This window comes from Juglans regia, chromosome 16 (genome assembly GCF_001411555.2).
Source record: "Juglans regia cultivar Chandler chromosome 16, Walnut 2.0, whole genome shotgun sequence".
Lineage (NCBI taxonomy): Eukaryota > Viridiplantae > Streptophyta > Magnoliopsida > Fagales > Juglandaceae > Juglans > Juglans regia.
Genome location: NC_049916.1, coordinates 7,988,395 through 8,060,483, shown reverse-complemented (window position 1 = coordinate 8,060,483; position 72,089 = coordinate 7,988,395). Strand labels below are relative to the sequence as shown.

At 35.5% G+C, this 72,089-nt stretch overlaps 2 protein-coding genes across 5 annotated transcripts; both read left to right on the top strand.

The window, feature by feature from the left end:
* The first annotated feature begins 3,758 nt into the window (after positions 1-3,758).
* Positions 3,759-7,545, top strand: LOC108980954 (cytochrome P450 71AU50-like). 4 transcript variants are annotated; one of them, XM_018952015.2, is made up of 4 exons: positions 3,759-3,890; positions 4,338-4,394; positions 5,725-6,644; positions 6,726-7,545. In XM_018952015.2, exons 3-4 carry the CDS (start codon positions 5,757-5,759, stop codon positions 7,341-7,343), a joined length of 1,506 nt encoding a protein of 501 aa, XP_018807560.2. In that variant the 5' UTR covers positions 3,759-3,890; positions 4,338-4,394; positions 5,725-5,756; the 3' UTR covers positions 7,344-7,545. The 4 variants fall into 4 exon arrangements, with proteins under 4 accessions (XP_018807560.2, XP_018807559.2, XP_018807558.2 ...); XM_018952014.2 differs by having other exon boundaries at positions 3,759-3,896; XM_018952013.2 differs by lacking the exon at positions 3,759-3,890 and adding an exon at positions 4,059-4,121.
* Positions 7,546-45,464: 37,919 nt separating this feature from the next.
* On the top strand, positions 45,465-62,328 carry LOC108980955 (ubiquitin-conjugating enzyme E2 variant 1A-like). The gene is made up of 5 exons (XM_018952020.2): positions 45,465-45,705; positions 48,352-48,491; positions 49,879-50,004; positions 50,083-50,209; positions 62,023-62,328. Exons 1-5 carry the CDS (start codon positions 45,678-45,680, stop codon positions 62,079-62,081), a joined length of 480 nt encoding a protein of 159 aa, XP_018807565.1. The 5' UTR covers positions 45,465-45,677; the 3' UTR covers positions 62,082-62,328.
* The last annotated feature ends 9,761 nt before the right edge of the window (positions 62,329-72,089 follow it).

Below are 72,089 nucleotides of genomic sequence, written 5' to 3'. Positions count from 1 at the left end.
GAAAGGAAGAAGGGCTGGAGTCGAGATGCTAGTTCAATGGAAAGTTTCAGGCGAGAACGATGCTTCATGGGTGGATCGGGAAGAACTGCAGAGGCGATTTCCAAACCTTGAGGGCAAGGTCTTCTAAAAAGGCGGCGTGTGTTATGAGCGGCTAAGTGAAGGAACCCTAATCTTAGGGTTGTTGTCCGAAGTGTTGTGGGCCAGGTCTGGGCCTACGGGCCTTATTTGATTTATTGTGGGTTTATTAGAGTTGTTGGTTAGTTAAGTACAACAGGTTCTTATGGGCCACATTATGCGATGGGTCCAACCTGTAATTGTTATGGAGCACGTTTTTTATTTAGTATTTGTTATTCAATTCCTATTATGAGTCCGTATGTTTAGTGGGTCAGTTGGTGTCGTGGGTCAGTTTAGTATTTGACTAAGTCCACGAAAAACTCTATTTATATGGCAGTTATCAATGCATGGGGTATCAGATTTCTAGAATACTGTGTTTACACTTGTGGAGGCCAGGCACCTCAAATTGCCTACCATATTTTCCAAAATTACAAATCATAAATTGGCATAAGGCATAACAAACAACCATAACCCAACTCCTCCCTACAACCACCAACCGACTCAAACAAGTGGAAACCAAGAAATCAAGTCAATATCGTCGTGCGCCATGTCCATGTACGCCGTCATGTACCCATTCGTGCCCACGGCCTTACGCCACTGCAAACAACGTTGGAACACCACCCATGTTCATTTGTGTTGCTCTGTGAGTAACCATCAACCAATGGCAGCAACCACTGCCGCGTTTCTCTTCACTCGATGCCCACCACCACACACAGAGGAAGCCGACTAGCAACCACCGTGATTCTCGACCCAGGCCAGCCAGAGCCGTTGTATCCTTTATCGGAGTAAGCCCCCTGTCGCCAATGATTTTTGCTCCTGCCACTGTGGTCCTCGGCCACATCTCCTCCTTCTCGTTTCACCACCGTGAATATCGGCCAGCCACCAGCTTCGTCCTCCTCTCTCGGCGTCACATCGTTATTCCTCTAGAAGTTGTTGCCACCATCGATCTCAGTCCGGCCACCCACATCATTCATTCTTTCTTCCACGGTGTCCTCAATTTTTCCTTGGTAAGCTCTGCCGCCCAATTCTCTCACTCGCGTGAAAGGGCGGAATTAAGATGTGGTGCGTGGGGCGGGTTAGTAAATTGTATCGTATATGGGGTGAATGATAATCAACATTTAAGATAGTACAAATTTAAGATAGTAAAGTCATTCACATTTAACATTAATCATAAAAAAGTAATTATCTAGGGATAACTAAATTATTCAAGCCGCTAATTCAGACCTCTCACTCGAACTCCATCGGATTTAAGTGAATAATAAAAATTAAGAAAGAAATAGTTATGTGGTACTTATTAAAACAAACGATAAAAATTAAGTAAATAAACGATACAAATTAGTTATATGGTTTTATCTTTACCTTCACTCCTAATTGTTAATTCAATGGTAGTACATATGTACTTACTAATAATACTAATTCAAATTAATAAATTAGCTAGTGGAAGACTTGAAAATAAAAGTGTGAATAAATAGGAAAAATGAGGTTGTAGATTTACCAAATAGCTTATAAAAAGATATCAATATATTTTCTTACCCCTTATGAGATGTGAAAAAAAATGAGAATGTAAGATTTTATTAATGACAAAAAATATGTGTGAATATGAAAAATTATTGAAAAACTAAAAGAAACCTAGACAATTAAGTACTAAATAACATTTTTTAAAATGTTTTGGGGGGACAAATTATCTTTATATTAGGACATTTTTAAAAAACCATATACTAAACCAAGTTTTTAAAAATTTTTTGGGGGGCTATCCATCAATGTATGTCCACCCCTGCTCATGAGTGTTGCTCTCAAGTGAAAAGTAGTTTTTATGTCTCTCTTTTGGGAAGTGAGATGAGATGAGAATTTTGTAAATAGTAGTAAGATAGTTTGTGAATAGTAGTGAGATAGTTTGAGTTGAGTGTTTTTTGGATTTTAAAAAATAAGAGAGAAAAAGTTGAATAAAAATATTATAAAGTTAAAATATAGTCTTATAATATTATTTTTGTTCGACTAATTTTAATTTTATTTCATATTTTTTAAACTACCTAGGTGAGGAGGATCAATACGAGCTGACCGGCCAAGCTTAAAAGGAGTAGACTAATGAACTTAGTGGATTTTATTTTATACTAGCCATTTTATTAAGTTGTTTCAAGACATGTTCTATTTTAAATAATTATTTTATGAAATAAATGTTTATTTTATTAAATATGTAATCTCTTGGTTATTTTTATAAAAAGAGATGACATCTCTAACCTTAGGGAATGAGGTGTTACATCTTGGCTCCAAGTCAATTATAAATTCGACCAATACTACGTACAGTTTTTAAATGAGGCTTGTATTATAAGTCTAATTAATTTGAGAAATGATACTTACAGTCGTGAGTGTGCAAATGTCGTATAGTCGCTTTAAAAAAAATGAATAAATATGAGACCCACATGAAAAGAAATTAATTTTTTAATAGTAGACCCTACTATTTTTCAAAGCAACTGGACGGCGTTTGCGCATTCCACGACTGTATGTAACATTACTCAATTAATTTTATCTTTTAAATTTTTTTAAAATTATAATAATATCCTTATTAAAATTATATTTTTTTCTATTTAATGAAGGGCACATGCAATCCCTATTTAGGAATTGTAAATAGAATTATTTGTTTTTATAAAATGAATAATAACTGATAAATTTTTTTTTTTTTTGGTTGCATATAATTTCTCTACTTTTCAAATAATTTCTGTAACCGGTTACGAATGCTGAGTTCTTTTTGTACAGTGATTGATATAAAGTAATAATAGAGACATATTGTTTTTTTTAATGATTTTCAATGGAAGAACTGTTCTTTTTGTAGTTTATGTGATTCAAATTGAAAATGGTTACATCCATCAGCATACAGTGATAGCTAGGAGACAAGGGATAGCAGAGACGTGAGTAAAACAATACCCTACCTTTTTTTTATTGTCAACATCAAGGTTTTAGAGCATTAATCCCATAAAAAAGTCTACTCTCTCGCCTCCTTCTTAATTAAAAAATTTTTTATTTAATAATTGAAAAAATAATTTTAAATATATTGATATATATTTTTTTATTTTTTAAAAATATTTAATTCTATTAAAAAAATAAAATACTATTGCGGTCAAAGTGAGCGGGCTACCCTGAGCGACAGAGTAGCCCGACTCTAATCCCATTGCGTATTAATTAAAATTTAGAAAACAGATTTAACTTTTTTAAAAACGGATTCTACATTCGAGTGATTATTATGGGAGAAAATTTTGAAGTTTGAATAATAGATTTCTAAATATTTTTTTATAAGTATTTTATTTGACTAACAAAATAAAAACTTCATCCAATTATCTATATTTTCTCTTATATTCATATTTATTATAGTTAAAATTTGATAAAATTGTCACCATTGAGATGATGTATTTTTCTCAAATTTGACCATTTGGGAAAAGAAGGTTTTTAAAAAATAATATTTTTAGGAAATTATTGATTTTAAAAATATTACTGTTTGAATAGATAAATAATTTAAAAAATTTTGCCAAAAATAAAAAGTAAAAAATACGAAAATAATAAATAATTACAAAAATGTGAAAAGAAATATACAGCTTCATAAGTGTCTCGAGCTTGATACATGTTTCAATTCTTGGCATCTCTCTCCTCTACAAGTTACAGTGTAAACCGCTCTAGCGATGGGATTGTTCAACTTTATCTTTTCGCACAACGAAGGAAGGGGCACAGAGCACAACAGTACGTAGTGTTCGATCGTTCTCGCTCTCAAATGAATCTGAAATCACGTGAGGGTTTGTTTTGCTGCTCTGAATCTTGATTTCTTGTGAGCCTCTTATTTGGTGCATTATACAAAGATATTTTGAAAGTGCCTAGCTTGGTCCCTTTTTCACATGGGGAAGATATTTGCTCTATAATTGTACGAAGCCATTAAATACATGCATTATTGGCCAAGTCTTCTTCCCTGCATTGCTTTGTCTAGCCATTGTTGTGACATGAGCAAATATATATATAAAAGGGTATTTCGATCCATCATAAGAAATTTTGATTATAGATGTCGATCTTCTCTTTTATACTTCTTCACAATCCTGAAATCTCTATTTGTCAGGACAACCCGACATGGAGATTAAGCTTTGTCTAGCCATTGTTGTGACATGCATGATTTCACGTCTTTTTATTTTTTTGTGATTTCTGTGTGCTCTTTCCGACATTCTCGGCTTGATCTTTTCTTTTAGGTACAAGAGCATCCTCTTTTGTCCAAGATTTCTCTCTCGGAGGTCTCAACTGTGCAGGTATTATTTCTCTTTTTTGTTAGAAATGACAACTTTTTGTTAGAGGTGTTCTTTATTCTTGCTTACGCGTTGAAATCAAGCATGTTTTGACTGTACTGGTATTCTTGCGCACTGCTTGATTGAGGTTGTTTCTTTTCCTTGCATTAAATGGGATGAAAATGACATGGTTGATTTATATTAGAGAAATTATATTTGTAGTTTTAAAATGTGTAAATTTCGTATTCTGTTTTTGAAAAAAATGAATAAATATAAGATTCACATGAAAAAATTATTTTTTTAATAGTTGACTACATCATTTTTCAAAAAAATTGTATAGAATTCAGACTATATCTAAGATTACTCTTTATATTATAACATGATTCTTTCAAAAGACTTATTGTCGTGTGCCAACCATAATGACGTACAGATATTTGTATTTTCACCCAACCAACTAGATTGCATATTGCTGTGTTGTGATGTTCTATCACTCGCACTCTAATTCATTGTCAGTAGTGATATATATGTTGGATATTGATAATAAAAACGCATCAGCATAGCCTGAAAGAAGTAGGACAAAAGTGTAGTATATAACGTAATTCTAAATTTATGAGCTATCTATTTACAAATTATCCTTTTTTCTTAACACCCATCTTTCTAATTTGTTTCTTTCTTTTCTTTCAAAAGCCAAATTCCAGCCCTAATTTCTTTTATTTATCCCATAATTCTAGATCACATTCTCCCTGAAATTCCAATCATCATTCACCGTGTTTACATGAAAGAGGCCTCCATTAATTTAAGCCATTTCTTGAAAGTACATGACTGTTATACAATGGCTTATCTTTTGATCGATGTTATCATGATTTGCCATCCTAATGTCCCAAGCATTCCCTTCTTTCCTATTTCCAGCTATTATTGTTTTCTTGAAGAAGTCTTATATATGTTTTTCTTTTAATTGTTCTATATATCTTTTCCAAGCATACACCATTTGTAATCTTTTATGTTAATATTTTCCATCTCTTCACTTATATGTTTACATTTTTAGATTGAACTAATGGGCACATCTTGAGATTAGACCTATTTATGCTCTCTTTTTTTCCCCCTAGAAAAGACGGTAAGAGGAAGTAATTGAAGAAGGATGAACATGAGAGGTTTGAATAGTGAGTTGAGATGAGATGAAAGTTGAATAAAATATTATTATTATTTTAGAATTTGAAAAAGTTGAATTGTTTATTGTATTCTGTGTGAAAATTTAGGAAGTTGTAATAATGAGATGAAATGAATTAAAAAGGCTTTTTGTATCCAAACATCTCTAATCTTTTATGCAATTTCCATGTCATGGATAAATACTCAGATATTGTAGCCATAACAACATCTAAGTGAAACATGCCTATTATGGCTTGGACATGGACAATACTTGTGCTGGTTATTCTTGCTTATCTCCTGCTAGAATGGACATGGAGAAGCATGAACAAGACTAAGAAACTACCTCCTGGTCCAAGAGGCTTGCCTATCTTCGGGAATCTTCATATTTTTGGGGAATTTCCTCATCGAGATCTTCATCGACTAGCCCAAAAATACGGCCCCATCATGCACTTGCGCTTAGGCTTTGTGCCCACCTTTGTTGTCTCTTCCCCCCAAGCTGCTGAACTGTTTCTTAAAGAACATGACCTAGTGTTTGCTTGTAGACCACCTATTGAGGCTGCAAAGCACATCTCTTATAAGAAAAAGAGCTTGTCCTTTTCTCCTTATGGTCCTTATTGGCGCGACATTCGCAAGATGTGCACCCTTGAATTGCTTAGCAACCTCAAAATCAAATCTTTTAGATCCATGAGGAAAGAAGAGCTTGACCTACTGGTAAAGTTTATTGAAAATGCGGCCTTTGATTGTATTACGGTTGATCTTAGTGCCAAGATCTCGTCCCTAAGCACCGATATGAGTTGTCGTATGGTGTTGGGGAAGAAGTACATGGATAAAGATTTTGATGAGAAGGGCTTCAAGGCTGTAATTCAAGAGAGCATGCATCTAAGTGCTACTCTTAACCTTGGTGACTACATTCCTTATATTGGACTCCTTGACCTTCAGGGGCTGAGGCGACGCATGAAGGCAGTTAGTAACATATTTGATGAATTTTTGGAGAAAATTATTGACGATCATGTCCAGTCCAAAGATGAAAATAAGATTAAGGACTTTGTCGATGTCATGCTGAGCTTCATGGGATCTGAAGACTCTGAGTACGATGTTGAACGGTCTAATATCAAGGCCATAATCTTGGTAATCATTGGTTGAACTTGTATACTATTGGATTCAAATTTGTTGCTGATCACTTATTTCCTGACAATGATTTTGTTGTAGGACATGCTTGTCGGATCAATGGACACTACTGCAACAGCAATTGAGTGGGCAATTTCAGAAGTCATCAAACATCCAAGGGTAATGAAGAAACTTCAAAAGGAGCTGGAAGATATAGTAGGCTTGGAGAGGATGGTAGATGAATCAGATTTGGATAGGCTGGAATACTTGGACATGGTTGTAAAGGAAACCATGAGGCTACATCCAGTAGCACCTCTACTGATACCTCATGAGGCCACAGAGGACATCACTATCCAAGGCTTCCACATCCCTAAGAAGTCCAGGTTGATAGTAAACGTTTGGGCAATTGGGCGAGACCCAAGTGTTTGGACTGATGCTGAGAAGTTCTACCCGGAAAGGTTTGTTGGGAGTAGCATTGATCTCCGGGGACGTGACTTCCAACTTCTCCCATTTGGCTCCGGGAGAAGAGGCTGCCCGGGGTTACTGTTGGGTTTAACCGTGGTTCGGCTCGTGGTGGCACAACTTTTTCATTGCTTTGATTGGGAGCTTCCTAATAACATGCTACCAACTGGGTTGGACATGACTGAGGAGTTTGGCCTTACAGTTCCTAGAGCCAAACATCTACTTGCTATTCCCCGACGTCGCGGCCTTCACAAATGAGAAAGAAGATCTCCTTTCTTCTTCACTCTATTGTCGTTTATATTTGTTGATTTCATGGTAATGCATGTCGTTATTAGAACTCTTCAAGATATGATGTTCCTTTGGGTTTGAGATTTGCTTTTATGAAACTCATTATACTTTCTGTCCAATATGTAATAAAAAAAGTATTCATAAAATAAGAGACATCCTTGTATGTGAAATATTCCAGCCAACATACACAAGCTGATCACAAGCATTTGTAACTCTTATCAGCAGTAAATGGTAGTGAAGCATCTAGGAAGAATAGCTCTCCAGCCAGCCACAATCAACATGAATACAATAAGAAATAAATGGGTTTAAGTTGGATATAAATGAGTTCCGATTAAAATATATCGACTTGAGTAGACACGATTAATAAATGAATCAGTCGTCTTAAATCGCAATCAAACCCATATAATCTGTTTAAATTTTATTTGAAGATTACTATACAATATGTATGCTTATGTTTGTTATTGTTGGAATATTGATATTATTATAAGTTAACATTATAAAAATATTGACATTTTTTGTTAGTATTTAGTCACATTTCTTGGAGATATTAATTATAATGTGGCTACTAAAATTTGTAGATATTAATTTTTATATAAAATTATGACAAACAGGTTATACGAGTTAGTTGAACTTATTTGCACGAAACGGGTCAAGAAGCGGGATCGTGTAGTGTTAATCCAATTCTAATCGATTCTTAAATAGGTTCTACAAGTTGTGTTATGCCATCCGTTATTTAGATGAGTCTTGTTAAAGTTTGAAGTTCTGGTATATTTAATTAAGCACATCATGTTTGATTTAGTCTATATAAAGGAAGATCCCTCAAATCAAGCAAATGAAAATCAGCAGCATCAGCAAGCAAATAAATAGCCAAGAATCAAGGATGTCAAAGCTATAACAGTCCAAAAATTCTTTCTGTACAGTCTGGAATTTTCTGTATATATACGTTAGTCATAATTTTAGGAAACTTACTTAAGATAGACTATGTAATGCTGTATAAATTTCTTCAGACAATCAATTTGAATGTGTGTGAATATTTTCTCATTTTTCGGAAACAATACAGCTTTGTCTATTCTTCAAAATTCATCATGGTATCAGGAGAGCCGTCCTCTAACGAGAACTCGATCCCCACCTCAAGAACCGATCGTAATCCGGTTACCACACCACCATCCCCCACTGAAACTCCTCTCATTGCTCTAAATATTGCCGCCCAAATTAATGAGAAACAATACAGCTTTGTCTATTCTTCAAAATTCATCAATCTATATAATAAAATACTCATATCTTATCACGACAAGAATAAGATCTGTAAATACAAAGTATTTGCTTTTTTATTAGGCCAAACAAATGGCATGAAGATGCTATTGGGAGGCCGACAGCAAAAGCAGCAATGGACCTAATGTTTGCCCAGTTAGAGAAATGACATACTGCAAAGTTAGCCTTTCGTTGATCCAAGCCCATTCAGGTATGGATTTTATTATAGAGTTATGTTACATACAATCATTTTTATGTATTCTTTGTACATTCTACTGATATGATTGTTAAAAGTAATTATTTTATAATAAAAAAATTGACGCATCCAACGAAAATAATGGAGTGCGCAAAAGGGTACGTAAAAGTGACTGTATATAAAATTTTTGTTTATTATATTTATATTCTATTCATTTTTCAATTGTTCATATTAAATTTTGAAAAAATCCGTAATCTTATATTTCACAGCACATGACTTTAGGAAATTTTGATAGTAATTTTACGTGACAACGTAGTCTATTTTTTCTGCATTAAGTAAAAATAAGAATTTTTCTATTATTAAAGAATAAAAATAAAAATAAATAGATTTTAAACGATTTTTAAAATAACTTCCATTGAAACCAAAATTATTTTTTTACATCATTTTATTAAAAAGGTTTTAGTTTATATAAATTTATAAAACAAAATGAAAAAAGGTTGAGGTTGAATAATTTTCCTTAAATGAATAGAAATTATTTATTGTATAAAAATACTTAACTGAAAACTCCATTACAACTCTTTTAAAACTCTACATTACGTGATTGATACTTTTATAAAATTGAATGTCATTTTCCATGAATTGACATGTTTGCATTGATTGATTATGAATCTCTATAAGTATCATTGTCTTTATTAAATTTTAATTATTGACTAATTATTTGATATGATATTAAGAGATGGTGAGAAAATGATAATAAAAAAATTATAATAAAAAGAAGGCCATCTAATGCACTAATTCAATAAATTTTTCTTGAGTAATGTTTTGTACAAGTTCTAAATGTATAAGTCATATATAAATATTTTAAAAAAGATGTAGGTCTCATTAAAATAAATTTTTCATATTTTTACGATGAGATCTATTTTTTTATAAAAGACTTACACGGGATTTATACATAAAGATTGTATGCATTATTTCTCTTCCTTCAAAATAATTTCGGGATGGGCTGTGATGCGCATCAGCCGGAAGCCACAGCACATCACATAGGATTTTTTTTTTTTTTTTTTCACTCAATGCACTAAGTGTGCGGTGGCTGCAGACTGATATTTATATTTTCTCTTTCAGGATTTATACAAATCTTGAATTCTTTTTTACAGTGATTGAAATAAAGTAATAGTAATAGTAGAGACAAATTGTTTTATTTTTTATTTTTCCTAATAATTCTCAATGGAAATACAGTTCTTTTTGTAGATTGATAGCGAGGAGATGGGGGATAGCAGAGACGCGAGTAAACACAATACCCCACCTTTTTTTCTTGTCAACATCAAGGTTTTAGAGCCTTCCCACAGCTTATTGATTAAAAGTTAGTAAACAGATTTAACCTTTTCTAGAAAGGCCGGGTTCCACGTTCGGCTGATTATTATGGCAGAAAATTTTAAATAATTACGAAGATATGAAAAGAAATAAATTGAAAATTTTCCTCTGCTTTTTATTTTTAAAGACAAATAAAATAAAATAAAAAAAGATGCAGAAAAGATAAATAATTAAAATAAAATAAAATAAGATATAGTTTTTGAATAAATTTTGACAAATAATTTGTTGGGTCAATGTGAATGCTCTGATACCTTCATTGATGATCTCAAGTTTTATTGATGTCTGAGTTGATTGCTATAGCTTCAGAAGAGAGATGATTTGTATAAATCTTAAATAGATAAATCTCATACAAATTCTTGTAAAAAAATAGACTCCACCTTAAAAAGTATAAAAAACTATTCTTTATAAGTGATATCTATTTTTTTATAAAAGACTTGTATGATACATGTCTAATTTGGACATGAATCTTTCATTACATGCTTAAGAAGTATCTCGCGCTTGATACATCTTTCAATTCTTGACAACTCTCTCCTCTGAAATCTATTGGCTCAATCCTTGCAAACGTGCAGTGTACACTACTCTAGTGATGGGATTGTTTGACTTCGTGTTGTGGTATATATGTTTTCGTTGTCTAATTATCTTAAGATTTCCATTTCTACCGTTCCTCTTGCGGTATATCCCTATGTATTTATATCCACTATTTGTGGGCTTTTTCTGTCAAGATATATTCCCATTGCTATGCCGGGATACATTGCCATTACTTATGCCTTGATACCAGCTCTATGTATTTATATTCTTGTACATTATGTAATCCGTTATTTCCTTGTATAGTAGATTATACTTCCCATAGATAGTTGATACGTAGTTGTAGTCTTATTGTACTCTTGAATGTTTGATTATTGTATTTACTATTTTAATCAATATAATAACCATGCATAATCACGGTGGCTTTCTTACATGGTATCATGCTTTGGCCGAATTCAACCACCATATCGAACCATGGGGGTGGCCATGACTGTGGCCCCTTTTCACATTATTAGATTTGGCCATTGAACCATCCACCCCTCAGAGCCTTTACTGCCCAAGAAAGAGACCAAGCATCTCCCTTCACCAAAAGAAAATTAGCCACCAAAAAGAAGCTAGATGTCAGAGTGTTGTGAAAGTGGCACCTGAAAATGATCTCTAGCTAGCAAGTCACTGATTCCAATATCCACCCTACAAAGGAATCCACCTCGGCAACAATGCTTGTTGATATATACGAGGGGTTCTTTGGGCAAAGTTAGGAAACCTCTAGTCATGTAACATAGATTAGTTGCATATCACAAAACATTCCCATCCATTGCAACCAAAAAATCCAAAAAAGCTAAAGAGACCAGCTCCACTCAGCCTCCACTTGCAATATAGAGACATTATTATGGAATTGTAGGGGCCTTGCCTGACCCAAGACAATTAGAAGTACAAGAGCCAATATTAGAAAACATAACCCAAACATTATCTTTTTGTCAAAAACCATGATGCCTATGCATGCACCATATCTATTATAAATAGTCTTGATTCTCACCACTTTGTATATTTTCCAGCCTTTGAGAAAAAGGGAGGCCTTTTGCTTTCATGGGTGTAGATGTTGAATATGTTAATATTAATATCTTACTCTGATCCTCCCATCACCCTTAGTAAATCACCTTTGTTTATGCTCATGCCAGTGTCACCTTAAAAAGATTCTGGCAACACCTGGAATCAGTACATCAAGCTTTCCTAGGTCCATGGCTCTACATAGGCAACTTCAATTCATTACTAAATTAGTATGAAAGTTTTGATGGTTACCCAGTATCATCCTCATCTGCTGGTGGCTTGAGATCTCTAATAGATAATCATGGTCTAATTGATATCGGCTTCACAGGGCCTTCTTTCACATAGACTAATAACAGACAAGGATGTGCACTTATTAGATAAAGATTAGATAGAGGTATGTATAGCAAATCAACAATGGAGTCTATTGTTTCCAGATGCTACATCGCACCATCTGACTTCCTCAGCTCCTGACCATCACTACTTGCTTCTAAATGCAACAACTCAACATCATTGTTCATACTCTTATAAGCTTGAAGAATTATGGATTCAGGAACCACTCAATGACCTCATCTCGTTTGTTTTCACAACTTCTCGCAACTTATCTCATCTAATTTAATTATTACAACTTTATCAAATTCTCACACAAAATAAAATAAACAATTCAACTTTTTTAAATCCCAAAACAAAATAATATCAAAACATATTCTAGCAATATTTTATTTAACTTTTAACTTTAATCTTAACTCATCTCATCTCATCTACGAAAACAAACGAGGCAGTAGCAAACAATTCGATGGAACCAATGCCTTTATCGTATGCAAAAATATCAAGGCCACCAAAGAAGCTCTCAAATATTGGAATAAAGTTCATTTTGGGAAGGTTCAAGTGAACATTCAAAAAACAGAAAAAGATTTGCTAGGGATTCAAAGTCTTAACCCATCTTTCTCAAAATGAAGTAAGAGAAAAAAAACAACTCCAATTCATCCTTCAAGAGCAATTTAAGCATGAGGAAGTTCTTTGGCATAAAAAATCACAAATTTCAACGGATCTCAACACAAAGTTTTACCATCTTTTAACAACCATCCGGAGGCACAGAAATGCAATAGGCTCCCTTAATGGGACCATATAATTGGACTATGATAAAGTGTTAAAATTGCATGATTAAGCTGTTTAAGTGAATAAAATGTTTAACCAAAAATTGAGTTAAGCACTTAATTATGCAGTAGATTATGATACTTGAGTCAATTGATAAATTATGATATTTTGTACTTGAATAGAGTTACAATGCAGTTGTTCCATACCAAAATTAATACCCCAAATTTTACCCCTCATATCTTACTTATATGTTGTAGGGCATTATTGGAAAAGTGAAGCACAGGGGTACTCAACTAGAACGTGCAACACCCAAAAGAAGACTTTGGAATGTGGCTAAGGATCGGAAAGACACGAAAAAAACAAAAAGAAAGAAATGAAAAAATGGCAGAACACGCAAAATGCAAGGGTGCACGCAAATGGCAGAGACTCACGCAGCGCAGGACGTGGAGCACAGGACCAGCAGCAGAATCATGCGGAAGAGGCCTCGTTTTTCTCTATGTCCGTTGGCATGCGACGTGCGTAGATAATTTGTTGTCGACAATTTGATTTGGGGGGAAATTAATTATTCTAGTGCGGGTAGCAAGGGGGGCCGAGAAGGCAATTATTATTTTTGGTCTGGGAGCATTTTGCATCTGGAGCGTTTTGGAAGCTTCAAATATATATATTTTTTTGCAGCATTTTCGTTTAGAGTAGTAGCATTTTTTTCTTCAACAATTTTCGTTTCGAGCAGTAACTAGAGATGTTGAGATTTAATCCTTTTAGGCATTTTGCTAATCTAGAGATGATAGGCTAGATTTTTAGCTTGAGATTCAAGGAGTAACCGAAGACTGTTTTGGGTTGAAGTTTCTTTGATGGTTTGTGATTTTGATGATTAATTTGTTGGATTACTTTTCAATTTGCATCTAGAAAGGATTGAAGCTCTTTGTTCTTGGTCTAGCTCAGTTGTAGACGTAAAAGCACAATTGATACTTGAACAAGTAACAAGACTTTGATGGTTTTCTTTCACTATTTTACCGTTGTGAGATAATCTGTCAAGTAGTTTTATTATGCAAAAAAAAGTTGCGGTTCATTGCTATATCATCTGATCATGATTTCTATGAATGAGAGAATGGTTGAGAGAAGATGAAAAAAGAAGTAAATTCATCACCAAATCAGTGGGCGAAAATTGCATCCCAAGTGTTTGTTTTATTGTTTCTTACAAGTTTAAGTCAACTTCAATACATTTCCTCTAAATCTCTTGATTCTTAGTAATTTTAAAAACATAGAGTCACATTTATTTTCAGTTTTACTCGTGCTTGAAATTCCAGAACAGCCAATAATTTCACTCTTAATTCAGTCCACACTGCCTTAGTAAATAGCCCCCATATTTTGGTGTCGATATAGTTAGTGGTCAACCTTTGAAATTTATTTCTCATTTCTTACTTTTTTGTTCATTGCTAGATCTTTTAGTTCAATGCTTTCTTATCCTTTAGAAATTTCTTGTCACCATAAATGGTAATATGTTGTCTTGTGAATATGAAATGTTTGCTTGATTCTCATTGTCCCTGTGAGTTCGATCGTGGGATTTACCCTTATATTATTTTTACAGCTTCTACGCTAGAAAGTCGAAATTAAAAGCTGATCAAACTATAGACCAAACTCTTATTGAATCTTCTTTTATTAATCATTATCGATCCATATACTCATCCACAACACTATCAATTTTTGAAAACCTCTAAAGAGGCAAATTACTGATCTTGACAATGCATTCCTCTATGCTAATCCAAACGAATTTGAAATTATTATAACACTAAAACAAATCCTATCCCACAAAGCCTTGGGGCAAGAGGAGATGACTAGTCTCTTTTACAGACATTATTGGGACATCATAAAAAGGAAGTAATTGGCACTCTACAAAACTTCTTCCTTCATGAAAAACTCTTGAAACAAATTAATCACAGAAATATTACTCTGATCCCAAATATTTCCAATCCAAGTGCCCCTCGACACTATCACCCAATCAGTTTAACCAATATCATATACAAAATCATCTCCAAAATTTTGGCAAACTGACTCAAATTTGCTCTTCCTCGTATCATTTCCGCACTCCAAACAACTTTTGTTCCTGGTCGCACCTTTAAAGAAAATATAATGATTGCTCATAAAATTTTCCACCACCTCAAGAAAAAAAAAATGGAAAGAGAGGACTTATGACAATCAAGCTTGGTATCAAATTGGTAAAAGAATGTGTCACCACTACTTCTTTTTCAATCCTTATTAATGGGGATGTGTTATATGTCTCGGACACATCCTCTCACACCATGACTATACGCGGTATGTCGTTTGAGATTTCACCAAATATGATCCCTGAGCTACTCAAGATTAGTCGAATAGTTGAGACATTAACTACAGTTTACTCTCAGATTGGCAACACAGTCGTCGTTCGCACATCTACATCTGCACAAGGCACACTCGATGCAGATGTAGGCACTTCAATATCATCTACAACTGGACCAGTAGATGATGCTAGAGTTGCAGACTAGTCAGAGGCTTATGGTACTGACCGTGAGGCTCGGGATGATGACTAAGACGAAGATTTCTACATCATCATTGGGAGATACTGCACGTAGATTGAGAGGAAGAACGCCTTCAACCAAATACATCTGCTACCTTTCTTCTTCATGTTGCAACAAACCTGGATCCTGTGGCACATAAGACCACATTTAATCGGACTCGGGCACAGTTTTTTATATGAGTGGCACGTGGCAATCTCATTGATTTGCCACTACGCATCTTTGAGAGGATCCATTACGAGGCGAGCATCATCTCCACGATGTCATCATCAGCCGGCTATTACTTGCTTAGAGAGTGCCACTCCAGTCAGAGGAGCAGGTCATAGATCATATGAGTCCCCTTGACATGAGCACGTATCGACGAAGCATTGGACAGGCGAATGGGTATCCTCGACGTCAGCTACCCCCTGTAACAGATCTAACTCCTCCAACGCAGCTCGGGCCCAGTGTGGGGATTAGTAGTCAGCAGCATCTGAGGGAGATGTGTGGCCTGCTTGGGTTGATGCAGTGATCTCACAGTTGACTGTACATATCGATCGACAAATCGTGGCTGTAGAGGAGTCTGTCGCCGAGATAGCCCATCATGTAGGTATCCTCAACCAGAAGGTTGATAGCTTGACTGAAGAGATACGGAGTACGAATTTTGTGAACAATGCATTCACGTAAGTGTTGTTTATGAAATTCTATCATATTTTTTATTTTGCTTTTAATCTATGTAAGAACAATATTATTTAATATATCTATTGTTTTTTAATTTCAATTCTCAATCTTTTTAAATGTTAGATTTTCTAACTCTAATACTAAATCACTGCGCTTCAAATATATATAAACATAAATATATTTATACATATAAATATATAATTATATTTTACAAATTGTGTGCATATAAATATATATTACAATTTTTTAGACTCGTTCACAAATTATGCACTATAAAAATCACATCATTTTTAAATCAGAGTCATATTTAATTTAAATTTTCAATTAACATTCGAACGTTACTTACTAACGTTCAAACGTTGGCGCCAGACCATTTCACATTCGCACGTAGATAGCCACAGTGTTCGAACGTATATCTAATGTTCGAACATTTGCTCTCCGTTCGAACGTAAAAATAAAAAATAAAAAATTCTTTTGCCTTTATTGACAGTTTCCACAAATTGTCACAGAAAACACTTTTTAGTAACGGTATGGGGTCTGTCACAGTTTTCCAACCATCACTAAAAATTAATTATGTTGTAGTGAACATATCATGTCTTTTGGGATGAACATGTGTTCGTTCGTATCTTTCATGGGTGGTCGATCAATTCCAGTTCATTCAACCAAATAGATAGTTGGGAACATTCCAACAAACAAATTGATGATCAAACAGAAATTATCTTTTTATAATTTTACAGATTGAGTAAGTTATTTGAACGTATAATGAAAGGAACGAACAATTTACTAGTTAATAGCCGTTCAGACAGCTTATTGTGATGTTCAAACGATTGTTTGCGATGTATCCTGTTCGAATGTTTCATGAACGTTCAAACGGTTAATTATTTATTTTAACTAAAAATTTAAAACAAAATAGGCATAATTAAATAATATTTAAAAAAATACATTACAAATTTTTTAATACAAATAAACTAAATAAATAAAATACTAACAATACTAACCTATAATCCTTCCATAACTTTATAATTAAATCTCAAAATGTATGCAAAATATGAAAATCAGTTGTTTGGAGGCCTAAATTGTTGCATACACAACTGCATTTGGAGTTGCATCACTCTCCTGGACTCTTCTTGTTGTTTCATGCGCTTCTCTACGTCTCTTTGTTTCACCAATTGAGCCTCTAACTCATGTTGTCTTACAGTCAATTGTTCAATTCTGGAATTCACATTCTTTAACGCTATAGAGGTACTTGGTGTTAAGGAAGAATAGAAGGCTTTACACAGCGACCCAAAACCCCTTAAATATCCTGGACGTTGATCTAGAACTTGTGTAAAAAAATTTCACTTGTTGAGGAATTTTGATCTGACGCAATTTCAACACGTAGGGCAACCATTTTATCCTACACACAATTAATATCATCACAAATATTGAAATATGTTTAGTTAAAATAGATTATAATACTTACATAATTTTCACGAGCATTGGTATGAGTCCATTCTCCATTACGATCAGTATGTGATGCAACATATAATTTTGTCAGATCATAATTGGTGTCTAACTCTTGCTACAAGAGACATTGTTAAGATATAAAATCAATATTAAAATTAGTACCTCCAAAAAACAAACTATATAGAATAAAAAAATAAAAAATATATTATCAATTTCATAAATAGGCGGTGGAAAGATCTTGAGCCTACATGATGATGAATTTTCAACTTCAATCTATTTGTTTTGTTTATAGAACTTTGCTCCTGCATAGAAGTTGTAAATATTAGTAAGCGAAAATTATAAATATGACACGTAAATAATTCATTTAATTTACTTTATATGATGGATTCTCAAACAAGTCGTAAAGTTTTTTCTAATCGGAAGGTCAGGCATCCTGAAAAGGATGTTGGCGCGCATCTTTCTTATTCTCGTACTTATTGTAATGCTCATGACATCCCGCCTTATACTTGCGAAATGCATTACATATAAGCTCATCAATAGTCTTACGCTCCTCTCTCCGACCAAAATTTAATTTGAAGTCATCCTTGAAAAAATATATACACAGATATTATCACTTAGAATATTAAATAATATTAATATAAATTCATTATTTAAATATTACGTACCAAACAACGTTTTTTTATAAGCTCCTTCACGTCCTGCAGAACTTTATGCCATGAACTCGTAGCCAAAGGTGCATAAGTCGGTATAAGAACACCCACATGCATCCACCAAGCTACTTGTTGTCCCTCACCTTCGCTATAGTCTTTAGAAATGTTAATCTTAATTTTACCCACTTTACGATATTTCTCCGATGTCACACCTCTAGTAGTGCCTCGACCTTGAAGAGATTGTACTGTTAACTCCATAAAGTATTTAGTTATTTACCTTGTATCAATTATCAATTATCTTAATTGAAGAAAATGAGTATTAGATTAGATATTTACCTTGTTATGTAGAGTTAGTCTCTAGTGGTGAATCAGACAAAGAGCTAGGAACATGTGGGGAATTTGATGTGTCCGTATCACCTTCATCTATAAACATTTCTGCACCAATGTCACCCAACATTTGCTCAATATCCTCTTCGTATTCATCACCAACAACCTTTGCATGTACATCTTCATTAATGTCTTTTTCTTCGTGTTGAGATTCGAATGATCCTGGATATGATTCTCAATGTAAGACCCAATTAGTATAACCCTGGTCAATACATTTAACAAACAAATGCTCTCTCACCAAGTCTATCTTATGAAAACACAAATTCTTGCATTGTCGGCATGGATATCTTATATGATTGTCACGATCGACTTTACAAGATGGAAACTCCAAAAATTTCTTAACACCTTCAGTATGTATATTGTAATCTTCACTCAACTGATCTCTAGCTCGCATCCAACTCTTATCCATGTCTTATACCCTATTATAAACAGTCACGTGCATTAACAAGCAAGCACTTATCTAACATATTGTGTAAATTCTTCCTTTCACCTGATAGTTGGTCTTATCCCATTCGGGATTGTAAGATCATAATTGCCAACCTATCAAGTATTATCTATCACATCCAACGAAATTTCGGCAGCACCTCTCCATAATTCTCCAAATATACTCGTTTGGTCATGTGCACTGATGAGTAATACTTCGACGCACCATAACCGAAACTGCATATTTAGAGAAGAATACTGGAAGATTACCAAAATCATAATGTCAAATGCAACAGATACAATTTAATAGTTTACAATAATGATTTTTCAATCTCAAACTGTCCAAGCATTTTTCTATTCAAAGTGCATGCACGAAATAAAAGAATAAATAATATATTAGAGAAATGAAAAAAGAAAGAGTGGTGTTAGGAGAATATGGCATGAGCTACTGGAAGTGAAGCATGAATCTATGACAGATATATGCCACTTCCATAAATTAATGCTTTCAAAAACTCCTGAGTTGGTGACTTCTCATCAGAAAGCACATCAGCGGATGCAATTGATTCCTCCAAAAAATCATAACTGATACTATGTGGTCATGCAAAATAATTCCTAATTTTTTTATGGGTGAAGTGAATCAACAAATGCATGTAGAGAGCTATACAAGTGGTGGAAGTGTGGTTCATCTAAACATTCATCTATGACGAGCAACTGGTGTAGGGATTCTTGAATTGGAAATTAGAATAAAATGGAAAAAAAAAACACTGTCTATGAAAATTGGAAAAAAAAAATACCTGAAGGATCTAGAATAGAGAATCGATCTTTACAAATAATTTAATCCTAAACGGACTCCACTTATGAAAATTACAAGAAGTGTCATGGGTTTGCAGGCAAATTTAGTGTATATTACCTACATAATCTCAACAAAAAAGAGAGAGAAACTACGTTTACAAACCTATGATATTAAACTACAAAATGGATCTTATTCTAGGCCTCCCATTTTGCTTGAAGAATTCAGAAAATAAAGGTCTTTGATCAACGAAAACCTCGAAGAAAGATAAAACCCCAAAGATGATAAGACAAGTATTGATTTTATTAAATTTTGATTAATATCCACTCAAAAAAAATGTCTAGGCAGTGTCAAGAACACGAGCAAGTGCACAACAATCTCGCCTCCCAAATAAAATTCAGGCCCAATCACTGCTGGGCTATGATTAAGTCCCTAGATGCTTTTGTTTTTTCCATTTCAAATAGCCGTATATCCTTTTTTTTGTAGACATAGCTTAATCCAAATCTGTAGCTTTTTTGGTAAGTTATATTTATTTGTGAAAAGGGATTTCATTGAAAGCTTCAATTGTGAATACGTAGAGGGCCAAATACCCAACCAACTCGGAGAAAAATGCATAGCAATCACAACCAGCCACCAAATATGCAGCAATCACAACCAAATCAAGAAAAAATGGATATAAACCGAATGGATCAGAATCGAGCTTAACCAAAACAAGGGGCAGAATAACGACTTGCAGCTTACTTGGAGGCGTGAGAGGGGCGTCTTACGCAGTATGTATGGCGGCAGTGACTATTGTGGGAAAAAGTATATTCTTAGTGGAAAAAAAAATTCCCGACCAATTTGTGTTGGGAGACTTGTGGCATATAATTGGTGAAGAAAGATCCTTTATCCACCAAACCTATAGTTCATGGGAAAAACCTTCTTTTTTCCACGACATTTGTGGCAGATAAAACATCTTTATTTTGTGACAAATAAGGTCTCATCTAGTATTCCGTAGTGAGAAATAATACGATTTTCCATTAAATTAGGTGGTGGCAAAAAATTTTGCCCATGAAACTTCTTCGTGGAAAATGGAAACTAATAATTGTTTTACTCATGAACATTATTCATGGCAATAGACTTTTTAGCATAATCAATTTCAACAGCTATAACTATTTCTCACCAACCACCAAGTGATACAAATTCAATAAAATACTCAAACATTATTGTATTGAAGGCTTTCTACTCAATAGACCATCAAGTGATAAACCAACACCTGAAATTTTATTCTAACCAAAAATTAAGATAACCAAATAATATAAATAATACAATAATTTACAACTCTGCCCACTAAGTTAACCAGTCAATTAAGGACATGAAAATACATCAATATTTGCAAATATGACCGTACAACAAGGAATTAGCCAACATGGTCATTAATGTTCATAACAAATCCTTGTGCCTAACTACATGTATACATATTTTTGGACATATAGACACATTACTGCAACAAACATATGCTGCTCTTGTTTGCTCCAATTCATCTCCATTCATGTCATTCTACAAAGCCTCTTAATCCACAAATACTGCTTGCACATAATTACCTGAAAAAACCATGTAGTTAACTATATTAGCCAATACAAAATATTTATTTCTTAGCTACTAGGACATTACCATATTATCAATCAAAGGCTGATGCAAATAAGGAATCTGGGACATTAACATATAAACTAATTAAAACTTCTCCATATCCAACCACTTTGATTTCATACATATTATTCAAGTTATCATAACATGATCCCACCAATTTAAGACCTCACATAGATGCTGGAATGATAATCCTACCTGCCCTCTATCAAACAATGCCAATAAATTCAACCCTTGTGATAGGGTAATGATTTCGAATGCATTCATCATCATCAAAGGACCCACTTCAACCCCTATGATACAGTGTTGTAACCAGTAAACGTTAACCAGTTTTGGTCAAAACCCTGTTAGGAACCTAACAAGGTGGAGTTCGAAGATATGCAGAGACTGGAATGAGCAGCTGAAGTGAACTGCTGAAGATGAGATGGTGTCGTGTAGAATTGAAGGAATATGGCGTATTGGCTAGCTGGAGGACGACGTTGTGCAGATCTCAAACAACAAAGTCTAGTTGTGTTTTTAAGTACCTGTGTCTTAAACACAGTGTTTTAGCATTTGCATTTCTATTGTATCTATAGGGTCAGTTTAGTAATATGCTTATTAATTTGTTAGTGTCAGAAAGGGAAATATGTACTGGGGTGGGGGAAGACGTAGATCATTCTGGAAATTATTACAAATTTATTGACTTTTTGGGAGGATTTGGGTTTTGCCTCAAACAACCCAATGATTATCAATTTCAATTACCGTTTGAATTTCTTTCATCATCTTCCTGTTAATTAATTCATCATTCTCCATTCATCTATCGCCATCCATACAATCTGTAGCAAGGTGTTTAACAAACCCAAAGAGAGAGGGAAGGGCGAAGAATAGATGGAGGGAGAGAGAGTCACCTGAGATGGTGGCGCTAAACACTGTTAATGGACAGAGCTGCTAGAGAGAGTATGCCAGGGGAGAGAGCGCGAGGGGGACTAAATTTTGTTTTTGAATTTCAAATATCTTGATGGGTTTTATTGCTGAGAGCATTGGCAATGGTCTAGTTGCCAAGTCCAAATTTTTCTGGAACTTTAAGTTTTGGCTATAACATTAATCTTTGGCATGGTGAATTCACATTGAACTAGTCATCTTAAAATCAAAATAATAATATAATATAATATTAAATATATAATATTATACAAATAATTTTTTTTTGTAATATTCTGAAAATGCTAGTCAATGCTACAGCTCACAATTTGTTTTTTCATTTACTGTAGCTCACAGTTTAAGTTGAAGTGGTTTAACTAGTTCGATGCAGTTAATTTTGAGAAAACTTAGTTAAAATGTAGACTTGGTTAGCATTTGATGAGTCTAATGTCAATGCTCTGAGAAATGATTTAAAAAGCTTTTATAAAATAAGCTGCCACATCACCCTAATTGTAAACGAATTGTAAAAGGGAGTGAGGGTATCATTACCCTACATCTTTAGAGATGCACGATTTACTCCTCAAATGCTATTTTATTAATTGTTTTTTCTCCTCCCACTCTCTCTTTCTCACAACTCTTTCTTCTTCTCTCTCCCTCAACAACACAACCTTCACATTCACCTTCACTTTCACTTTCACATTCATTTTATTATTATAATATATTATATTTTTATATAATTTTTTTATATTTTTAATATAATATAGAAAAAAAAATTATATTTTTTTAATTATTATTATATTTGTATTATTAATGCCAAATGTATGTGGTGGTGCTAATTGCAAAAAATATATAAAAAAAATATTAATTTTAAGAAAAAATATTAATAATAATAATAAATATATTATTTTATTATTATTTTGATGCATAATTTAATATGAGAGTTTTTCTTGAATGTTCAAAGACAATCTCTATAACATGTGATTTACATTTACATATAGAGAAACTAATACTAATGCTCTTACATTTCAGGTACAAAATATATTGCATTTCCCAAGACGTGTTGTTTTGTCTAGCCATTGTTGTGACATGATGTGACATAAGCACAAGATTGAAAAAACATTTCATAGCTAACTCGTGTTATTAGAACTCTTCAAGATACGATGTTCCTTTGAGTTTTAGATTTACTTTAAAATTTTCGAAAATTTACCAATCCGAAATATTAATAAAAATTCATGCAATTACTCAATAAGTATATTGTTAGCATAAAGTAAATAAATTGCATAACACAAAGATTGGTAACAAATGGAAACCCTTTAAAGAACTTTTTAAAGGTAATACCCTACGGGGTAGCCAACCCAGAAAAGTCAGTTTTATTATTTGAAAATTTGTTACAAGTGAACTTCAATTACAAAATATTTGTCAATTAACACTCTTATTTGAATAGACAAACAACACGTTTATCTCTACCATAATAGTAACCAGAACTTCTTACGATCTCCAAATCTTGACGTCTCTACTGGAACTCTAGTGGCTAAAACAATCACGCTATGTCCACCTTGAATCACGATCACACTCTTTGAGAGAAAAATTATGAAAATATAATTTTCTCACCAAAAATAACCACTCGGAAAGTGCTCTCCAACAGCTCGCCCGTTGAATCTCTACCTTTCCTAGTTAATAGGATAGAATTAAATATCTTTTTGGAATCTGTTTTCAAGTTCGTGAAATCTATTAACTGACGAAATCTACATTTGTTGAATGTGACTTGAACCTGAAAAAAATTAACTTGAAAACCCCGCAACAAATAGAAAAGCAAAAAATACTCTGGAGCACACAAGTACTAACATAGAACAGTGGCTGAAATTAATTCAACACAGTTTCAAAGTCTAAACACATTCTTGCCCAGCAAAAACAAACTAGATCAAATCAACCACAAATCAAAAAGTTTCTAATGTAATTGTTACAAATCCAATTAAAATCAAAACTCAATTCTCCCCCTTAATTTCAAAATAACAAAAGTCAATTTGCTCCCCCTCAATCTACTTAGCTCCTCCAATTCTCCTTCCACTCCCTCCTTTTTGTCGTCAATCTGACAAATGTTACTCCTATTCAAAATCGGCATCCATGACATTTTTCTACTGCATGTCCAAGGATAGATGGACCAACCTATCATTTGCTTACTCACAATTTGATTGAACAACATTAATGTCCTTCTCCAACTTGAGTTGGTTGGCATCCAACTTGGCAACAATGATGCCTATCTTTTATGAGAGCAGAGTTAGCTACTCCAGAACTTGAGAGGAGGGCACCGATGGCTCAGGAGGAGAGGAGGTGGACTCTGTAGTGCATGTTCTCTTCTTAGGTAGCATGGCCTCTGATTTAACAACTGTAATTGCAAAAATAGAGTCAACCATCTTCATAGTTGGCTCATTGTTCCGAAGAGGAACCTTAGCCTTGAGAACCAACTTAGTGATCAAGCCTCCAAAGGGCAAATTTTGATGTATAATATCTATGACACGCCTAGGAAAATCAATAGACACACCCGTAACTAAGGCATACATGAAATACGCACGCTCTGAAGGGAGTTGAGTCTGACGATTGATGAGCCAAAAGTTAGACAACACTATTTTTGCTAGGAGTCTATATTGAGGAAGCATCACACTTATAGGGAGTCTGTGAACCTTAGAGTTCCACTTTGGGCCATGAGAACCAACAATCAGATTACTCATGGTTGTTTTGGTTGGGCCCCCATGCCTTGATATGGGTACAAGGGATAGTCCACAACTGGGAGCCCTGAGAATGGCAGGAAAGACCTCAATGGTGGTTTCCCTAACAACAGATGCAATAGATGCAATGATATGATCTTCCAAATTAAAATGTGCAATATTTGAGTAAAAATCCCTGACTATATCAACACACGGAGTAGGAGAGGAGTGTGTGAGATTTTTCTAGTGTCTGTCTACAAAAATTCTTCTAATGATGTCAAACTCTGTGGATGAAAAATCAACTAAACTGATCTCGCTCACCTAAAACAGGTCTGTGAGAGAATATGTTTCGATAGGCCTCTTCAGCTTTAGGTGTAGTGAAGCGCTCATGTTCTGCACCAGATCTTATTGGTATAAGAGGAGGAGGGGCTGATAGCTCTTCCTCACTAGAAGAATTGTCAGGAGTGGACACATTACTTTTTTTTTTCTTGTTAGCACAATCCTTGAATCTCATATATAAAAAACCATCAATATTGTTATACTTAACAAAAATGAGACCGAGACCCTTGCAAATCGTGTGAGAGAGTGTTAAAATGCTTGATGTAATGCTTCCAGAACCATAAAGGACCTCAACTCAGCAATGCATTGTGAGTAAAATAATGAATGAGTATGAATCAATGTAAAGAATCGAAAGGAAAACTAAGAAATGCTAGTTAGACAAAACATCAAACACTTGGTGGGCAAACCGTGGAAACCGAAATGCAAAATGCAAGAACCCACCAAAAATCCATCCTAAACACATTATATGTAGAAGAGTCCACACGCAACAGTTGTCGATTCACATTTCGACACTCAAAAACCAAACTAAGTCGCTAAAATCCCACAAGGAATCGTAAAGGAAAAAAAAAATCCCACAAGTGTGAAAAGCGAATCCTAGAATAGAATGGGGGAGATGAGAGGCATTTACCGTGAATTAGAAGCATGAAGAGGATGAATGGTGATTGATTTCGTGGGATTGAAGGACACTAGGGCTCGAGAGAACTGAGGTATCGTATTCGACGTGGGCTTTAGAGTCATTAGGCACGAAGAGGAAATAATGTGTAGAGGGGGGTTGGTTTGAACTAAACCAAAGTGATTGGCAATCCCGCGTGCATGGGTATATATGTCATAGCTGAGTCCCACTGGGAGAGAAGGCTGTGTTTGGTTGTAAGACTCAACTGAGCTAAATTGAACTCAGTCTAATATTAAACTGACTCTAACATCAAAACACTCAACTCTCAAATTATTAAACTCATCTCAACTCAAAACCTCCTTACACGTAGAACTCACAATCTTTTCTACTTAACACATCTTTATATATTGGACCCACAACTTTTTCAACTTCCTATAAAAAGTACTAAACTCATCTTAACATCCAAACACACTTTAAACTCAGTTTAAATGGGCCTCACGTAACTTTCTTCACTACTCAATTCACTATTGTTCATAAAGAACTAAGTTCAGCTCAACATCCAAACGCAGTCTTATTCGAGTGGGGCTTATTACTTATGATTAGGAGTCCCACTGGGAGTCCTATACAAACAAATGTAGTACATTTTTTTTTTCTTAGCAATATGGGAGGTGGGGGCGACCAGCGTAGCTATCCTCCCTGAGCGTGACCATAAGAGCCCCTCCTCGCTGTGGAATGTCCGTTTTGAGCCATAGCTACTGCCCAATGGGCGAGCCCGTCACCACCAACCTGTCAGCCAGTCCAAAGCCCATCTCATAGACCCTTAGTTAGGCACTACTCCTGTAAGCGGTTTCAACTCGAACTTCTGACCTCGAGAAACTACTTAGCTCGTACCAACTGAGCTACCACCTTGGTGGTAACAAATGCAGTACATACTTACGAGGACTCAAATATCTAATACTTGAACTAGTTTTTGCAATAAGTGCTTATATGAAAAAATAAATAAATAAAATTCAAAATAAAACAGAATAACAAATAAAATAAAATAAAATCTGACTTAATACTCATTGTTTTGCAAAAAGAAAAAAAATAAACCAATTTAATTTCCTTAAAGTCAAGTCACTTGTCTAAATATACCAAATGTCAAGACAAATGTTCCACTCACACAGCTAACTTTAAAAGAGTTTCATACTCTCTTCTTAGAAATGAACTAGAAACAAATGAGTGTGAACACATCATAAATTTATCATGACCAAAGTCCATGTGGGTGTGTGAGTGAGCAACTTCCATTATTAAATATTTATATATTATTAGTATTATTATTATTATTATTTCTTTCACATAGATACTTCCAAATAGGTTATCTTAGACCACAAAAGTCAGACTTTATACTAGAGTCTAGATATTTAAAAAAAGTATCTCTTCCAATTAAGAGTGTTACCTGATCAGTTCGGACAAGAGAAACCGACTGGACCAACCACTTCGTTCCGAACCGGAAAGGACCAAAGTTGGTTCGGTCCGGTCCGGGTTTAGGGGTTTTCCACCCCGGCCATGACCGAATTAAAAAATATATATATTATTTTATATATAATATTTATATAATAATAATTATATAATTTCTTATGTAATTTTCATCTAACCTATCTCCATTAAAAATATAAAATTTTAAATATGTTATTAAAAAATTAATATTCTATCAATTAACTAATGTATAATATCAATTAACTAATTATATAGTAATTATATATATAAGTTAATAATGTAGTTTTCATCTAATTTATTATCATTGACCATATAAAATATTTTTTATCAAGTTAGTTACATAATCTACATTAATAGTTCACTTAATTTTAATTTAGTATTTTAAATAAATTTTTTTATTATTTTATTTTTAAGAAAAAAATAAATAATTAGATCGACCGGACCTATAGGTACCAGTCTGGTCTGGTCCTTAGGTATGTTTGGTTCAGTCTGGTCTGGGAAAAATGATGGTCCATGGGACCGAACCGGACCAGACTGAATTGCACCCCTACCTCCGAGCATAAGGTAGTGCAACCATTTGTATATCCATTTTATTGCTCATCTTTATTCTCATTGAATAGAGCATTGTTTTGTTTATAACGACTTAAAGAACAAGATCAGTTTAGGGTGTTTGTCTTTTTCCATAATGAAGAAACACCAACTTTTTCTATATGAATCGACCTTTAATGTCTAGCAAGAAGAGACCTCTTGACTTTTAGTACTAGATTCAACTAGTATTAGTCAATTTAAGGTTTGGACTCGCCTTTTGGACATCATCTATGAGACTTTATGAAACATACATAATTAATAATATGTGGGAAATAAGTTCCTCACAATCCACTGGAATATAACTTTGAAAAAATGAGTCATAGGATCTACACTCAAATTGTGAAAAATAAAAGAAAATAAGATGCTCCAACTCCAAGTATGGACAAGTGTGAGGTTCTGAGTTCTCTTGACTTGGCAAGACAAAAATGATATTTTCCTTTTTCATCTTTTTGGTTATAAATTTTTTGATTTTTTAATATTTTTTTTTTGTTTTATATAATAAAGCAGAAAAATAGAGATCAACTCAACCAAAAAAAAATAATAATAAAGAACAATAAAAATATGTGAAATGCATGTCCTAGACTAATGATGTGCAGGAAATACAAGAACATGTAAGTATTCTTAACAATTAAGGTCACACACACCTCTGGTTTTCCTTAGAAACTCAAATCTTAAACCATCTAAAGGTTTAGTAAATAGGCTAGTCAATTGATGCTCAGTAGGAACATGATTCAAGAATACTATCTTAGACTCGACCAACTCTCTAATGAAATGATGTCTAATATTTATGTGTTTGGTCTTAGAATTTTGAACAAGATTCTTAGAGATACTAATTGCACTTGACTTATCACAATAAACGGCCAGTCACTTGAGAGAATTCTTAATCTTGAAGCATCTTTTTCATCCATAAAAATTTAGTGCATCAACTTCCAACTACAATATATTCGGCTTCAGCTATAGACAAGGAAAAGGAATTTTGTTTTTTTCTCATCCAAGGTATAAAGTTTCCACCTGCATAAAAACAACCTCCTAGAGTACTTTTTCTATCATCAGCATTTTCAGCCCAATCCACATTTGAATAACCTACTAGTTCCAAGTTTATATCATTTGAATAACAAATTTTATAGTCAACAGTTGCAATAAGATACTTAAATGATTGGGAGAAATGCTATTGGGAGCCCAACAGCAAGAGCAGCATGCAACAACACGAACCTGATGTTTGCCCAATTATGCAAAGAGCAATGCTATGTATAGTCCCCAAATGGGGACTGCATTACAAGTCTAGTTATTTTAATTTTAATTTTTTTTTTAAATTACAATAATATCCTATCAAAATTGTATTTTTTTCATTTAATGAAGGGCTTGCACATGCAGTCCCCATTTGAGGACTGCAAATAGAATTTCTCAAAATGATGTTACGTACAGTCCCTAAATGGGGACTGGATTACAAGCCTAGTTAATTTTATCTTTAAATTTTTTTAAAATTACAATAATATCTTTATCAAAATTGATTTTTTTTCCATTTAATGAAGGGCTTGCACATGTAGTCCCCATTTGGGGACTGCAAATAGAATTTCTCTATAAATTCACTCTCCTGGACTGAAGGTAAGCTTGGGAGATTGTTGGCAAACACCTCTGGGAACTCCTCGACAATAGTATCCCCCTCAAGGTCTTCTCTGTCATTAAGCACCACCTGTACAAGGTACGGTTTTGCTCCACTGGCCAAGTCCTTCTTAGCTTGTAGGGTCGAGATCATTATTGGCATCGTCTTAAGCTTGTTGTATGTAAATTCTATTCCTTCTTCTCCGGCTAGTTGGAAGCTAACAACCTGGCTTCAGCAATTAATGATGGGTAGTGCTAGAATAGCCAATCCATTCCCAATATAATGTCGAACCCTATAAGGTCTACTTCTAGCACTCTTCCTTCCAATTCCAAGGGGCAACCCATAGCAACTTGCATATACACCACTACTTTCCTATCAGTAGAGCCATTGCCACACTTTTGCATAGACTTCGTCCATAGACTACACATTGAAGTGAATATGGTAGATAAAATAACTAAAATTCACCCAACTCGAACAAGGTACATGCATAATACTCAAGAAGTTTTACTCTTCCTGATATAGTCAAACACTCAATCTTAATGACATGCTTATTATTCATGATGCAATAATTTTCAATTTAAAAAGTTCATACCTATGACAACTCAACCCTTTTAGGTTTCTGGAGCTTCCTCATCTATTTCTCCATATTTCAAAGCATAAATTTGTACTTGCACTAATTGCCCCTGGCTCGATCTTCCTCCAGCTGAACCGAGCTTGCTTCCTTGGACCACTCTAGGGCATTCTCTGGTGAAGTGCCCAGTCTAACTGGTGCCCCTACGACAATCTCCCTCATGAGACTTGTTGCACTTGCTACAAACAGGTGTCCAGCCACCCATGTGAACTCCTAGGATCTCCTGTGGATGCGTCCCTGATCTAGACATAAACTTCTAGGGTTATACAGAATTGCTCCCTTCCCCAGTGTAAGTTCTCCACTTTTGTCCTGTTGCCAAGGCTTTTAGACTGTATTTCTCATGTTCAGCAAAGGAGGTTACTTCTACTATCATTTGGAGATTATGTATTTGCAAACATGCCACTTGAGATCGTAACTGCTGCTAAAGTCCATCTTGGAAATGTACGGCTTGCATTTCTTCAGTTGGACATTAGATGTGGGGCAAACCTCCCCAATTCTACAAACTTAGTGGCATACTACTTGACAATCATACTGCCTTGAACTAGACTGGCAAACTCCCTTGCCTTCTATTGCTTCACGATGGTAGCGAAAAAGCAATCGTTAAACTATCTTTTAAACTCCTGCTAGGTCATAGCTTCCATCGATCCTACTCCATGATGAGTAGCTGCCTCTTTATGTCCCACCATATGGCAGCTTCCCCTTGCAACAAGTAGCTAGCATAAATCAACTTTTGATCTTCGGTGCAACCCCAAATCTAGAAGGTTTTCTCGAGATCCTTGATCCATTTCACAAAATTCATAGTGTCACTTGTCCCAACTAAATCTTAGGTATCTGTAGACCAGGAACCACTCATACAGATAGCCTATCTTCTCAGCATGCTAGTAGTGAGCTTGATGTTGTTGTAGTTGTTGGAAGAGCTTCTGTTGTTGTTGCAACATCTCCATCATGCAATTTATGGTTTGGGCCATGGTGTAGTTTCTGTCATTATGGGGCTAATCACCTTCATGCGCATCCTCGGGTCACTCGCTACAAGGTAGCCTTGGTTGCACCATGATGTTCTTCCTGCCACAAGATTCCAGCTTCATCACTTCTACTTATCCTAAGACTTCAAAAGTTCAAGCCTACTATACTAAGATTAAAGCCTAAACTTTAGTACCTTTCTTAGGTGACTTACGGATTTATCCAGAGGCATAACAGCTCTGATACCAACGCATTGTGATGCCTCTAACCCCCCACTTATGATTTGGCAGGAGGTCGTGCCATCGGAATGTGCACCACATGGATCACACCTTTCGCGTTGTATGAAGAATAATGTGCTCGTATGCTCGGCCTGTGTGTGTAAAGATACTTGCAACAGAAGATTAAGGTATATGTCATAACCAAGACAGTAGTACTAGAGAAATTATAATAAAATCATCTAACCCGATATCACAAAACATCGATAAGTCACACATGCTCAATATCACATGTTTATTACAACCATACAATTGTCCACCAAAGTCACTTAATCAAATACTAATATAAAAAAAGAATGATAATCCAAAATGGAGATAGGCCCTCATCTCACTCTTCGGGCTGCTCTGGATCTCCCAGCTTGTACCCATCTTCATTACCTAAATCTACGTCAAACTCTACGGTTTCAAAGAGCAAAATTGTATTGGTACTACTGTGGTGAGATCTTGAGAAGTCTCAATAAGTTATACTCCATGAGAAAAAGCTTAAAATGCATGTAATGACAATGATTATTGCAAGTATAAAACATAGGGAAATCGAGAAATGAAACATACTTATAGACATGAGATATCCCCAGGAAAATTTGTTTTGCTTTAGGAAATAGAGGGACCCCAGCACATCAACAATATAAGCATTTAAATTCAAATAATAAGGAATTGAGCAACATATAATCCCAAGCAACATAATAAAACCTATGATCTTAAAATAACAAGCTTCAAGGAAATGTAACGCTCCAGCAAGAATATACATATATGCATTTAAATTTTAATAGCACAAAAACAAATTAGCATAGCATTTTCGAGCAGCATAAATAGTAATAGTAAACTTAACATGTAGCAGCCCGAGCAACAACCATGTCTATATATACATATATATATATATATATATTCACAGAACTAAAACAACTCAAGCAACAAATTTATATATAACTCCAACACAATAACTTAATGAGCAATAAATGTCAAAACATCAAACACAAGCTTAATAGCCCGAGACCCAGGTCCTCCGACTGCCATAAGACCAACTTAGAAACCAATTTTCCTTCAATGTGTGCACCATAACCTCCCCTAAAATGGTCATACACACATCTGGCTCCATTCGCCAAACCACGGGTAACGATCGTGCATGTGACTTGATTTCAAGAACTGCATTGGCTTCGTGTATCCGTCCAGGAGACTTCACTCAGTTCTTATACACTGCCAAGTGACAAGAGAAGATCTACCGAGATAATGCCCGATCTTGGCTTAGGATCATGGTTCACACAAACACCCACATACTCCTCTTTTGTTTAAAAATAACAAGTATTTATTAAGAAAATATCACCTTTTTATTAAAACAACCGACCAACAAGTGTGAGATAAAAATTATGATATCATAAATAAACAGTTCTTTGTATAAGCATGAAAACATAAAGGTTTTTCAAACAGAACATCAGTCTTCAAAATATCTTCCCGAGCAACAAAATAAAACTTGTGATCTTAAAAGAACAAGCTTCAGGGAAATGTAGCACTCCAAGTAACAAGAATATACATATATGCATTTAATTTCAACAACACAGAAACTGAGCAAAATAGCATTTTTCAAGCAACATAAATAGTAATAATAAACTCAATACGTAGCAACCCAAGCAACAAATTTATATATAACTCTAGCAGTAACTTAACGAGCATCCAATGCTCAAAACATCAAACACAAGCTTAATAGCTCGAGAACCTTAGGTCCTCCGACCACCATAAGACCAACTTAAAAACCAGTTTTCTTTTAATGTGTGCACCACGATCTCCCCTAAAATGGTCGTACATACACCCTAGCTGCATTCGCAATACATGTGGGTAACGACCTCACATGTGACTTCATCTCAAGAACCGTATTGGTTTCGCGTATTCACTTTCACCATAACTTGACCCAAGAGTGTTACTATCCTGCCTCCTAAGCCCATTGATAGCCTGGTGTCAACCCAAGAGGCTTCACTCAATTCTTATATACTCCCGAGTGACCAGAGGAAATCCACCAAGATAATGTCCCATCTTGACTTGGAATCGTGGTTCATGCACACATCCACATACTCCTCTTTTGTTTAAAAATACAAAGCATTCATTAAAAAATATCACCTTTTTATTAAAACAACCGACCAACAAATGTGAGGTAAAAATTACCATATCATGAATAAGCAATCCTCTATACGAGCATAAAAACATAAAGATTTTGCAAACATACCATTAGTCTTCAAAATATCTTCTCAAAACGTGAGATACAACAAGAAGTCGTACCCAAAAATTTAACTATCAATTTATAAGCGAAAACCAACCAACAACTAAGAGGTTTGAATCGAACAGTAAAACGTGGTAGTGTTGGCTAGGGCAAATGAGGTGAAACGGTGCGGCTTAAGCTTTAGACGTTGGCATTAGGGTTTTCCTTTCTAGAGTGATGGCTAGGGCAAACGAGAGAGAGAGAGAGAGAGAGAGAGAGAGAGAGAGAGAGAGAGAGAGGGCTTTGAGTTACAGAAAACAAGATGTGGGGAGACGAAGACTGAGTGGCTTGGAGTTAAAAGGGAAAAGTGTTTGTCTTCACGGGTCTGACTTCTCCTCGTCATAGTTAGTTGGTTGATTGGTGAGCATCCCACTATCCAGGTGTACGTTGAATGAGGGAAGGGTTAGGGACAAAAGTGACATGTTTTGTGCATCTTAAAAGTTTGACCAAGGAGGGAGAAGCTCAGTTCTACCGCTTGTGAATGCTTCCCACTTGGTAAAAAGGTTGCAAACGCCAACAGTGATGGTCGAGATGGGATTCACGTGGTGGTGGAGTTTGTGAATACCTCTGACTTGAAGGTACACCATTGCAAAACGACGTTGTTTGGTGAAATAAAGTACCGAGCGAATACCTTGTATGCTTCCGAGCACTTGCTCGGATTTGCATGGAAGTACAAGGATTGTACTCTCGGTTCTATTTGAGACTTGTAGTAAGGCTTGTAAAACATGTTCTAGGCTCTCGCCCAATGCTTCACCTAACATTTTCTCACCCTTAACTTACTCACCTTGTATTACGCTTGCCTAACCATTGCTCACCCTTGATACAAGCATTGCTCACCTTCGAGCATTGCTCACCCAGTGCTAACCCCACCTACCACTTGCTCGCCCTTACTTGTTCAATATGACCTTCCCTTGAGCTCGAGATTATGAGCAGCTGTATAGTTTCCTTGTTACCTCATGGGGTGTTCCTATCTAAGCTGCATGTTGTTCTCACAATTGTATAGCGTTGCCGTTATTGATAAACTTTCTCTTTAAAGTTTTCCCGATGTCTTTTGAACTTGACTTGCTTTTTCTCTTTCCTCCTGAGAAGAACACATATATAGGCTATATCATAAACTCTAAATGCATAGCCAAAAAACATAGTGGAAGACGTTAATGACCAGAAGTGAACATAAATGCATATAATCACAAGTTTTTATAGGTAATCAAAGATTTTATTTAAACTTTAAAGGCAATTCAAATAGTTTTTGAGATATTTTTATTGAGATTTGAAACTTTTTTGTGAGATATTTGGAAAAAAAACATTTATGAGGATTTCTTTTCTTTTGATTATGTGATAATTGTTTTGCTATATGTGTTTTTAAAATAATCGACTAAAATGATCGTTGTTAAATCCTAAATATTTATCTAAGATAAATGGCACAAATTGTTTCTCAATCTCACACTCCTAAGTACTTCGATTAAATAAAACAATGTTTCTGACACCATAGTAGGTCAGAGACTGACTATGGTGATAGATTGGAATCTAAGAGATTGCTCAATTCGTGAAATATTTATGGGTTTTCACGGCGTTCCTAAAGTTTAAAGAAATTTATCCACTAAATTTCTGGCGAGCTATTACAGTACAAGTGCAAGGACACTCAGGTTTATGGGCAAGGGCCAAAGCAGTCAAGGAACTATCATTGCCCAAAGTTCATTGTGAGTCTAGGAACTCGACTTTGAGGGCGAGGGTCTAACCAATCAAGGGATTGTCATCATCCATAATTCACCACGAGTTAAAGGACTCAACTTTTAGGGCGATGGTCGAAGTAATCAAGGGATTGTCATCGCCCATAGTTCGAAGCGAATCAAGGTTCTCGGCTTTTATTTGCACGAGGGTCAGAAAGTCAAGGGATTGTCACTGCCAATTGTTCACAGTGAGTTAAGGGAGCCGGATTTTGTTTGCGCAGAGCCAAGTAGCCAAGGGACTGTCACCGCTCGTTGTTCACAGCGAGTCAAGGGACTCAACTTTATTGAAGGTGATGCTCGACCGTACTGCTGCTACGGGAGGCGAGGCCTGACCACGTTGGTGAGTCAAACTGGTTAGTGTAGATAATCCTAATTGGGAGTTTGAGATTTACAAACATGAGTCATTTCAAAGGAATGTGGTGATTGCTTGAGGTGCACAGATGAGGCCCTCGGGTAGCCAAGGAGTGTGATGAAGATTTGGGGTGCTCGCGATACGAACAATTTTATTATGATGAAAACATATTTAAGATGCTTGAGTGGTGCCCAAGAGAGGCGTTGTAGCCGATGTTTCATGCCGCACGGGTGGTTTGTAGTAAAATATGTCCCCAGGGTGTGAAGACACTGCGATTCCCGAGGAGTTTTGTGGAAAAAATCTCCAAAAATTAAATTTTGTTAGTAGAAAAATGAGATTCAAATAGCAATTTTGAGAGACAAACTAGAGTAATTTTACTGTTGCTTTCAATTTTTCCCAGCTGGTATTGTTCTCTGATGAATGATTTTTGCATAGGGAAGTTGTCTGTCCTTGAGAGTTTTTGTAGCAATGGAGATTGTCCGTTTCTAAATAATTCTTTTTTTTTTCACTCTCTTGGAGTCAAGGTAAGTTCAACTCTGAGTCAAGCAGCTTTAATTCATTGCTCATATCACCTAACTCTGAGTCAAGTAGCTTTAATTCTTTTTTTTTTTTTGTTGGAATTTTACTTTTTTTTTTTAACTGTATCGCCTAGCTAAATTCATTGTTCATATATCCTTCATTTCAAATTCCATGGGATTTTACTAAAAACGGCCGAAGAAATTTTATGGTCACCTTTGGGGTGGATCTGTGGGTTTACGCTTGTGGTTTGGTTGCCATGTGATGTGCGCAACAGGCAACTTACTATGTGAGCAGCCTATCATGGGCGAGGTGATGGTACCGACCAAACTACTGTGTCAAGCACTTATTGAGACCAACAAACTTGCGTGAACAATTCCAACAAGATTGAAGCATGGCAAGCAGTGAGAAATGGCAACATGCAAAGTCTCTATAGCCTGGCAAAAGTGAACAATGGACGGGCAACTATGTGAGCAACCTACTTAGGCCAAGCAATCCTTTGTGGCTGAGGAACTTACTATGGTCAAGGAAGGTGATAGTTGAGCAACCCACTGTGTGGCCAATCAACTCACTTCGTGGAACTATGGCCGAGCAACTTTTTGCAAGGGGGCTCTGTGTGGCTGAGTAAAGGCCTCCGAGGACCACCTTGCCAGAGCTAGAAAATGCTGACAATCCTAACTGTGGCATGTGGCTTCACTCCATTGTGGGTGAGGAAGTTCTTTATAGTCCAATGAGGTTTTCGCGATATTTCGTTGGGGTAGGAAGAGACTTGACCGTTGTGTCATGTGTTTCTTCTAGTATGAGTACTTTACAATCTCTCTTGATATCTCATTTCTCTCTGTACAATAAAGGTCGAAGACCCCTTTTCTGAAGAAGAAGATATCTCCGGCACTCTGTTCAGCAAGTTGAAGATAATCTCTTGAGAGAAGATCATTCAAAGCTATTGTACATAGTGGAGTCTGTGCATCGAGAAGTCGTAGAGAGCCCATCTAGATTTGTAGAGATCTCCTCTTCTAGAAATTTATTTCCTTCCTTGGAGTGATTGAGTCTTGCTTGCCTTATGAAACTCTTTCCTTTTAGGACTTTGAGTCAACTTGTCTGATCTCTTCTTGCTTGATCTCTTGACTTTACCCCTTCTCTTATTATTAGTGATAGGTTTTCAATGGACTAGACCCAGTTGACTTTATCCCTAATACCAACAATCCTTGAATATTCTAATATTTTTACCAATCCCAACTCGCCGCCTACAACCTTGTCTCATAATCCACTTAGCCTAACTAATCCCTCTCCAAGCATAAGAAGGATGATTACCCACTGATGAATAAAGAAAAGAAGGATGAGGAAAATACTTTAATTTGAAGACCTTGTAAAACAAAGATTTAGTATTTTGAAGCAATCTCCAGCCCTATTTTGCTAACAAGGCTAGGTTGAAAGCCTCCAAATGATGAAATCCCACCCCCTCATCAAACTTTGATTTGTACATTTTGTCCCAGCTCATTCAATGTTCACCTTTCATGTGATTTCTAACCTCACCAAAATTGTGCCATTAACTTTTCCAGATCTTTACACAAAGCTGATGGTAGTTAAGCAACTAATAGAATATACTGGAATGGATTGTGCTACAGCTTTGATCAAAATATCCTTCCCGGCTTGTGCCAAAATTTTCTCTTTCCAGCCTTTTAATTTCTCCAAACTCGATCCTTGATACCATTGAAAATATGTCTATTAAAGCGACAAATAAAAGACGGTAAACCTAGATACTTATCATGTGCAACAGCTCTCTCCACATTCCACAAGCCCAGGATACTCTTTTTCACCGCTACAAAAGTATTTTAACTAAAGCAAATTGAAGTTTTGGCCATATTAACTTGTTGTCCAGATGCCACCTTATATTACCCCAATAAAGATTGAATCTAAATGTTATCTTCAAGGGTAGCTTGACAAAATAAAATACAATCATCAACAAAAAAATAGATTACCTATGTGTGGGCAACCTCTAAACGGTCGAATCCCTTTCAAGCAACCATCTATTTGTCTTCTTCAACAAAGACACTAAACCTTTCACACAAAGCAGAAAAATATAAGGGGAAAGGATTCCCTTGTCTTAAACCACCAGAAGGAATAATAGGTCTGTTAGGAAGATCATTCACTAAAATGGAATAGGAGATAGTGGAAATATACATTTGCATTAAAGATATCCACTTGTCAATAAAATCCATTTGCCTCATAACACTTTGAAGGAAACACCATTTCACTCTATCATATACTTTGCTCATATCAAGTTTAATATACATCTCAGAAGCAACAAAGACATTATTTGTAATTTGCCTTCCCAGTACAAAAGTACTTTGGTTCTCCGAAATGATAAGAGGCAAGATTTTCTTTAGTCTATTTGCCAGCACTTTAGAAACTAATTTGTAAATCACATTGCATAGAATAGTAGGCCTATAATCTCCAACCTTTGTAAGATTATTCAATTTAGAAATAAAAGCAATAAAAGTATGATTGAGTTTAGTAGGTAAATGACCCATACTTAGAATTTTAAGAACAACTATTGTAACACCTTCACCCACCAGACGCCAATATTTTTTAAAGAAAAAAAGAGACATACCATCAGGTCCTGGAGATTTATGAGGTTACATCTGAGCTAAGACAAACTAGGACTTCATCTGGATAAAAACCTACATCTAAAGAAGAATTCATTTCTGCCTTCACCCGTTGCCATATAAGAGGTACCACATGCTCCCCAAAACCTTGATTAACGAAACAAAGACCTCATTAAAATGCTTCAAGATTTTAGCTTGCATCTCCTCGCCCTCAGACCATCTTTCGTCAACATTAAGTATGCTAGTGATCCTATTTCTCCGACATCATTGTGAAGTCTTAGAATGAAAGTACTTTGTATTCAGTCAATGAACCATTGTTTCCACAATATTTGTTCCCTTTCCAACAACTCATTAATCTCCTCTTTAAGTACCTGTATTTGTTATGCATTTACCTCAAAAGATAAAGTTGGCAATTCATATATATATATATATATATATATATCTCCTAGGGCATGTTTAGGGGATGAGATGAAATGAGAAATTTATAAGCGGTAGTGAAATTATTTGAATTAAGATGTTTTATTGGGTTTTGGAAAATGAGAGAGAAAAAAAGTTCAATAAAAATATTATAAAGTTAAAATATTATTAGAATATAATTTTTTAATATTATTTTTATTTTGAAATTTGAAAAAGTTGTCTGTTTTGTGTTTTGTTTGGAAGTTTAGGAAAGTTGTAATGATTAAATAATTATTAGATAAAAATGTTGAAGACTTGAAATTGAAATGTATTTGTATTTGAGTGATATTTAGGAAGGAAATTATGAGAAATTTTGAGATGAAATGAGATAAAACGGTTTGTGTTCCCAAACAAGCCTTTAGTCTTCCTTGTATTTCACGAAGCTAAGCCTGAAGATTCCCAAAAGAATTTTTATTCCACAATAGGAGGTTCCTAGGCACACTATGGAGGAAATGATAGAAGATACAACATTATTGCCCTTAGTAAAATCCAAGCTTTTTTTTAATAACATCCTCACAATGAGGAGATCTAGTCCGCATAGCTTCAAACCCAATGGCTTTGGACCAATAGTAACATTAGACATCCAACCATTTAAAGCCAAACCAATTGGTAACTGGTCTGAGTAAAAAATGGAAGATGTTGCACAGTAGCATAGGAAAACAACTACATCCATTTTGTAGTAGCTAGAAAACGATCCAACAGCTCATAAATTATATCCCCACCGTCATGCTGATTACACCAAGTATATGGGAAACCCAAAAAGCCCAAATCCTTAAAATGAAAATTATCAATAAATTCACGAAAATCTGAAATCTGATTAACAAGATGAGGACGACCCTTAATTTTTTAGCATTGACAAGTATTTCATTCAAATCACCAAAACATAACTATTCCATACACACCAATAAGTTGCCATTTAAGATTAAGAGTAGAATCAACAATCCAAGTATCAATATGAAATTGGGAAAAACTACAAGTTTTCCAATTGATGCGTAACTAATTTCGTTTCCTGCAAGAACATGAAGTCGAGAACTTCTCTTCGAAATAGCAATCAAACAAGTCGTGGGTTCCCAAGCGCACAGGTTTTCCAACTAATGAACTTCATGGTGACCGGCAGGGCTAGCAAGTAGCCGCCATCGATATTTGCAACGTGGGAGCACCTTCTCCATGAACATCCTTCTTCCTACGCTTTCGAGATGGGTTAGCACCACTAGAATGGTCAGACACGGCTTCAGACAAGGTCAACCCCTCACCCCATTTGGTAAAATCAAAACCCCCTTCGCATTGCATGGACATCGCCACTCAAAAGGATGATCACTAAGGGAAGACCTTGTAGAGAACTATTGATTTGGAACAGAAGGATGAGTTACTAGCTTCGAACCTGGGCCAAGATCTAAGAGCACCAACGGCCTATCAGTGCCCAAAAGGTTGGGCCGCAATACAGATCCAAAGCCCAAAGGCTCAATAGATAGCTATTGTGGGCCCATATCTTAAATTTGAAAATGTTGTGCATTAACCGTCTCAATTGCTTCAGCTTTTTGCATTTCTAGTAGCAACTGCTCCAGCAATCGTGAATGGCCAAAATTTGAAGATGTCCCCACCACTAGCCTTTTGCAAAACATCATTATCTCAATGAGTTTGCAAAGTAGATTCTTGTAAATGTCGAATGGAGTTCTTCTGCAAGTCAAAAAACTACAACATGACATTGATGGTCTGCTAGAAAGAGAGCATTTGAAATGGAAATAAAGAGCTAAGGTGACATGGCTTCAACAAGGGGATAAAAATACAAAATACTATCACCTATGTGCAAGCCGAAAAAAGAAGAGGAATACCATTTCGAGAATAACTTATGAGAATGGAGTGAGTATTTCAGATCCTAGGCAAATTGGGAAAGCCTTTAAACAATACTATAGAGGTTTGTTTACAACCTCTGAGCCTTGTAACATTAAGGCTTCTCTCAATGCAACTGCCAAAAAGATCACTCAGCATATGAATGAAGTGCTTCTACTACCTTTTAGAAAAGAGGAGATTGAGGATGCAGTCTTCCAAATGGGTCCATACAAAGCACCTGGTCCAAATGAGTATAGGGCCTGTTTTTATCAAAAATATTGGTCTGTGGTGGAAGATGAGGTATGTGAAGCTATTCTTTCTTTACTAAAATCAGAGCAACATATGGCAGCTATAAATTTTACATACCTAGTGATGATATCAAAGCACAACAATCCAATGAACATTACTGAGTATAGATTAATAAGTCTATGTAATGTTCTCTATAAAATCTTCACTAAATTGTTGGCCAATCGCTTGAAGCAGATTCTTCCTTCAATCATCTCACAAAACTAGTGTGCCTTTGTTCCTGGGCGCTTAATTTCTAATAATATACTGGCTGCATATGAAACACTTCACACAATGAGAACAAAGCTACATGGACAAAAGAGTTATATGGCACTGAAATTGGATATGAGTAAGACTTATGATAAAATAGAATGGAAATTTCTCAAAGAAGCCATGCTTAAGATGGAGTTTGATGCAAAGTGGACTGAGCTTATTCAAAGATGTATAACATCCTCTTCTTTCTCAGTTTTACTCAATGGGGTTCCTCAATAAGTTTTCAAACCTACAAGGGAATTAAAACAAGGATGTCCCCTATCACATTTTTTATTCATTATCTGTGCTGAAGTGTTAACTGCACAACTTCAGGAAGCAGAACAGAAAGGACTAATCTCAGGAATTCCACTAGCAATGGAAAATATTAGCATCGATCATTTGTTCTTTACCGATGACAGCCTGTTGTTTTGTCAGGCAAGTATACAAGATTAGGCTTGTTTAAACTAGATTCTCAGCTGTTATGAGAAGGCCTCTGGATAGAAGCTTAACAGGGAGAAGGCTTCTTTATTTTTTAGCAAGAATACCAAGCAACCAACAAGGAATTATATCATGCATGTAGTTGGGTCAAGAGCTTCTTCCAATATAGAGAAATACTTGGGATTGCCATCTCTTATAGGCAGGTCTAAATTCAGAGCTTTCCAAGCAATAGTTGAAAAAGTGAGCAAAAGAATATAAACTTTGAAGACTAAATTCCTTTCACAGGCTGGAAAGGAAATATTGATTAAGGTGTTATCCAAACCATACTTACATATAGTATGAGTGTGTTTTTATTACCAAAGCTCTTGTGCAATAAGCTCAATACAATGATGTCAAACTTCTAGTGGGAATTTCAAGATAAAACTGCCAAACTCCACTGGGAAAACTGGGAAAAGTTTTTGGTGGGCTTGGATTTAGAGGTTTAATGAGTTTCAATTTAGCCTTTTTGGCTACACAAGTTTGGAGGATACTCACTAATCCAACATCACTTGCAGTCAAAATATTCAAGGTAACTTACTTTCCTCATACTTCTATTCTACAAGCTAAACCAAGATCAAGGCATTCCTTTACAATGAGAAGTATATGTTCAACAATGAATATTGTTAAGGCATCATATGGCGAGTTGGTGATGGAAAAAAAAATAAAAGTATGGCAAGACAAATGGATTCCAAGGGCAAGATCATGTACCATTCAACCACCTGTGAAATTACTGTCAGGATCTACAGTTGTAACAGATTTAATTGATCATCAAACAAGGTGGTGGAATATACAACTTTTAAAAGAGATTTTCTGTGAAGAAGAGATTATGGAAATTTTAAAGAAACCTGTTACACAGACAGCTTCTGAAGATAAACAAGTTTGGAAAGACACTTCAATGGATGCTTCTCGGTTAAGAGTGCCTACCATCTTTATAAACAGAATCAAGAAATCAATAAAGGAGAATCCTAAAAAAATGTAGATCATAGAGAGTTGTGAAAACAGATTTGGAACATGCAGACTACAAATGTTGATAAAGTTTTCATATGGCATGCATGCAATGATGCTCTAACTACCAAACATAATTTATACATAAGGAAAATCACCACAGAACCTTTATGTCCAATTTTCCAGATATCAAATGAAACCTCGGGTCACCTCCTCTAGACATGTCCATCTGCACAAGATGTATGGTTGCTAGGAAGCAGGAAACTTCAAAGAGCTTCAACTACAGAGGAGGACTTTGGGTGGTGTATATTTATGCAAGTGGTTCAAAGAATAGGCCAAACATATATTAGTCTATTTGCAGAGATAGCAAGATCAATGTGGGTTAGAAGAAACAAAATGATATTTGAAGGTAATTTTTTGCCTCCCTCAATTCTGTTCAATCGAGCTACACAAGCACATGAAGAGTTCCAACAAGCACAAAGACAGAAATGTAGTTCAAGACTAATATCAAATCAACAGGTGAATACAACTTGGGAAGCTCCACCACCAAATTAGCTCAAAATGAATTGGGATGTAGCTATTAGAGAGGCAGGTAATAAGATAGGAGTTAGAGTGGTGATAAGAGACAGTGATGGGGATGTACTGGCTAGTTTAATGCAGCCTTTATCCTTTTGTTCACAACCTGCTCTTTCAGAAGCTAGATGACTAGTTTCAGCTATAATTTTGTGTAAAAAAATGAGTTTGCAAAATTTTTTATTTGAAGGATTCAAGTCAGGTTGTGAATGCTATGAGACAACACAAACAACAACATGAGATGCTTAGCTGCCTAGTGGATGATGTCAAAACTATCTTGGCTGATATAAGATGAGAAATAAAACATGCCAAAAGGAATGCAAATAAGGTGGCACACCAATTGGCTCAGCAAGCTATTTCTTTGTGTACTAATTATAGACATTGATCATATAAATCCATGTATATTATCTCTTGTAATGGCTGAATGCCAAAGAACAATTTGATACAATGAAGGGCACTAGTTTCAATATATATATATATATATATATATATATATATATATTAGGTGCTTTTTAATTTTTAACCTTAATCTGATACCATTGACATAGTATATCTTACAATTACAAAAGATTAAAAAAAACATATTTATACAGTTCTAAGATTTATAAATCTTGTACACTTAAAAAAAATCGGCAAATCTTAAATCTACATAAAAAAAATAAATTTTTAATAGTAGACGCCAATTTTTTCAAAGAAAATTTACATGATTTGTATACGCGAAAATTGTATATAACATTACAATTAAAATATTAACTTTATTTGATTTTTCTCGTTAAAATAAAAATAAAGAGTTCTGCTACTGGGTCATCTAAAACTTATTGTTTAGATGGCCAAAATAAAACAAAAAATTATATTTAAACCCAAAAGGCATCCAAAAATATAAAAGGAAGAAAAATATAACTTTAAATTTCCTCTACCCTTTAAATGTTTGTATTTTTAATTTTTTTAATAAACCACGTAGCAACCATGTGATGCAACGTCAAGAGGCTATCTAAATCGTAAATTCCAAATAGCCAAATGGTATTATTTAAAAATAAACATTGTAACATAATGTCTAGGCATTTAAATGAAATGTGCATACAAAGAAATTTTTTATTTTATTTTTCTATTAGCGAGGGGTGTGACTAGTCCGATTCGGTCTGGTTTTGGAGAACCGATACCGCACCGGTTACACCCCTAAACTAGTACTTCTGATTTTACCGGTTCGGTCCGATCTAATTTTTTCGATATATATAGTATATATAATATAGTATATTATAGTATATAATAATATAGTGATAATATATTGTAGTATATTGTAATATATATTATAATTGTATTATAGACTATATAGATATATTATAATGTATAAAATATTGATATATTAGTATATTATAATATATACTGATATAGCATTAGTATAATTATTAATATAATATACTATAGTGATATAAGATTTTAAAATTTAATATTATATTATATTAATTAATAATTTATCATATAATACAAAATTATTTTATATATAATTTATATATAATATAAAAAATTAAAATATATATATATAAATCGGTCCGGTCCTATTTGATTCGATATTAAATAAATAAAAATTAGAATTAGATCAATTTTTAAAAAAATAAAATCACTGCCGACATAAATTTAATGCCGAATCAAATCTATCAGTTCGGTCCGGTCTACACGTTTTTATTGCCCCTCCAGTGTTAGCATGTATGCTGCATTACGGTAAATATAATTTTGTTTTTTATTATAATTTTTTTTGTCCCAATTTGGGTGTTAATCTTTTGCAGTTCGTGAGAACAGTAGTTGGGCAAACACTGCGCCTTGCACTTCCCATCTTCATCATAATTAGTCTTCAATCTCCTCCTTTTTCTCTCTCTCTAGAACCTCTCTGTTTCTCTCACTCCACGATTCATAAACCCTAGCTTGGCCAAATGGGCTCTGAGGGATCCAGGGTTGTCGGTGAGCTTTGATTCTTGTTCATTAGTTTTGTCTTTAATGGTTTGTTCCATCTGAATTGGGCATCCTTGCGATTTTTTTATATCTTTTTGTGCTAGTTTTTTTGGTTGGATTTTTATTGGCATTCTCTTCTTTGTTGCCGTGGCTGTTACATGAGGGGTTTTGGTTTGGTTTCTATCGGTCTTTTTCGGAAATATGGGGTTTCATTTTCCCTCTCCCCCCCGGTAATTTGGGTTTGAAGATTTGATGGTTTGTTGAGTTCTGGCGCAGTATAGTATAGCGTCTTAACCCTTTCGGTAGGTAAACTGGAATAAGAACCCACTTTGGTGTCGTAATTACAACCCCCCGTAGGCCTTGTATGATATATGAGTACCGTGTATTGAAACTCTTTGTTTTCTTAAGAGATATGGGGGGTAGTTAAAAGAAATTGATGAGGAATTGTTAGTGCTGAAGTTTTGATTGTGTTTCTTGTATTATATACTATTACGGACCTTCTCAATATGTGGTGATTGGTTCGACTGTGTCCACCTATAAAAGTGGGAGAAGCACTGATCAAGTGAAAGGAATAAACGTACAGACAGCAAATAAGAAAAGTATGGAAGCTGTGATCGGTAATGAAAATCGTATCAAATTTTTTGATGATCACATCTACGGAAAACAATGTTTAGTTCTTTTTCTGAGTTCTGCACGATGGAGCCTAACATGTACTGAAAGAACAGAATGCTTATGTGAAGTACTGAGCGATAATGTGGAATTGAATACAGATATGCTGGCAATGATTTTTCATCATGAATGCCTCATCCACTTTGTTTTTAGGATAAACTTGTCTATTACGGGTTGGTTTTACTTGTATACACCTTTATGGTGATGGCCATTTGATGTGTTTTCTATGCTAGTTAAAATCTTTATACATTAGATCTCCCGTGCTTTAATATTTTATTTTATTTTTTTTGCTTCTGAATGGTAATGATAATGGATTTTGAGGTTGATACAAATATTTTTATTGCACTAAATTAAACTAATATGTTTATTATACAAATTTAGATAGGTGAATTCCAATCGATTAGTTTGGGTTGGAATTAACACAGTTAGGTTTAATGGATTAAATTATAGATACTTTGTGAAAAAAATGAAAAGCTGAAAAAATTTTAGTCCCACTGGGGATGTATGTACTACTCCCCCTTCTCCTCTCTCTTCCTTCTTCTTCAAAATTTGATATTGCATTTAGCATTATCAATATTCTTTTATGTCTTCATCTGCCTAAGTTATTGATACAAATTGGGCATGTCCTTGCTAGACAGCCTGGACTTTAACATTGTGATCAGTATGCGTTTTCTTTTATTTACTTTCAATAAATTCTATTTCTAATGTGTCCTGAGGATAAGAAAAATTCCCAGAGTGGAAAATGGTTAACAAAAGTGATTGTTCAAGTCGACTTGCTATGCAAATATATAATGGACCATAGACTTGTCTATATCTTTGAGCATGAGTCCAGATCACACATTTTGTTAACTGTGTTATTGTGGCACTCTCTGGTTAACTCGGCTCCAAACAATTCACTATGGGTTAGTTCCTGCATTTAATCTTACATTCATAGCAGAACTATGGGTTGATGATCAGAATTTTTCCTACTCTGCGGAGAAACAAGGTTGAATGAGTAAGGAGATGGCATTTGGTGGCTTAGTTTAGGCCTTCTAAGATTTGAATCTATGGATCTCATCCCACCCTTAATAGCTAAAAATGGGAATACATGGCCTCTTGTAACTAACTTAACGTGCTAATGTGATGATAGCGATCAATATGTGGCAAGATCACCATGGCTGATAATGGAGACACTAGTATCAAGGGAATCTATTCCTCTCTATTCTCTTTGAAGTAAGAATGCTTGTGAATAGATAAATTCTCTTCAGTTTTTGCCAACTTTGGGAGCTAAAAGATTCTGGTATTTCTTGAGAAATGGTGTAGATTTTAACACACAAAATATAGTAGAAAGTACATTGGCAACCCCACTTCGTTTGGGAGAAAACCAAAACAAAGGAAACATTTTACAACCTCTTTGTTGGATTACTTCTGCACCACCCTGTCACTTGCCACCTCCTGCATGCACTAACTCACAAAACTTCCATCATCCACGTTGCCTACACTTTCTCCCGACTGCTCAAACTGTCCACTTAACATTTCTGCAGAAACTCCATCATACACATTGTCTATACTTTCTTTGAACTGCTCAAATTGCCGACCTCTTCTGAATGTGGCCATGTGCCTATATTTCCATGATGTTATCTTACTGCACAAATCTCATATTTAGCTTCCAAGTCATTTGTAATCTATCATTTGTCCTCCCAGGGCCCCATGGAATGGTTTCTTTTGTAATGTTGGGCTAGCATGGGTTATGCCTGGAAGGGAGGGTGGGGTGTGGGTGTCTCCAAATGTTTGAAAGTAGTATTGTATCTAAATAAATGGACCTGTATGTGGTTGCCACAGTTCTTTTCTTTAATTTTCCTTTTGAGAACTGAAATTAATGTGTAATTTCACAATATTCATAAAACAGTATAGCTACTATCTCATTGGAAAATCTAGTGTTGGCATTTCAGGATATAAGTATGGTTGGGTTTTTAATTATGCGATTGAAATTTGTGGTCATTGCAGTTCCTAGGAATTTCAGATTACTGGAAGAGCTTGAGAGAGGTGAAAAAGGAATTGGGGATGGAACTGTTAGCTACGGAATGGATGATGCTGATGATATATACATGCAGTCATGGACAGGGACTATTATTGGTCCGCCCAATGTTGGTTTCTTGTTTCTCTTCTCTTCTATTTTCTTACCATTGTCTCTATGTAGTTTTCGTATATGAATAGGTGTATGACATCAGAAAAAGTATATGAACTGGTGTGTGAGGGCCGCCTTCCTTTCTCAGTTATTTTTGGAATTACTATGATTTTTCTAGTCACTGATGACAATCTAGTTGAATTTAACTAGTAACTATTAACATTTTGAATCTTATACTGTAAAACGGTGGGTTTTGTAGTGCTTTAGACAAATGTAAAACTCTTGCACTTTTAATGGCTGAATTATCTTTACAGATATGCTTTAATATTGAGTATACTTATAATCATGCTGCCAATCAAATAGGTTGTTCAGATTGTATTTTAACAATAGTTATGCACATGGTCAAGTAATAAGGTTTGGTTGCTGGGAATCTTAGGTTCATAACTCTTATAGAAGTGAAAAGTTAAAAAAATGAATGTCATTGTGAATCGTTAAGATCTCTCTTTTGCAGCTTGACAACACTTGGATGGTTTTTTCTATCAGAGCTCAACTTCCTTGCTTTCAGCTTTCTGTTGTGGAACTTTCTACTTAGTTGACTTCTCACTGTTATATGTAGTCACTATCTGTAATTTGTAGCAATCATGAATGACACATTTATGTATTAATGGCTGATAAACTGTAAAAGTCAATTGTTCTAAAGCAGTGGCTACTAACTTCCGTGATACATATTGATAGTTAGGTTCACAACTTTCATGTGCTCTTAATTTATTGTGTTGGTCATATATAATTACCATTCATTGTGGTAAAAAATTTTGACCAAACCCACGCAAATTTTATCTTTCTATCTGAAGATCAATTAACCTTCTTGCTATTTGCTCCATTATAATACAATATCTATTTATCTTTTGACTTAACTTGAATTTCTTGACATTAGCCTTTTTTGATCTTTTTTCTTTCTCCCAATTTGAGTACTAAAAATGTATAATCTCAGGAAAATAGATTTGTATTAAGGATAAAGAATGGAGAAAGAGGCAATAAGGTGCAAAAGCATCAACATTGGAAATCTATTTGAAATCTCCACTTAGTTTGAAACTTCCATTTCTAATCCAGCCCAGGTGTCCTGTCAGTTATTTTAATTTTGGATGTTATCCTTGCATGTTACATTCATCTTGAGATGGTTCTAGAATGTAATTTTCACACGTGTCCAAACACACTAGTATTGTTAGTTACAATATGGTTGTGAGGGGGTTCACCTAGAACTGAAGAGTGGTTCGGATTTCACATTCAATTTCCTTCACTTTGAATTTATGACCTGATATTCACTGATCAACATTGCAAATGTCTAACTTTCACCCTTATAACTTAAGTAGCAGTAATTGATGTTTTGTTGATCATGCTGCTTTCAGACTGTTCATGAAGGGAGAATTTACCAGTTGAAACTGTTCTGTGGGAAGGATTATCCAGATAACCCACCTTCAGTTAGGTTCCAAACCCGGATAAATATGACTTGCATCAATCAAGAAACTGGAGTGGTAGGTTATATGACTCTTTTAAGGCAATTTATACTGTCGTATGATTGAAGAGAAGCTTATCGATGGTCAAATTACCAGGTTGAACCTAGTTTATTTCCAATGCTTTCTAATTGGCAAAGGGAATATTCAATGGAGGATATATTGACTCAACTGAAGAAAGAGATGGCATCTCCCCAAAACCGGAAGCTAACTCAGCCCCCTGAAGGTATGTCCATTTTACATTTGATTTATGAATGCTGGCTTATCTTCTTTGTCTTTCATCTATAACAATCTCATGAGAAACTTGGGCAAGAAAATAGGGGGAGGGGGTTTGATTTGCTTTAGGTTTTATTGCTGAAGAGGGGTGATGTAACACCCCCTTCCCGTAGGATAGAGATATTACCAACATTTAAAACATAATGCCCAGTAAAGAGATTCATATCCTGAATTACCTCATTTATTGAAATTCATCAAAACGCTAAAACTGAATTGAACATGATTGTTTTGGAAACTGAACGAAATATAAAGAAACATAAACTAATCCTATGCATGACATAAAAGAAATCTAATTCTGGTGATAAAATCACTTATTCATTCCTAAGTCTTGGTACTAGATCTATTCCTGGCCATCCAGCTCTTCATCATCATAGACATCATTTGCGAGAATCAGACATGGAAGAAAACAAGAAACACACAAAAATAATGAGTTGAATACTCAGTAAGTAGTACATCGTATCGTAAAATATAGTCCTTGCCTAACATACAATTCATTCCTAGGATACCCTTCAGAACGTACATACAACTTCATGAATTACAATCAAATACGTAACATGATCTTCTAAAAGACTTTACATACATATATCATCATAGATTTACATGGCACACATTTTCATTATTAACATAAGCGGAAGCATATATAAACAAAACATGTCATTGTGAATGCATAACATCTTGGTTATCTTGTATTAACATGAAGTGAAACACGCTTGTGTCCGTGTTTCCACCTATCTGGCATGACATGGAGTGAAACACGCTTGAGTCCGTGTTTCACTTAACTTGCATAACATGGAGTGAAACACGCTTGAATCCGTGTTCCACTTAACTTGCATAACATGGAGTGAAACACGCTTGAATCCGTGTTTCACTTAACTTGCATAACATGGAGTGAAACACGCTTGAGTCCGTGTTTCACTAAACTTGCATATCATGAAATGAAACACGCTTGAGTCCGCGTTTCATTTAACTTGAATATCATGGAGTGAAACACGCTTGAGTCCGTGTTTCACTAAACTTGTGGTTAACCACGCTTGAGTCCGTGGTACCGTTACATTTCTTATCTTTCTTAATGCATGAGATTTGATTAGGCTTCATGAACATCTCTTAACATGGCATAATCTTGTACATGGTATAGCGTAACATGACATGGCATGGCATATTCTTGTACATGGCATATTCTTGTATGATTTAGCATGGCATAGTATATCGTGATATTACATAACATGCTATGAATGTTTTATGACGTTCCAAGGCATACATGATCCAAGCACTACTTGAACATGGCATACATGGTTTAAGTATTACACAAACATGGCATATATAACCTAAGCATTTCATGAACATGGCTTGCGTAATCTGACTATTACATGGCATATTTGACTTTGAACTACTACTACAACATTTCATGGCTTTCATGTGAATTTAGTAACATTAAATCAATCAACAATAAATTCATTCACTCAAGCATAATCTCATATTTCATCAAGATTGAAAAGTAAACTAACCTTGACTTGCCTCTTAGTGTAGCGTAGTTAACAATCATAAGCACATCACATTTTTATACATAATAATAATATTCACCATACGCATTTATTAATATGATCATACTATTTACCTCTTAGCGCTGCTTCCTGATTTCCAACTTGTAGCGCGTTACCTATACGAGGTACTAATCGTCACTAACTTTTCAAAAAAAATGTGTCATAGCATTCTAAATACTTAAAATCATATATAATAATATTATTCAAAACTCATAACATGTTCCTTAACTTCTATTTAAATTATAACTTAATAATTTTATAAAATCTTAGTTAAAAGTCAATTGGAATATTAACTAAATAATAGACTCAAAAGATACTTACAAAATATACTTTAAAATTTATGCTTTAAAATCCTTTAAATACTTATCTATAAAAATAAGTATATGACTAATATATTTATTCAATTAAAAGCTTCGGCCTACATAATAATCAGCCCAATTTAAACCTTAGGCTCGCATGAAAACAACCTACTTAACCCAATACTATAGTTTCTGAAATAACTAAAGTCCAACCAGATTTATAAACCAGTCAAGATACAACTAAGTCCAGTCCCAATAAAACTCAGCCTAGTAGAAAGGGTATTTTGGGAAAACTGAAGCAAAAGGAATAAAAAGGAAAACAGGCTTACGGGAGAGAGAGTTGCGTGATGCTCACCGAGGGAGAGCAGTGTGCGACGGCGGCTCTGGGGCTGGGAGTGATTGGCGACGTGACTGGGGGATCCCTATGGTGGTGCGACACCGAGAGAGGGAGAGAGAGAGAACAAGTGAGAGTTTAGAGAGAGATGGGTTTGAAACTCAAATAACCGAAATGGAGGAAGGTGGCGCGCGGCAGCAGGGGCTTACCTGAGGGGGTGGGTTCAACGGGGTTGAGACGGCCGGCGTTTTCTGGCGCCGAGGGTAGGGCTCCGACGTCCGAGGGTGGTCGGTGATGACTGGGCAGCAAAGGTTTAAGTGGAAAAGTAAGTTGTTTCTCTGTATTTTGAGGTGTGCATCACAGAGGTTTAGTGAGTTTCTTATAGGCGACGGGAGTAGACGACGTGAACTCTTAGGAGATTGGCTGAAATTTGAAATTGCCTATAATTTAGGAACCGACTCTTTCGTGGATATAGTTTCTGAGAGGGTTTGAAGAGTTTGAATTGGAGTTGATCACATACCGGAAACCGAAACTAGCACGGGGACTAAGTGGATAGAATATTCGAAGTTTTAAAAGGAAAGGAATCACTAAAACGATCTATTTGTTATCACAAAAATCTAAAATAAATAAATAAATATAAAGAAAATAAAATACCAATAAATAAATAAATAAAATACTAGTTTTAAACCCTAAATTTAGACCCGTATGTTACAGGTGAGCCATCCTAATTGGTTGATATAGTTACCAACCATTATTGAGTTGTGGTACTCTGGTGGACTTACTGAGAAAGTGTAAAAAGAGATAATGATGTACTAAATTTAATTTGAAGTTGCGTTAAACTGGTTAGGGTAGTATTAACATGTGTCTCCAGTGTGTCATTGGAGCCTGTTTGGATTGCTACCTGCTTACGAAAGTATTATACTTCTTTTATGCATCTCTGTGCCCAATGATGTCTTATTAAGTAGATCATGTTTTGCTTGATAGTTCCAAGCATCGTCCTTCTCTAAAGGGGAAAGTACAGACACACGCCTAGGGATATACGAGTGCCATTCGACAGATGAATCACTTTTTGATAGTTATTGTAGCCTGGATATCAGGCATGAACTTCTGTATAGGGCCTTAGTTTTATAATGAGTATCTAAGGCGGCTGGGAGGTACAACTTGCATCAAACTTGTGAAAGAAAACTTGCTGCGCAACTGTGCTAGGCTCCTTTCAAGTTCCTAATTTCATGATCTAGAATGCAAGGGCATTGGAAATTTGATATCTGCAGGACAACTTAGAAGTTTGGATGGTTTTCATAGATTGAAAGTAGTAGTACTGCTAGAACCATTTGTTTGTGGCAATAAGGCTTCTTGAATTGGAAACAGAGTGATGTTACCACCATTGGTTTTCTAATGAAAAGGAGGAGTATGGGAAGATTTGGATTCTATGGAATGTAAACGTTAAGCTTGATTTGATTAAGCCCTCTTCTCAATCCATTACTATTGTTTTGTTTTGGCTTTTGTTAATGCTAGTTGTGGTTATTTCAACCGAAGGGAGCTATGGAATGAATTATGTGAACTGCAAATTCATGGACTTCCCTGGTTGCTTTTTTTTTTTTTGGGGGGGGGGGGGGCTTCAATATCTCAAGATTGAGTGCAGAAAAAGACTGGAGGGAGTCCAAAACGTTGGATTGCTATTGGAGACTTTAACAGCTGTGTTTAATCTTGTGGATTGATTGAGTTACCTTTGAAGGCTCTAAATCCTCTTGATGCTAAAAATCAAGACTGGGGACATTGGATTTGGGCAAGGCTAGACCGTGTGTTTTGTAGTGCTCTGCTGCTGTGGTAACATATCTGTAAAGTATCTTCCTAGTGTCTGTAACAGTCTGTTCTTATGGACCTTCTTAGCTGCTTCTTCTCTTGGTATCGAGAAAAGATTGAAGCTTATGGAGATCTGTTCTTCCATTAAGGCTCTACCTGGATAAGGAAGGAATATTAATTTTTGGCATGATGATTGGTCTGTGCTAGGAGATTTCAAAAAGATAAGGAGATTTCAGAACCCAAGTTCCTGTTGGAAGTTATTCTCATCTGGTGGGAATGGGGCCAGGTTAATTTCAATGTTGGGAGTTGTTCTTACTACTCAGATATGTTCTCGTTCCTATTACCTAAGGTCTGGAACTGATGTTCTCATTTGGAAGGCAGCCAGAGATGGTTGTTTTTGGATAAAATCAACCTGTTGTTTGATCAGATCTCATGGTCAGCAGGTGCTATGTACTTGCAAGGATATCAGTGATTATGTGGAGATGTTTCAATAATGGCCTTCCTTTTGATGCTAACAATAAAAGCTGTCATTTTTTCCTAGCTTAAAATGTGATTTCTGTCTATGTCCTGATGTTGAGACTCCTGGATCATATGCTGAGTTTAAGTGAGTTAGCTGCCAAGATCTGGAAATATTTTTCATTGTGGCTTGGGCTAAGATGTTTGGAGGGACAGTCATGGTATGACGTGATGAGTTTATGGTTTAACTAGTCAAAGCTAGTTCTAAGGGATGGTGAACATAGGATGATGACTCTCTTCGTCAATCAATTATGCCTAATTCCAGCTCTTCTCGCCGGAATTAATCCCGTTCTTTTCTCCCTCTACAGATTTTCGGCTCTTTATGCCGGAATCATTTGTCCTTCTTTCGTTATACCTAACCAGAACTCTTTCTTCCTGTTAGTTTCCTCTTTTTGTTTTTTTTTTTAGAGGTGGGTTCAATGTCAAGCTCCAGGTGTTTGAAGGTCGAATCGAAGACTTTCATCTTCTCAAATGAGGGTGGTAATATTCGTATTACAAAGAGAGGAAGAAGGTGGTCAAGTGCATTTTTTCAGTGTGTCGTCAGCGACATGGGTGGCAAAGGTGATGGAGGAGTGCTTGGCGCACCCGTGGCGTGATCGTTTCCTCATAAAGGTGCAGGAGGAAAAGAAAGTTATTATCATTCAACGTCTTGCTACTCCAAGTGATCGTTTCTTGCAATTGGATGAGTATGGGAACAGTAGAAAGAGGGCTCCTTGGTTGTCCCTGAAGGCTTGAACGGCAGAGGTTGGGGGGACTTTGTGTTTAACATCTGCTTGGTGGCTGGAATCAATGTCTCTATTTTGGTTTATGAAAAAAGAGCACAATATGCTCACATCGATATTGTTCAAGAACAACGTAGGGAGGGGTCCAGAGGATTTTAATGGTGCCTCTTACGTGTTGATTATGAAGATATTAGCATGCCCCCCGATTGACAATTGCTCAAACGATGTGGAGGGTGATGTTCGAAGGAAGGGGAAGATGATTGTTGGAGCAATTCAAAATGGTTTGCAACTCTCTTCGAATGTGGACAAGTGTCATCACATGAAGGCATGCAGGGGTGGCGGTTCGCATTCTGTGAGTATTCCGGCTTGGGAGAAGTCGAAGGGATGTTGTTGTGGACTGCCAAAGCTCAGTTGTCAAGCATTTTGGAGAAGATAAGTGGTCAGATGAACAAAATTGACTCGGGCCTAAAATTGGTTGTGGGCTTGGGCAGTGGGTTGATCGGCCCACATAACTTAAGCTCTTCCTCAGCAAATGGACGTGGGCCTAGGAAGTAGCTGGACGTGTTAACAGGTTGGGCCTGAATGAAGGTGTTAGATGTTCTATCCTGAGGCCCGCTTCCCTTACGTGGTTGGCCAAAACTCTATCTGAGGCCTCTTCAGCTGGTACGAGCGTCAACAACACTCAATCACCGCTAGCAGTCACTTTGGTCACCATTTTGTCATCACAGAATAGGTCTTCGGTTGCCGGTGACCCTCCAACTAGTAAGTTAGTACAGATTTCTATCTCGAGTAGGGCAAATAACGTTGGAGAGGCTGCAGAAACCTCTAGAGTCGTGCGATCTAAAGCCCTTTCTGATACACATGTCGTAGATGATCTGATACACATGTCGACAAATCATACTTCTCATTTACCCTCTGGTTGCCCGCAATTGTTCCTCTCAGCTTCAGATGGGCTAGATGAGGTCGTTGTCATTGAAAATGAGAAGTAATCTCCTCTTTTGAACGTCGAGGAGGTTCCTTCAAGGGTTCTCTGCACTGTCGGAGGAAGATAACATGGTGTTTTCAGCTGATTGGTCTGTTCAAGAGCATGATTTGTCGCTGGTATGTACGGGGACATAGGTGGATTCTACTTTTGATGATCTGGGTGATATGGGCGACGAGCCTAGTCCTATTTGCTCACTACCCCTACCTCTCCCTTGACCTGCTTTGCATTCAAATTGGGTATTATAGAAGGTGGATGAAATTCGTGACTATATAGGGATTTCATGTGACGGCTTCAAAGAACAATTTAAAGCTCTTCTTATTGCTATCGAGGCAGGACAACCTTTTTTGGCTAGATCCTCCTTGAAAAAAGAAAGGGAGCTTAAGAGATTGGCATGTTCTATCAATTATGATGTAAGGGAAGGTATTGCTAGTAGAGGAAGGCATAAAGACAGGGCAAACAGCAGTGATACACGAAGCCGAAGATTCTTTCTTGGAATGTTCAGGGGTTGAATGACCTGTGTAAGCACCTTCGCATAAGAAATTTGATTCGGGAATGGGAAGTGGATGTCATTTGTTTGCAGGAAACCAAACTGAAGTTCACTGACAGAAATATTAGAAGAAGTTTGTGGGGCTGTTCTTATGTGGGATGGGTTATTCTCGCTTCGTAGGGGGCTTTGAGAGGTATTATTTTGATGTGGGATAGGAGAGTTGTGAATCTGGTAGAAGAGTATGTTGGGGAATTTCTTGTAGCTTGCTCTTTTAAGAATGTGGATGATGGTTTCAGGTGACGTTTTGCTGGTGTGTATGGGCCCGATGTTGATAGTGATAGAAGATTTCTTTGGGATGAGGTTGCTGGCTTGTGTAGTTGAGGTGCTTCTCAACGAAGGAATAATGCCATTGAGGTGCTTCACTCGAAAGGTAGTGTCCTTATGGATCGTCAAGATATTAAGGATCACATTTTTCATTTTTATGAAAAGCTCCTTACGGAGCAATATTCATGGCGAATGACACTTTGATCCTTTGTGAGTCAAATTCTGATCACATTTGTTCATTACGGGCACTCTTGTTATGTTTCGAAGCAGTATCTGGCTTAAAGGTGAACTTGTCAAAGTCTAAAATTGTCCACGTAGATTTGGTCAATAATTTAGGGGATTTGGCTGATAGTTTGTGTTGCAAGGTCTCCACTTTGCCTTTAAAGTATCTTGGTCTTCCTTTGGTGGCTCCTTATAAGTCTATGGCAATTTGGGACTGGATTATTGAGAAGAATGTAGATTGGCTGGTTGGAAAATGATCTATTTGTCCAAAGGGGGAAGAATCACTTTAATCAAGAGTACTTTATCTAATATCTCAACCTACTTCCTTTCTTTATTTCCTTTGCCTGAAGGAGTGGTTAATTGAATGGAAAAGATCTTTCGTGCTTTCTTGTGGGGTGGTTTGGAGGATGAGAAGAAATTACACTTGCTCAAGTGGGACAAGATTTGCACTCCTTTATCTTTGTGAGGTTTGGGGATTAGAAAGCTGAAAACTTTCAACAAGGAACTCTTGGGGAAATGGTTGTGGCGGTACCATCAAGAAGGGGAAGCTATTTGGAGGAAAGTTATTAATGTCAAATATGGGAGTATTTGGGGAGGTTGGTGCTCAAACAAAGTAAGAGGGGCATATGTTGTGGGAGTGTGGAAATTCATTCGTAATGGTTGGGGGGAGTTCTCCAGAAATTTCAGATTTGAGGTGGGTAGGGGTAACCGGATCAGATTTTGGCATGACTTATGATGTGGGGATGAGGCCTTGAAGAATACTTTCCCTTCCCTCAAACAAAGATTGCTTCCGTGGCCTGATTATATGGATAATATTTCTGGTCTCACTCAGTGTCAGTAAGCTTTATTAGAGATGTCCGGGATTGGGAGGTGGGACATCACTGATTTTTACAGCTTGCTTTATGCTCTTAACATAAAATCAGGAGGGGTTGATTGATTACTTTGGAACCAGCCCGGTAATAAGAAATTCTTGGTTAGATGTTTGTACAAGGTCATGGCGTCTCATTCTTCTACTGATTTTTTTCCTTGGAAAAATATTTGGAGATGCAAAGTGCCTCTCAAGGTGGCTTTCTTCGGTTGGTTGGCTTCTCATGGGAAAATCCTTACTATCGATAAGTTGAGAAAGCATGGTATCATTGCAATGGGTTGGTGTTTCATGTGCAAAATGTGTGGTGAATCGACGGATCACCTTCTTCTCCATTGTGATGTGTCGAAGGTGGGATGAGGTTTTTTCTAAGCTGGGCATTGCTTGGGTGATGCCCAAGAGGGTGGTGAATCTTTTGGCCTATTGGAGAGGGATTCAAGGCAATCGTCAAACTGCAGTCGTTTGGAAGATGGTACCTCTGTCTTATGTGGTGTATTTGGAATGAGAGGAATGGGCGCTGTTTCAAAAGTAGAGAACGCTTGGTGGGAGGGATTAAAGACTTCTTTTTTCATAGATTGTTGCTTTGGGCTTCGATTATTCTAATGGATGGGTCTAGTCTAAATGACTTCTGTGTTGTTTTTCAGCTTTAGTTTGTAATTAGGTATTTTTCTCTTGTATATTTCCTGTTTACTTGGATTATGTGTTAGGGACCCCAGTCTTGTCCTTAACACTAAGGTCCACGAGCTTGCCTTGGTGAAGATGATGACCGAGTGATCTTGCCAACTTGTTTGGCCTTCAACAAAGGAATGGTGTTTGGGTGATGGAATGATGAAGATGATGCACTTGGGTAGGCTCAGTGTTTAGGCTAAGGCAAATCAATGTGGGTGGCAAGACTTGTTCTTGAGTGTGGTGCCAAGATGATGGAGGCTAGGGTTGAATGGGTGAGATGAGGCTAGGGTTACGAGTTGGAGGCAACTAGGGTTGCTTTGGACTATGGTGGGATTAGGGTAGGCGTGGTCTTGGAAGATTGGCTTAGGATTATGGGTGTTTGATGCAATGGGAATGGCTTAAGGGTTGCCTTTGATGTTTGGGCCACTTGGATGGTGATTAGGGTAGGTATGGTGTGGTGTAGTGTAGCTAGGATTTTGTGAAGTGGCTAGGGTGGATTTCGGGATTTGCAAGAGTTGGCTTAGGGTTTGAGTTTAGGATGATGCTAGGGTTTGGGAATGAGATGAAAGAGTGAGGCTAGGGTTTGGTGGCTAAGGTGGGCGGATTTGGATTGACTTGGTCTTAGAAAGATTGGCTAGATTTGGTTGGGTATATGGGAAGTTTGTAAGATGGAAGAAATCTTTGAGTGAAGAGGGAAATTTGAATTTGAATTAAGATGACAACAATAGTTGACTTAAGAGTGATTTGAGGAATTGAAGAGGATTTGCAATTCCTTAAATTAAGGGATTGGAATTGAAATTTGAATTTGAATTTGAATTGGGATTTGAATTTGAATTTGAATTGGAGGAAGTTAAGATTCCTAAAAGGAATGAGTTTCCTTATAGAGCTTTGAGATGGGCGGCTAAGGTTTATGGTGGATGGCTTTAGGATGGCCGAATATGATAAGTGGATGATATGGCTAGGGTTTTATGAATATGATAGATGAAAGGCAATTATGGAAATGTGAACTAATATGGAAAGTAGGGCAATACTAGGGTTGGCCGAATGATGTATGTGGTAGTGGAGGCTATGTGTATTTCGACTAGGGCAAGGTGTATGGAGGGAACAATTTATGGTAAGTTGACAAACTTATGGAAAGGATGACAAACACTATGGTGGTCGAGTATGTGGTATGGAATGGATCGAATGAGCAATGGAATGGATGTACACCAAGAACAAATGAAGAACACGATGAACAAGTGATAAATAATCAAGAACAAAGTGAACAAAAGATAGTCAATTCAACTATGATTCACGAATTGCATATAGATGAAATAAACCTCTTTAATAGATTGAACCACACATATTCACGAATTGCAAGGTGTGATCCTCTCTTAGGGGATTCACGTATTGCACCCCAAAGAGCCCAAGTGCCTTAGTACCGAATGGTGATCTCAAGAACAAAATAGTCTAACCACTAGGAAATTTGCCAAAAGATGTAAATGCAAAGCCTAAGGGTCCTATTTATAAGGATTACAACTTGAAAACCCCTAATAGGTTCATTGAAAAATAAATAATTAAATAAAAATTAATAATAAAAAATAACATGGTTGGCATGGGCCAAGTTAACCCATGGCATGCATGAGCCCATGGGTGGGCTAGGCTGGCCCATGGCATGGACCATGGGCATGGCTGGCATGGCTGTTGGCATGTGGCTGACATGCCCATGGGGTTGCTGTGGGGCTGTCCAGCCTTGTCATGACATGGCCAGTGGCTTGACCATGGGTCACAAAACATAGGGTCCTACCACTATGTATAATTACGTGGTTTAATAAATTTCTATATAAAAAAAAACAAGGCAAAGCAAGCTCTCTGTTTTGAGTTGTGGTTGGCTTATTAGGTGGAAGTTATGGCTAAGGCATTGTTCAGCAAGAAGGGAGGCTAATTTTGGTACTTTAGTTGGATTGATTGCTCAGATTATATGCATTGTCATTGAGATAATTACCAAGGTGCCAGAGGTTAAGAAGTTTGGCAGTGACCTGTCTAAAATTCATCATCTTGGTATTTCTCAAATTTCTTGCAGACAACCTCAAGTTCAGATTTTCAAGTGGCAGAGACCCTTGCTAGGATGGGTTAAATCTAATGTGGATGGAAGTTGCCTAGGGAAACCCTGTTATTTTGGGGGTAGAGGTTGGGGTTTTGTTGGCTACGTTTTCAACTCATTATAGCCATGGTACTAATTCCCGAAGTCATGGCTGTCCTAGATGCCTTGCGTTTTTCTTTTTCTTTTTTGACGGCAATGAGGAATCCTGGAGACTGTGCAAATGCAACATGTCTTTTTGAATTCACTGGGAGGTTCTTAATCTATGGGATGATAGTCCTATTGCAGTTTCCAGGCTGAATTTGAAGATCACTCATGTTTTAAGAGAAGTGAACAGCATAGCAAATTTCTTTGCTAAAAAGGATGCAGTTTGCACTTTCCAAAATGCTCTTGAGCTTCCCTTTGTAGGGATGTTGTAAGAATCAGAGGGCAGGAAGTTCTTGTCTATGTTGTACATAATTTTGCTGGAGAATTTGCTTATTGTACTTTGGTTTGCTCTTACCATTAAAAGAGGATTTATATGAAATGATTTTGAGGTTTTGATAAAATAAGAAAAAGACAACTTTCAAGTCAAATGGAGATTATCAGTTCCGGAGGGACCAACCATTGCACATATAGGTGAAGGTGTAACATAGCAGAAGGCCACAGCTTTTGTGAGTGTCAAGCACAATATGGTACGATATGCCACCTGCATAAATTATAGGGCGGAATCGTATGTAGGTCTGAGCGACTCTCGCTCATTAAGGGTAACTCAAGCATGAGCAACCACCCCATAATTGATTAGTTCGGATGGCTTTCCAAAGTAGAAGCCATGTTTATATTGATTTAATTATATAATTAGTAAGCTTTTATTTCTCGTTGATAAATGTTTTATATATAGAAGTAGGAAGTTAATGTGTGGATGTATATTCTTCAGGCAATGAAGAGGGAAGGATGGATCAAAAGGGGCTCGTGCTGAGATGCTGTATTATGTAAAGTCAGGTGAGAGATGAATGAAAATGATAATGTCAATAAACAATATGCATTGGATGATTCCTATCCATATTTCGTAGTCCAATGTATTTGAAATTGTAATTAAGGACCACTCTAATATGGAACCTTTGGAGCAGTTTGAGAGATTGTCACTACTTCCTTTTCTCTATGATGATGTATTTTTATGGTGTAAGTTTGGATTTTGCTATGCCCGAACCTTGAATTTTGATCATATTTATATTTATATATATATATATATATATATCTCTCTCTCTCTGGGCTTGATCTATGGCGGTTTCCGTACATTGTGCATCCGAAATTACAATAATTTTTGTTCTTTTGGCTAGAAAAGGCAACAATGAGATTGCCATTTTAGTAAAAGATAAAAGGGTGGTGACATTGATCACAAGAGGCACAGCAAATAAAATAAAAAATTATCAAGTATTTTTTAAATATTTTTAAAAGATCTTCAATCTAAACACGCCTATATAATCTGTGGTAGATCTAGAACTGATTTGGATAATGTGATGAAATGAGATGGTTTTAGATGAGTTAAATAAAATATTATTAGAATATTATTTTTTAATATTATTATTGTTTTAAGATTTGAAAAAGTTGAATTGTTTAATATATTTTATGTAAAAATTTAAAAAAATTATAATAATAATAAGATAGTCTATTTTCTCGTTCTAGCTAGTTATTTTTGTAACTATCAAGAAAAAAAATATAAAATAATTGAACGATTAAAATAGGAGGTTAAAATGGGAGGGATGACTTGGCATTTGATATTTTATGTCGGGAATGTTGATAAGAACAAGCAATAAGATTGATCGCATTGAAAACAGCTACTAACACCAAACAAACAAAACAAAAAACAAAAAAAGGTCACTTCATTAGTTGGTAGTGGATAGACATTCAATCACGCACGCAGTTAGTGATGGACATAAAAATATCTATCAGGCTCCCCCGCCTTCTTTTCTTCTTCTCTTTTCCTTTTCTTTTCATTCTAATTGCTTCCTCAACTTATTCTTAAACAAAAAAACAAAAAGAGAGAATTTCTTTGAAGAGGTTTTTTTTTTTTTTTTTTCCCAAATTATGTTATTTACCTATCTAAGATTCTAATTACCTATCTACATCCTCAAAAGAAAAATGTTTCGTAAAATAAGTTAAACCCAATTAATTACTCTAAGAAAATATATCTCTATATAAGGATCAAATCCTCCACAAATCTAATAAGATCTCTCTATAGACTCTCCACATAAGCTCCCTATGTAAAGACTCCACCACAACTTCTCAATGCTTAGACGAAATCTCTTCATTGTATTGTGAGATATGTGAGACCATGAGAAATTATAAAATCACCTATCATAGTAGATTTCGCTTCCAAACAACTCGTGAATATAGTCATTATGTCAAATCACGTAAATTTTTGTATCTCTATTTATTTATTTTTATTTGATATTTATTTTATGGATGAACGCGAATAGAATCGGATCGACACTCGAATCACCATCGTGAGTCGGAAATTATTCTTTTTTTCCTTCCGGTCTGTTGTTTTGTGCGAATTTAGGAATTAACAATTCTTTTAGGTAAAAAATTGTAGACAAGAATTAAACAAAAACAATTTCAACTTAAAATATAATAATTTGCATAAAAAGAGAGAATATAACCCAGATGCTATATAAGGAAAAGGTAAAGAAGATAGAGCAAATTAATTTTAATTAAAAAAAAGGAAAATGAAGTAGGCTTGGATTTCTTGTTGACACGATTTTTTAAAGCTATAGATTCGATTTGATTAAAAAACAACCTATAGCTTTGAAAGAAGATAACAAAAAATAAGTATTTTACAATTGTACTTTTAATTTAGTCTTTTTGTTTTTGTTTGCTCACCCAATCTCCAGCAAACGCTTACGTACTGATGTTTGATTCACAATACTTCAAACAAAAGATAACTAGCTTTGAATAAAATAACTTTAACATCGCTTTAATACTCTTTCGGGGAAGTTAAAAGTGAAAAGGTACAGTAACAAAGTTAAAAGTACTCTCTATTTTAGAGCCTCCACATCAAGGACGGTAGTCGGGTTGGGTCGAGCCGAGCTTTAGATTGAGGAGATCGGCTCTACTCAAAAAATTTGAGCTTGAATTCGAGATTTTTATCTAATCTTTTTTATATTTTTTTAACTCAGTTTAGTGAGCTAGGTTTTCAACTCGAGCTCAATCAAAAAAGAGATCGAGTAGAGTCAAGTCAAGTCAAAACCAACGGGAGTTGTTTATTTTTTAATTTTTAAATAAAATTTAATAATTAAGAAATTAGATAAATAAAAAAGTAAAAAATCTAGATTTAATGAAATTCTTATAACTAACTACTAGATCCTTTATTGAATTAAAAATTTTTAAAATCTTATATATAATTAATTTGAACTAGTTGATATTTATTCATAATAACCATATATTATATGCCTGCACAAATTACTAATACATATAGATAATATGATAGTATCATTTCATATATAGTTCCTACATATTAATATATGAAATTATTAAATCTTACCGACTAACTATTGTATAAATTATAAAATAACTATGAAGTGTATTCAATATATAGGTACAAGTGACTAGGCAGAGTAATTATGTTACATACTAAAAATTATTTATTCTTGAATGAATCAGATAATTAAAATTACAAAAACTCATTATTTTACAACCAATATATAAACTCTAGGGGTACTACCCGCACCTCTCGGGTGGACAGCTCCCGACCCTGCATAGGTGAGAGGGCAAATTGGACCCCCAAGCCACACCCCCCGTGGGTGGGTGCCCCCATCCAGATGCTGGGGGCGAATTGGCCCCCCAGGCCGTCCTCCCCTCGTGGGCTTCAATGGGCCTGTTGTGCCCAGAACTTATTTCTAAGTCATTTTTGGGCCCATAACCTATTTTTGAGCCAATTTTGGCCCAAAATTTGTTTTAACGTTTCACTTTAATTGAAATTGTATAAAATATAAAATATAAATGTTATCTTTAAATATAAACAAATCTAATAAAATTGCTAACTAATAATTCTAACCTATTACAAGTAGTATAAACTATTACACATTAATATAAAATTATTACAAATTAATCTAAAAATATTACAAATTGTCAAATAGCTTGAATGAATAACAATGTTACACCAATTAAAATACATTTACAAAAAAGAAAATAAAGGTAATATCATGTAGAAAGCATTTGAATTTTGGAGTTTCCAAGTGACATCATAAATCCTGAAATAAAAAAAAATGAGAATATGAATAATATGATATCTCGAAAAGAAAAGAACTCCAATTATGAAAAAATAATAAAATTCTTAATATATGTACAAACTACAAAGAATTAATTAACAAAGCTAACAAACTAATGATGGTGTATCAAAGTCAAATTGCGACCTATGTAGATTGAGATGGAGCCTATTTTTCCAAAGTTGTCCTTACAACAATTGAATTTGAAATTAAGTTTGTCAAATAAATATAATATAATCTGTTAAAAGAAAAAAAAATGAATTAAACGTGATTACTGCTTCCAGGTTTATCAACATCATCCTCCTCATAGCTATCTGCAAAGTCTACCACCTCCCAAACTTGAATTGACTTCCCTTTAATCAAATTCTGATCAAAGCCTCCATAGTACTATGAGACAATGAACTCCGAAATGGATCAAATATGTGTCTTCTAATGCTAAATGCAGACTCTAAGACTACGGTAGAAATATGGATGACCAAAATATTATGGGTTATCTCTCTAAGGACGGGATACTTGATGGCATTTACCTTCCACCAAGCTAGGATATCAAATTCTTCCACGTATGGGTGCAATTCTGTCACCAAGTATCTTTCCAAGTTCGATTGGTCGTCTAAATCCTTCCAAAGTTCGTTGAAATTGCCAACCCTCATACCTCATGCGTTTTCGGCCTATCGACTTCAGCAGGAGGTGATGTGGTGAATGGTAGAACCTCTATATTAACCCTCTGAATGCAATGAACTCATCATAAAGGGAGTCCTTAACTTATAACACAAGTTGATTCGTCCATCCCTTCCCGCTAGTGCTTTCCAAGTCATACACCATTCCATCAATTTTGTACCATGAGTCAAGAACAATAGCCATATATAGCGAAACGTTGATCCTACTTACATCTTCCCAATATTTCTCATACTTGGGCTTCATGCTCAATGTCATAATCTGTAAAGTAGGATCAACACTTTAGCAAATTTCATCCAATGCTCTTTCACTTGAAAAACTTGTTGATAGTATTTATTGGATGTTACATATAAAAAATGGTGCATGTCACCTCATAAAAAAACTCCAAAGATTCTATAAAAACTCGGATGTTTTTCCAATCATAATCGTTGGGCTGCCCTAATCTCTCTTCGTCTTCATCAAAGTGGCAGACATAATATATATCATTATCACCCATGGCATCAAATTTCTTTCTATACTATTCGACCGTTTTCAACATCAAGAAGATTGAGTTCTATCTTGTAGAAACATCAAGACACAACATCTTCTTACATTTAATGCCCACAGTGTGATGCTCTCAACTTCCGCTTGGGATTTGGCGGAGCTTGAAGTGTCTGGACATGCGACACATGGTTACATACACCCTCCCCCCTCCAGTTCATGATAGTTAAAGATGTAGTGTACCTAGCATCTATGTAACAATATGCAATATTCACAACAGATAATTTTGTTCTTTGTGCAATACTATATACCATAAGTAATATATATCCCAAAATATAAGCATACTTCATAAAATTCACATGATAATTGATATCCAAAATTTACAGCACTTATCCAAAAGTTTGTAATATAACTACTGGAGATAGCTCTCCATAAATATAGTCTGAAAATGAAATATATTCTACTAAATTGCTGAGCTGCTCATGCAGCTTGACTATGATTTCCAAATCGCGTCCAAAAAGCAGATAACCGTAGTTATTAGTTCTTCGTCGTCTCTCTGTGGACTAGTCAGCCTCATCCAATCCTCCGGGCTTTGGTTCTCAATATCCTGACACATCATCTACAATTTCGATGGAAATGATAGTTAGAACTATCAAGTGATATTCGTTTACTAGATAAGGAAGGGAGAATCGAGCATGCATGACATTAAAATTGACATAAATGCATTGTGACATGAATATGAATATGTAAGACATGACTTGGCAAGTAGTATGACATGTGTTGGACTTGAAAAATAAAGTGACTGAAATATGGACATGACATGACTTGGCTTGAACTGAAACTGACATGAACTGAACTTGACATGAACTTGAAAACTTGTTTAGCGTATACATGGTTGATTAAACATGAACATATGGATGTAACACAGGTCCTCTTGAATCGTGTTCTTCTGTCGGTACCGCATCTGCGCCAACTATTATTACATCAATATAACTGAATTAAAACTGTTTAATGTATTGTTGGAACCACTAGTGTTGGGTGCCTGATTTCGCTTTGGTAACTAGTTATTTAGATCTCATTCAAAGTTTGTAGGTTTTTACTTTGTCAACTTTAAAAATTCCACACCAGTTAAAACACTTCAGTGTGGACAATGGAGTTCAACTAGGATAACACCTCATCATAGTACTTGGAGTCGTGATAAAAATGAAATACTTCACTGACTTGAAAATGTTTTTCGTGACATACTCTATGCATGTGATATGACATGACATGTAACAACTGAGCGTGAGACAGATGACATGACATAACATAACATGTAACAGATAAGCATGTACTTGTAATAAATGACTTGGCACTACATATTAAACATTTATAATAATCGTAAGTGACAAGAATATGACAATGTTGAGTTTACCACCGCACATACAATAGAGTCCCTTGCTGCCAAAACTGGTCGAGTGAATGGCTTAGGGGTGGCTTTCCTTAGGCCTCCTTTGGGGTCTTGGTTGAGATTAAGCCCAAATTAGATTTTTCTTGACCCAATATGATTACCAAGATGTAACATAGTGGTTAAGGGTGTATGAGTGAAAAATTGAGTGATAAAGTGATTAATCCAAGTGATTAAACACTTAATAAAACACTAGGCCACATAAGGTTGAAATCAATGTTTAGGGTTTCAAACTTCATGAGGGTTTTAAGGCTTTGATGGAAATCCAATGGTTTTTTGGAGTTTCAATATGGTTGAAACCATCTTTTAGTTGATCAAAAAGTGTTTCAGGTGGTTGGAATAGTGTTTGCATAAGTGACAAGTGCCCTACTACTATTCTAATGAGTGGCTAGGAATGTGCCAAGTGTCCATCCAAAGAGTAATCCTAGTGATTCTAAGTGGATTTGGACATTCCACAAAGCGATTTGAAAATCGTTTGAATCGGATGCCACTTGACAATATCTCATGTTACTATTCACCTGAAAAATTGAGAAAATTATTATTGCACTATAAAATCCTAAATAATCAGACGAGTCTAGTGGTGTAATTCGTTTATCAAAAATCAACTCCTAAGTGCCTCAATTAAATAAAAATGCACTCTCGATTACTATTCATCCGGGAAAAGGAAAATATAACATTGCACCGCAAAATCCTAAATCTTCATCCGAGACTAATGGTGCAATTCATTTTGCCAACTTATACTCCTAAGTATCTTAATAAATAAAAAGAACACTTTGTCACATACTAGGTTGGGATTCGACTATGCTAACAGACTAAAACATAATTGGTTTCTTGGTTCATGAAATCTTTTCATAATTTCTTAACGTTTCTAAGTTCTAAAGAGCATCATCCACTGAATTTCTTGTAAGTCATTACACGCAGCACGAACAAAGATCTTGAGCTTCTCAAACCTAGTCAGTGAAGATCTCACAAACCTCACTACACTTCTTACTCTTGCAACCTACTCATGAATATCTTTCAAACATTCAGTCACAATAAGATTGAAGGTACGTGCATAGCATCAAACATGCAAAACTCACCACCCAATATAGACATAGTTTTCTCTATGACCTTATTCTTCATATACTCAAGTACAATATCGTTAGATGAGACATTCTCAACCATTATTATCACCACCCACTCCAAACCCCATTTTTTATGGCAAACTCCCCGCCTTCCCGATGGTGTAACCTTTGTCATTGGTGATTAAATGAAACTTAAAATTTTTTTGTGTAACTTTCAATCACTATCTACAAAATGAGTAGTCAAACACATGTACTTCAAGTTTTGGACCGATGTCCATGTATTAGTGGTAAGACAAACTCTTTGACTCTTTAATAAATTTCTTAACAAATCATTCTCTAGGACGTATAATTTAAAAACATTCTTCACCACCATTTAGAGAAAATGAATGTTAAACCTAAGTTCCAAGTTCTTAGCAATGGCTTGGAATCCTTCACCCTCCACAAACTGAAAGGGTAGCTCATCTATTACGATCATACGGGCTAAATGAGTCCTACACCTTTTAGGTCAAGCTTCACAAACTCTTTTAGCGTACTGCCCCCACTACTCCCATCTGCCATCTTTTTATGTCCAATATCCAATATAAATTGATTCTTTACAAGTAATGAACGTCTTATCGGACCCTTGTGTTGTTCTTCTAAATGAATTTTCAATTGGGATGTATCATGTTGTATATAGGGACATCCATAAACGACACCACAATGATTACACTTTGCTTATGGATCATTACGGTCACCACCCTTTAACTTGGTAAAATGTTCCCACACGATGGATTCGAACTAGTGCTAGTGGGGGGGTAGGGGTAGGGATAAAAATATGGAAGCTAGCACTAGTACTAGTATTTGAACTTGATGCAAAATCACCACTATCCATGAATTAGACAAACAAGCAAACACTTGACATGTTGCAAAAATCACATAAAAATTAAAACCACACAAATGGTTTTGGAATTCCACTTATGAAACCCCAAAATATTTTGGGGTTTCACTTTTGAGACCTCAAAATAGTTTGGAGTTTCACTTTTGAAACCCCAAACTTGATTGGGGTTACAAAATTGAAACCTCAAAATAAAATAGGTTAGAGGTTTCATAATGAGCCCCTAACCTAATTTAGGGTTTCAAGCCGAAACCGAAAATTAGGTTAGGTTAGGGGTTCAAATTGAACATTTACATTATTTAAGGTTTCAGATTTGACACCCTAAAATCATCTAGGGGTTCGGAGTTTAGGGTGTTGGATTTAACCACTAAATTTCTCCCAAAACAAACTGTCAAAACATCACCAAAATTCAAATACCAATCAAACTCCATAGCATCCAAAACACAACTCCATCCTCCATTGAAGCAATCCCAACAAAGTTATAAACGGATTTGAGAATTTTTAAGAAGACTTTCAGTTTCGAGATACTTACAACTATGAGTTGAGATGGAGAGCACAAGGGTTTCGGCGACAAGTGAGAAATATGAGAGAGAGGGGTGACAGGTTTGAGAGTGAGAGTGAGAGTGAGAGAGGTGAGATATTGGGGGGAATTAACCTTTTTAATGAAATGACGCTGTTGGATACGACGTCGTTTCATTACAAATCTTATTTTTTCAATATATATATAAATATATATATATATATATACTGGGTTAGACAAATGGGTCAAAATCTAGCGGGCCTAGCCCGATACCTATAGCTCGGATGTTTGAGAATGCAGGCGGATGTTCACATGCACGTTGTGTGTAGGTGGATGCCCCCGCTTGACCTAGACAGGGGCTAGATGAGTGGGTCGGGTAGGTGATATGTGAGGGCCCGCCCTCCCACCCCTAAATTAAACCTTTCATTAAATTATAAGATTATAAGAATTTTATAAATATATTCTTATATGGTTCGTACATTGTAGTATATGAAACTAAGTCCTACATACTAAGTATTATAAAAATAGTTACTATAATTTAATCACTTAAGTACTTATTTAACTAACGTATAACTATGGACTATATTCAATATTTATGCATAAATGACTAGGCATAAGTAAATGGGTTATATGTAGATACTTAATTATAAAGGTTACTATACTTTTATTATTAAATTTAATATGTACAGAAGCATATCTACATATATAAGAATATTAATATGTAGGAATAAATTATATATATAGTCAACTATGTATGGATGAGCTCTAATTGAGTCAAGATAACGAGTCGAGTCGGGTATAAACGAGTGGATTTTAACGAGTCTTAACGTATTATGTGTCATATATTAATCGAGCGAGTTTCTATTTTTGCGATCTAACTTTTTCTCTTCACGCATCAAGCTTGGTTCAAGTTTCGCCGAGCGATTATCGGCCAAACAAGTCAACGAACCGCCTTAGGTAACATTCTCTTTTGTTTTTTTATTTTGATAACATCTTTCTTGACCACAAGTCGAGAAAATATGAGACTGGTGGGTTTGGATACACAAACTCATCTCATCATTACAATTTTTTCAAATTCTCATATAAAAATATAATAAGTAATTCAACTTTTTTAAATTTTAAAATAAAAATAATACTAAAAAATTATATTTAATAATATTTTATTCAATTTTTAATAAAACATCTCATCTCATCTAAACTCCCCATCCAAACCCACCTGACAATTAAATTCTGTTTCCCATCAGCTTTTATTTCATACATTGTATCGCTTCATTTTGGAGTGTTTGTCTTGAAAACCATCCCCTCCTCCTATTATGTTTATAATTTTATTTTGCCAAAAGAAAAAAAAAAATATTATTGGTGAGAAAAGGCAAAAGTACTTTATATATCTTCGCTTGAGTTCCTCGTTTAAGCAAAACCGATTTTAGTTTTTTCTTTCACGCGTTCCACCAAACAAGTTGGGACATTTGATACCATCTTACCTTTACGTAACCTTATACGGCTCATGATACTTTAAAAAAAATACAATATTATTTTTTGAATTTTTTTTTTTTAGAATTCTATCTATAAGATTCAGAATATAAGAAATATGAATACACAAAATGATTCTCATAATATTTTTTGAGTATTTAATATTGTCTGATTAATTATTTATAATGCAGAATCTATTTCATATG

Bases quoted from the DNA above. Each gene is read 5' to 3' on its own strand.
- LOC108980954 (XM_018952015.2), top strand. From the start codon at position 5,757: ATGCCTATTATGGCTTGGACATGGACAATACTTGTGCTGGTTATTCTT. The intron at 6,645-6,725 runs GTAATCATTGGT...ATTTTGTTGTAG, and splicing joins ATATCAAGGCCATAATCTTG to GACATGCTTGTCGGATCAAT.
- LOC108980955 (XM_018952020.2), top strand. From the start codon at position 45,678: ATGGGCTCTGAGGGATCCAGGGTTGTCG. The intron at 45,706-48,351 runs GTGAGCTTTGAT...TGGTCATTGCAG, and splicing joins TGAGGGATCCAGGGTTGTCG to TTCCTAGGAATTTCAGATTA. The intron at 50,005-50,082 runs GTAGGTTATATG...TCAAATTACCAG, and splicing joins TCAATCAAGAAACTGGAGTG to GTTGAACCTAGTTTATTTCC.